Source organism: Triturus cristatus, chromosome 3_1 (assembly GCF_964204655.1).
Source record: "Triturus cristatus chromosome 3_1, aTriCri1.1, whole genome shotgun sequence".
Taxonomy (NCBI): Eukaryota; Metazoa; Chordata; class Amphibia; order Caudata; family Salamandridae; genus Triturus; species Triturus cristatus.
In genome coordinates, this window is record NC_140583.1 from 143,352,264 (window position 1) to 143,424,352 (window position 72,089).

Below are 72,089 nucleotides of genomic sequence, written 5' to 3' on the forward strand. Positions count from 1 at the left end.
ACAGAACTATGCGCAGGAACCCAGGCCCTCAGTGAATTGTGGTGTACCAAAAACTCACCTCAGAACCCAGAACCCCTTATCCGACCAGCATCAGTGTCCCATTCGTTATCCGAGGTTTAGCTCGGCGGTCCCAATGTATAGACAACCCAGAACAAGCGACGTAGTGTATATCTCAGGAATGGTGGGAATCAGAAATACCTTTTCGTAATTATTCTCATATCAGTCCACAACAGAATAAACAGAGACACGGTAAAAGTTTAAAGAGTTTATTTTATAAACCTCGTGTCCTAAGATGCAGCGGTTTGGCTAACATAAGCAGACAAGCGATTAAAATCAAAACCATCAGCATAGTTACAATACCATAGAAAATGAAAGGAGTAATCATACTAAAATGACAGTGGATCTAAGCCACCTTCCTTTCTCTAGCAAACTAATAGTATTATTATTAGACTAGTAAAAGGTCTCTAGGCTTGAATGGGGAACCCGATACCGTAAAGATCAGCTCAGTGAGATCACATCACAGGATCAGCTAGGCTCTGCTCCTGGGAAAGCTCTTCTTCCGAATGTAATGAAAACATGTAACACTGCAATATTAAAAGCACCCGACTTTCAGGTATTTGCAGCTGTGTGCGTGTTATGGCTAAATAGTGGGCCGATCACCCTGAACCCAACAACATGCACCGTCTAGCGACCCAGACTGTTTCTTTACATGATGTACAGACCAAGGTCGCTGCTCACTGTTTGGGATGTTAACAACAGACAGTTCTCATGTGAAGCAAAGTCGAGTAAGCATTTCTCAATTTAATAACATGTGACTACAGTGTCGTGTGCAAAAGCAGCAAAAGCGGCAAGATGGCTTTCTAACATCTAACGCGGTTGTGATAACTTAGCATTGTACATATATAGATAACGATCTTCACTACACTCCCATTATAGATATGGCTTAGTAAGAAAAATAGCAGGCGTTACAAACCAGAGAAATACCCGGTTAGCGCTGATTTTAATATCGCTATGCGTGTTAGCGATACACTTGTAAATAAAGAGAAGCTGGTTTAGCGATAATATCCCATGTTGTTTCAAGGGACACGCCTCCCTTGCATCTCATTAGCGATGCAAGGCGATACGATGTTGAAGCAAGCGCTAATCCCATTAAACACGCATTAGCGTGCTCTTGTAAATAAAGAAAAATATTTATCGTCGCATTTTGTCTGAAAATGGATGCAAACGCTGCGATAAAAATATTGCTAGCCTTTGATAATATGCCCCTTGGCGTCATTACATTCAGCAGTTTTTGCACTAGCCTTGTCTAAAGAAGTCTACGAGAAAAGGCATGGGGATTTTGGGTTTTGCCCCCCCCCACGTTTTCTCGCCCCTGCTTGACGGATGACCCCGAGACTTTACACGAAGGAGCTGAGGTGCATGAACTTTTTTTATTTTTTTATTTTGTGAAGAATAATCAAATGGTAAAGACCTTTTCTACTACTCAACTAGCTAGTGGCGACTGCCACTAGGTAAATATTGTTATATTATATTGCATTGTGTGTACCGATCAATGTTGTAAAGCGCTCTCTATTGCTCCTCCTCTTCAAAGTTGGTATGTGATGATGGAAATTTAAGACAAATAGGAAAGCCTACTGCAGTTCATAAGTGCAATATATTATTGGACACAGGTGCTTTAGGGGTGGTTGTGCCATATGCTATAACTTTAAATTCCTTATTGCTCTCAATTGTTATATTTCTCTGGCCAGAGATCCACGATTGAAGTCTCTTTTCACACTTATTGTACTCATATGCGTTGGAGTGTAGACCTCCTTCGAAGAAGCGATGACCCCCTTAAAGAAACCGCGCCCTACAGAAGCCGCGACAAACCATGCCTGTCTACCAGTTAATCCCATTCAGGGACTTACTCAGCAAGTGAGGAATATGAACTGATGACGTCCCACACATCCCCCCTTTCCATTCAGCCTTGCCTTTCATGGCTCGTTAATTGCAAGCCGCCATTGTCTCCGGAAGGCCCTCCCCCAGGAGCCGCCTATTGATTTCCTGTCCGCGGCCCACTCTGGCAGAGAGGTGGCTCCCAAGGTGGGGTTCAGGCAGACCCGGGCCGCGGCGGCTCTTTCTGCCCAACGGGCCACCTTTGTCCCCCTGATGGGCTAAAGCCTATTCGGGCCCCTCGTGTTTTTCACCCCGGTGATTCCTGACACCAGGCCAGATGTGACCGCTTCAGTCCTGGAGCTTGCTGAAGGGAGGATAAAAAGATTAGTTTAGGGATCGAAAATCACACCCTCCTTTTGGAGCGAGCCTTGTCCCGGGGTTTAGATCTATAACTCTCACTTTTAATGCTTTTTGTTGGCATCCAGTGATCTGTGCCCTTCCTCCCTCGGAGGAGCACGGCAGGAGAGAACTGTCGCTTGGCACCATCAGCTTTGATGAACATGCTGCCTACACAAGAAACCCATACGTTTTTAGGCCTCTTTCTCACACCTGCTCTGAGTAATGGTCGCCCTGAAAGGCCATTACCAGCCAACACACAGACATGCCCTATGTCTGTGTGTTGGCTGGTAATGGCCTTTATTAATTACATTTTTTGATACTATCCTTTTTTTCGTCATATTTGAGTCTGATGCAAGTGGTGTGCCCAACCACAGCACAAAAGTGTGGCGAGCTATTACAGAGCCACTGTCATAAATATTTACATGAACCAACGTTTGTGCGGGTGCTCACACTTAGCACACGGTTTACGTTATGCGGGCCTTTAAATGGTAAATTGACCCTGACCTTTGCGTCAAGTTGCATCGCAAAACTGTTGTAAATGTGAGTCTGAACTTGTGAAGTTGATGGTTGTATCTGCAGAATTAGGAGTTCAACTTGTGAATATCCCGACAGTGATGGAAGGGCCGCATTGGGCTTGTCAAGAATCTCTGATGATTGAAGCACAGCCCTGCATAGCGCCCAGATGGCATGCTCTGGGCACACTGACCTGCCACCTTCACTGGTACCGCGGCGTGCCACCCCTACACAATTTATACAGAGCAGCGCATGCCCCCATGGCCTCCTTGGTGGGCCCAGTGGGCTCTGCAGTTCATTTGATATCAGTAGAAATCCAGGGACCTTTCTCTCTATATAAAATGTTGTCGGGGCTTTGATGTCTGGAAGGTCCTTGCCGGCGCCAATAGAAAGCTTAAAACGTCAATGAATATTTAAACTGGTCCATGCGTGGGAATGTGATCCGTGCATGTGGTGTGCACAGTGTGTGCCCGTGTATATTTGTGTGTTTATCAGCGCCAGGTGTATTTGTAAATGTATGATTTGAATGTGTGTGGAGTGTGTGTCTGATTGTCTGTGGTAAGCACGTGGGTAGTTTGCGTGAACGTGTAGTTTGTCTAAGCGTGTGTAGCCATGCGGGAAGAAGGCTGCGAGAATGGGTAAAAAGTTTGTTTTCAGTACAATATTGTATTTTCCAATATACAAACGTATGGGCCCGGTCCTCAGCAGACCGACCAGTTACAAGAGACGCTCACACCTGGCCGTTTGTTTAGCCAAGCACAGAAATGCCTATGGATTAAAAAAAAAGTGAAAAGGCGGGCTCGGGGCCTCTGACGTGCAAGAATGTTGTGGTCGTCAAGACGAGTTAGGTTAAAGTGGGGGTTTCATTACAATTTTCCTTCGACCTCTCCAGCCAATAACAAAAAAAACTCTTTCACTAATTTGCAACTAGATGAAATTAAAAAAAATCGACGATGTTAAGAACATACGATTCACAATGCCCATAAATATTTATGTAAATATAAAGATGGTGAGAAAGTCGGAAGGCTTTGTTTAGGATACAATATTTTGCCTTCTCCTGAAGAGAAGCTTTAAATTGCTCGCCACTATTGGTGTGTGGTTTTCTGAGGCCTGACGCTCAGGCACACAAAAAACGCGGGCACCTTGTCGAAAGGACCCCATTGAGCCCGGATGAGGGGGTAAGCGTCGGGTCCAGGGCAGCGGCGTGGGTACCAGTTTACTGGGAAGGAGCCCTCGGCGGTGAGCGGGCCGCTCAAAAGAAGGACGCCAAAGTATTATGGCCGGGGGGATTGAGACGAGGTGACGGGCTAATCGGATTGAAAGCGAGCCATGGTGTTCATGTCAGTTCGCGTCTCGTCAGCTGAACCCCAGCCCTTGGCCCGAGGTTCACCGACGCGGATCCGGGCCTCATTCGATTCACATACGATTCTCACTCGAGCGTCCCCGCTTTATTCCACGTGCGTCATTGTAGGGAAACCTTTTGGGCGCGTTAGTGATGTTTTCGGGGATTTGCTGGGTAATAAAAGAAGCTGTGCTGTTTAGGACAAGAAAAGCTTTAAATTCATGTGAAAGAAAGTTGTGTGAGGACTCGGGGAAGCAAAAGAGCATCCGTGGAGCTCCTAGGGCAGGTTTCTGGAGCCGTGGCCGGCGCAGCGCGGCTGGGATTGTTCACGGGAGTTTAGCTATTCATGAAGGGGTGTCCGCTGCTTCATTATCTCTGTCTGTGCGTGCACGGGTGACCTGCCTTCAGCACAGGGCTTGTGGGTAGAGGGAGCTTGTCATGAAGCAGAGTACACTATTTTAGATCCCTTTAAATATTTCTCCTGTCTCTTTTCAAGCCTGCACATGATGTGGACTGTGCCCCTCTGGCTCACAAGTGGACTCCAGAGAGAATCTCTAAATTATTCACAACAACCAATGAATGCAAAGCTCGTGTCCTGTCTCACGCCTCAGCCTACCCTTATATGTAAGGGAGGAGCCAGGAAAATATCCCCTACTTGGATCTACGCCTCCAATGACACAGAGGGAGCGAAGCAAGTCAGCCGCCCCCTTTCTAGAATCGTTCTATTGACCCGTACATCCACCCACCTACACGTTCATCCACCCTTAATTCTTGCATTGGATGCTTTCTCACCTTTCCGCCTATGCAATCTTCCATCGTTTCACCATTCCATCCATTTGCTGACCATCCATCCAGCCATCCATCCTTTTACTCATTCATCCATTTTTCCACTATCCCATCCATTTAGTGGCAATTGTTCCCATCCATCCATCCATTTCATATATTGTTTCATTCTTACTTCCAGCCATTCTTCCATACATCAATGTATACAGCCCTTCTTATCCTCTTCCTACCTTTGTTCTTTTTTTACCTTTCCTGCCTTCCCTCACCCTTCCTTCTATCCATTTTTCATTCCTTCCTTTTATATTTTCTTACATTCATAAGGTCACTCTTTTTTTTTACCTTTTATCCTTTCCAGTTTTCCTTCCTTTTCTCACCTTATTTTCTCTCTTATCTTTCTGTCTCCTCTCCTTCCATTTGCAGCTGCTTCCTTTCACCATCATTCCTTTCTCAGTCTCCTTAAATGAACTTGGCTCCCTTAGCATTGACCCTCTTGTCTCAGTCCTGACCTGGTATTAACGCTTTAATAGTAGCTTATTTAATGCAGAATCCAAAAATGAAACTAATAAATATGTTAGAGGGATATGGATCCCAGTGACAACCCCCACTTTAGCTGCTGAAGCGGGAGGTTATACACCTAGTAGCAGCAGGCTATGACATGATACGAACAGTACTTGGTCACTACTCCAAAATCATTTCTTTTTACATAGGCTGCACTACACTCTTCCAGCCAAGCACGCTCCACAATGTAACGTGATACCCGTCTTCTTCCAAGTGATGCAGTTGAGTGCTGAGGTCACAATGCCTGCTGCAAGGTCCTGTGTAGGCAGGTCATGGGCCATCATTACAGCCACAGTTTAATTAGGGAAGACAAGAACTGTCTTTTCCTTCTTCTGATGTCTTTTTCTAAAAATAAAAACACCAGAAAGGAGATATCTTGCAGCTGCAGTGGTGACCTCCACTGTGAACCCTGTGGTCTGCAGCATTACCCAAAGGAGGGATGTGCATTGTGCTTGTGCCCTTTACATTGTAATCTGCATCACTACCAGAACCACAAGTACGGAGGCTAACCTTATCTGAAGGGGCTAAACTTGCTACTCGTTTCTGGATCACAATCTCCTCCTTGTGCGCCGAGCAATTACCCTGTGCTGGAAATCCTTGACACCCCCTCTCTGTGGTCCTGACACCGGGATCTGCAACACAGGGCACAGGCTGGGAGCACCACCTTGTTCAGAAAGGAGCAACTGAGTCTCCGCCCTGTCACAATCGCTGACCTCTGGGACACCTTGGTACTTGCCCATAAGACCTTGGTTTCTAATGATGATCTATTCTACAGATTTGTAGGGCTCCCCCCAATATATCATCTTACATGAGATATGCTCCCCCCTCACTTTTCTTTTTCAGGTGTCTAAACCGACTCCGTCCCCCCACTCACCCACCTAGTGCCGGCCTTGCAAAGGGACTTCTAGTGCTATTATGAAGCCCTACCACACGATAGGTATATTTACTACCCACTTTACACCTTGGTGCTTTACCTTTTTGTCATACTGAGAGAGACCGCCCTTCCCCCCCCACCACCACAAAGTTGTTTTTGCTTAATCTCATGTTACTGTTTTTCTCTGTACCACCATGCTGCTCCATCCGCATTATTTAATCTCTTATCCTGTACTTGCAATGAAAGCTGAGCCAATGTGGCTGATGTGCTACGGCATAGAGCACAGATCGACACGCACAAGACTCTTTTGTTTCTTTTGTGAACACTACATTGAATAAAAATGGTTTTGAAAAGAAATAAATAAAACTTCTGTTGCTGCACCGCGGTGCATGAAAAAATTGTAAATGCGTCCCAAAGGGTCCACACCATTCAATGACGTGGAAAATCTTCCTTTACACTGGACCAACAAGGTCCATTGTACAAGCTCTGTGTTCTTGAAGACAATCTAAGACCTCCGTGTTGGGTCAGCATGTCTTTCTTTCTTAGAGGTATCTTAAATACTCTCTTGCACTTGGTTAATGTGCAGCGGACTTTATAGTTGTTCATCCAATGATGCTATCCATCGTCATTGGGGATGCAATGTGTGATAACCGCAGTGATATCAAAAAGGTAATTTGAAATAACATCATTGATATAATCGATAATGTTATTTGAGATGTCATGTGTAATTCCGGGCAGTGTTTAGCGGGCCATTCGTTATGGTTTGTTTTTAGGCATAACTACCCAATGTCGTGAGTATTGTGTTGCTTAAACCGCCGTTTTAAAGAGTCTTAATTTAAAAGACTTTTTTTGTATGGGTGTCGTTTGCAGACCAAGACCAGGAAGTACCCGAACCCTAAATAGGAAGTTCCACCATCGCAAATGTGTTTTAAAAGGATTTGTAGCTGGGCTTTTCAGCTTTAGGATTTGGGGACCTTCCATTTTAGTCTACGGATTCTTTGCATTTTTTTTCTACCTGAGTTAATTAGGCATACATTCAATAATCACCAGGGTGAGACCAGCTAGCTCCTAAACACAGGGTTTGAGGTACAAGTAATGTGTTCTCACATGTTGGGTCTGTGAACTCAAATCGAGTATTCATAGAATTACACTGGTGAGGGTCTGTGTATTCTTCCGCCTTAATACACTCTGTGCTTGCTCTAACATTCAACGACTGCAATTAAGGGGTTCATTTAAAGGTTGATGGTGTGGGAGCACCTCTGTAAATTGATGAAAGTCCTACCCTGCAATCATGCAGACACCCCACTCAATTTAAAGTCAGTGGAAGCACCGGGCTTACACTAGTGGAGCGTCCTCTGTCTGCCAGTGTAAACCCCTAACCATCAGCTAAAGGGCTGTCAGAGCGCGTTGATGGTCATCCCTCCTTATTGAAGAGTGGGCGACCATACCTCTTTTACCCCGCTCCTTGTCCACCATGCGATGCTTGGTAGACACAGACATGGAAAATGCAGAATGGCCCACACAAGCCGGGAGAACCCCCCTGTACCTTGGGGCCATTTGCTTTGAGATTATAGAAAACAAACTTCAATTTGTGGAGTTAGTTTTCTCTAAATAAAAAAGTTTGCCGAGTGGATCCTTGAAAGATAGTACTTGCAGAGAACAACTGCTATGCTGTGGAGACAGTCACAACCTCAGCGGATCCCTTGGCAGTGCACAGATACCTGCTAGGCAGGTGGGCATCTCAAACAGGCATGGGTCCCCCCTCACCTGGAGTGAAGATGTGGTCCAACCGCTAGGGTCTAAATGTCTCTAAATCACATTTAACCTGCTTCCCTATGGCAATGATCCAGATCTCTTGGTCTTGATTTGTTTATCTCCTGGAGTTGATTTTCAGAGAAAAAAGGTAATGGTTTCTTCCGAACAGAATACTCAAATATCTCACTGGTTTCTGATGAGAATCTATGATTTGGAAATAGCTGGAGAGGAAGTTGCTGACACCGAAGTCACACTCAGAATCAATTGTTTGATTTTTTTCCCTGTTGTAGAGGGTGAGAAATAAACGCATCCTGGCATCTCACGTGGCTTCATTCTGATGAAAGCCTCAGAGAAGGCAAAATTTGCCTGAGGCTTTCATCCATAACCAGACGTCTGAAAACCATGGATACAAAGGATTTCAGAGCAGAAATGCCAAAAAGACGCCATGACAAAGAGTTGCCTGCTACATCAAGCTGAAAAGGAGCAAAGACATAGTGAGGAAGAGTTGCCTTCTCCACCCAAGACAACTACTCTCCTGGAATCACCTGTAGATAACGGTTCACTGACACAACATTGATGTAAAAAATATCGAGGTTAAAAATATTGACTAAAAAATATAGACAACAAAAATATCGACTCCTATACTTAAACAGGTAAGTACAAAAATATCAACTCAAAAATATCAATGTAAAAAATATAGATGTATAAAATATTGACTTTTATATAAATATAAAATAAAATAATATATATTAAATACATTAAATATTAAATGTGATATTAACAAAATAAAATACATTTAATATACATTTTATTAACATATAACAAATAAGCGTAATAAAAAATAAACACACAAACATAATAATTTATACATATATATTTACTTTAAAACAATTATTAAACTATTATTTTTAATTTATGTTAAAATATTAAAATAATAAAAAATAAAAATACATATTAATGACTTAAAATATAAAAAAACAATATCTATAATAAATTAAAACATCAAACTATTAGAATGATATTTAAAGTTACATTTCACAATACAATCAGTGCAAAAGTAGGGTAAGTGTTGGATAGCGGAGGAATTAAACTTACTGTTCCCAATCCAGTGAGTGCAACATTAGGGAAAGTATTGGATAGCAGAGAAACAAAAATTACTATTCACACTAAAACAGTTAAAAAAAAATACAATTGAAAAAAAATAAAATAAAAATAAATAAACAATATTTAAAAAAAAAAATATTAAACATATAAAAAGACCACATATTATAATATTAATTACATATAACAAAAACCTACAAGTATTATCGGTGTGCCCTGAACGCCAGCTTGCTGCCTCTACGCTGCCTTATTGCCTACCCAGCAACTGTCCACGGAGGAGGGCGGGACTGCGAGGACCAGCCTGCCAAGCGCCTGCAGCACCATCGGCGCAGCTGGGTCCTCTTCCCAGCCACTCCCCCTGGTTTACTCAGCGACTCGCGGCCCCCGCTTCGCGGGAGCCGCTCGAGGATAAAAGCTCCAGTTTCCAAGAGAACTCTGTGTGCCCTGAACGCCAGCTTGCTGCCTCTACGCTGCCTTATCGCCTACCCAGCAACTGTCCACGGAGGAGGGCGGGACTGCGAGGACCAGCCTGCCAAGCGCCTGCAGCACCATCGGCGCAGCTGGGTCCTCTTCCCAGCCACTCCCCCTGGTTTACTCAGCGACTCGCGGCCCCCGCTTCGCGGGAGCCGCTCGAGGATAAAAGCTCCAGTTTCCAAGAGAACTCTGTGTGCCCTGAACGCCAGCTTGCTGCCTCTACGCTGCCTTATCGCCTACCCAGCAACTGTCCACGGAGGAGGGCGGGACTGCGAGGACCAGCCTGCCAAGCGCCTGCAGCACCATCGGCGCAGCTGGGTCCTTTTCCCAGCCACTCCCCCTGGTTTACTCAGCGACTCGCGGCCCCCGCTTCGCGGGAGCCGCTCGAGGATAAAAGCTCCAGTTTCCAAGAGAACTCTGTGTGCCCTGAACGCCAGCTTGCTGCCTCTACGCTGCCTTATCGCCTACCCAGCAACTGTCCACGGAGGAGGGCGGGACTGCGAAGACCAGCCTGCCAAGCGCCTGCAGCACCATCGGCGCAGCTGGGTCCTCTTCCCAGCCACTCCCCCGCGCCCTCCGCAAACATATTAACTGGCCTTAGTAATCGCGCCAGCGGAACGCGCGCGGAACGAAGGGCGGAGCGAAGACCGGGCAAAGAGCGGGCCGTTTGAGGCCGTTCGAGGACAGGCGAGCTAGAGCCAGGCCCTTGCACTTACGCCATTCATATTGCACAGCTGCTCAAGCTGCAGTCGAGGATGTTGGCCATAGAAACAAGAAGCAGATCTACTCGTGCTGCAGGACCGGCAAAAGGTACTCTAGACACTTACTTTGCCAAAGCCGGTTCTTTGTTAATTGATGAAATATCTATCCTCGAACGGCGAATATCTCAAGAGATTGACTGGGTCAGACGATCTTCGCTAGGTCCACTCGCACTTGCCACCTCCCCCAAACACACTGATGCACCTAACCCTGGGGGGCTAACTGGCACTTCCGACCTGGCTGACTCACCTAGCCCTGTCTTAACGAACACTGATAGCGATATGACTGCCATTACGGACCTAAGCATATTGCCTCTCCCTTCTGCTAGGCCTCCCTCTTTACCGTTGACTTCCATCTTGCCTACCGATGACGCAACTGGCGAGAGACCTACTCCCAACTCTGAGCCTGCACGGAGGCTGAGGGAAGGAGCGTTCCCTAAAAGAAAGACGAAGGCTGGCCCCATTTGAGGCCGCAAGGTGACCGCCCCAAACCGGAACTTAAAAAGTGACCCCAACCTTCACATGTCCAAAACTAAGTCACTGAATCACTCCGGAAAAAATAGGCCACCAACTCCCTCCAACACGCCCGAGCAACCTTCCAACCAAAATTCCGCATCTATAATTGAGCCCTTTACTCTCTTGGATATCCGAATTCTCCTAAAGGAAATTCTAAGCCCCTTGGAGGACCGTATCTCCAAGATAGAAACACTACTTTTGGAAATTAGAAAGGGGTTCTCTACTAGGGCAGAGGGGAAACAGTCATCACCCACCAAGGCTAGCGAGCAAAGCACTGATAAATCCCTGCTCCCACTCAGGAAAATTCCAACACCACCTCAGTCGATTTTAACTCGTGATCCCCCTGCATTACCAACAGAGTATCCTCTAACCTGTAAGCCAATACATGCAAGCGTGAATGCCCAAGACGCTTTCATTGCGCCTCACGTTGAGACACATCTGAAGGCCCCACAGGACACAACGTATAATCTTCCACCACAAGCTAATCCATACGCAGTGATCCTAGCTGGCATTCCTCCACTGAACCCCGCCGATAGAGAGCCAGTAGGTGCATTAAAAAACAAAATTATTCACTGGCTGTCTAAAAATAGACCCCTCCCTGAGGGAACACACGGTGAGGTTCTTATGGTGAGAAGAGTCCCCTGGGTGGGCACCACCAATAAGAGCATCCAGGGCGACTGCGCCGTGATTAATTTTAGGGACCCTGCCACTGTGAAGTACATCTGCAGTTGGCCTAGAAATACGCATGGGTCATCCATCCACACACTGCCCCTGTCCTTTTTCTATCCTCTTCCAGGACATGAATTGGATGGAGAGGGATGGAAACTGGTACCTAGAAGAGATTACAGGCGGAGACCTAATGTAAATTTAGAACACCTCACCACTAGAATCACTGCTGATAATTATTTTCCCCTACAAAATAGCTATAGTTGTTTGGACATGCTGGACTGACTGAGTGAGAAAGGGACGGGTGTTGTGCCGGAAATAAAAAGGCCTCTAATAAATGACCCACACTTAGATACTCTCACACAGAGCGATGGTCTAAAGCAGTTACAAACCGATGAGGAATCTAGCATGCTGGTTACTATCACACCCACAATCGAACTTTCAGTACAAGAGGTAGTGCCAACTGACCCAAAGGCCTTCACTATGGACTTCCTCCCCCCATCCCCTAAGTCTTCTAAACATCAAACTTCTCTTTTAAACATTCTTTCCTGGAATATTGCGGGCTTGTCCAACAAATTAAACTGTCAGGCCTGGAATAGCTTTATAGTAAACAGGGATATATGTTTATTTCAAGAAACGTGGATGAGGGAGGATAGCGCCCGCACTGGCTTTGCTGCCTTCTCCAAAAACGCCAAATGGAATGGCAAAGGTCGCCCTTCTGGTGGGCTCACAACCTGGATAGCCTCTCATCTAGGCTGCAGGGCATCCCCTGTGAAAGTAAACTCGGAGGACATTTTGGCAGTTCTATTGGAGTGGCCAGGGCTGTCCAGTCTCCTGGTAATTAATGTTTACTCAAGGCCAGTTAGTAATTCGCAAGAATCTACTACCATTGCTGAGCTCGATTCTGCCCTAACCACAATCTCTGTGGGCACCCCCTATATAGTAGGAGGAGATCTGAATTGTCACTTCGAACCTCTTTTGGGCCTAACGGATGGCCTGTCCCAGGAGGAAGATCACATCTGGTCCATACCACCGTCCCACCTTCCAACACCAAAAGCGTGGTCCCCCCTGGCGGTACAAATCACTTCTCTTACTCTCAAACATGGGCTGAGGGCCTGCAATGGAAGGCTACCATCAGACATCACCTCAAACTGCACATATCATAGAGAGGGTAAAACATCGAGACTGGACTACATTCTGGTCCCATTAGCCCTTTGGTCGCAAATAAGTGACTTTCGGGTACTCCAAAGAGCTGATAGTGATCATAATGCTTTGCAGCTCGAGTTACATTATTCTGGCCTAGAACCAAGGGAGAATAACTGGGATTCATCTGACCCGGGATTACTCCTTTCTACTAACAGACGCAGAATAAAATGGGAGAATCTAGTAGCCAAAGAAGGGATGATACCAAACTTATATGCCCTACTCGTTCCGATCCTGGAGAAGGTTCAAACTCTCAATCTGCATCCTAGTACTCAGGGATCATTTAACAACTTTTGGCAGTTACATGTAGATCTTATCACTTCTACATCAGAAATTCTTACTGGCAAACCCAAAAGGACCCTTCCTACTTCAGTCCCTTCCTGGTATAACTCAGCCTGCAGGAAGGCTAAGAGTGACCTTTTGGCCACAATTAAGTTAGGTCAGGATCGGACAGAAATCAGGGAGAAAAGAACAGTCTACAAATCATTAACTAAGAACGCAAAACTGGAATGGGAACAAGATAAATGGGAGAAATTATCGAAATTTCTTGCAGTAGGAGACTCTAGGAATTTTTGGCGATGTGTAAACACTGGCTCAGAAGAATTGGTCTCTGCGATTGAACCCAACATTTCTGCTGAGACCTGGCGAGACCACTTCCAGTCTTTATACACGACCCCCGTGGGGACAGGGGCCTATACCGCCCCGGCGGAAGTCACCACTACTTCGGGCTTTTTCTTTTCCATAAAAGAAGTTAGAGCAGCTATCATGGCCCTTGCTACAGGAAAGGCGCCAGGTTTGGATGGATTGCCCGGCGACCTTTTCAAGCAAGAACCTGAAGTTTGGGCACCTTACTTCACGTTTTTATTCAATTCCATCCTGAAGGGTATGGAACTACCAGATACTTGGCTGGGCGCAGAGATTGTCCCAATTTTCAAAAAGGGCTCTCCTCTGCTCCCAGCCAACTATAGACCGATTAGTCTCATTGATGTTTCCCAGAAACTCTTTGGCAGACTCATCCTTAACCACTTGCAGGACTGGATTGAGGACTCTAACATCATGAGCACATACCAGGCTGGTTTTAGAAAGAAAGTTTCGACCATTGACCAGATTTTTCGTTTAATTCTCATTCACTGGAAGACCGTATTACTAGAGGGCGGCACTCTATACACGGTCTTTGTCGATTTACGCGCCGCATTCGACTTAGTGCCTAGGGAAAAGCTGTGGACTGTTCTTGACGATCTGGGCATTCCAACTGACATCCTAGCCATCTTGAGAAGACTACACCGGGGGAACTATGCAAGGGTGAGGTGTGGGAGAGGGGGCACCCTAACGGACCGCTTCCCCGTTGACAGGGGGGTCAGACAGGGTTGTGTGCTCGCACCGACTCTTTTCTGCCTCTTTGTCAACGGGGTGATTAGCCACTTGAATGCGTTGAAAGACACTGACGCTCCGAGGCTTGGAGACACGAGGGTACCCGCTATTCTCTTTGCGGATGATACGCTATTGCTCTCCAAGTCTCCCATGGGCATCCAGCGGATTCTTGATGGGTTCATACTCTTCTGTGCATCTCGGGGGTTGGAGATCAATGCGTCAAAAACTAAGTATATGATCTTCAACCCCCTATCAAACACTCGCCCCAATCCCACGCTCGGGCCCTCTAGGCTAGAGAGGGTCTTCACATTCGAGTACCTGGGGATAACATTAAATCAATCTTTGTCCTGGGACACGCATCGCACTAGGGCGAACCTGAAATTATCCCAAATGATAGGAGGACTGGCAAGGATGTCCCGAGGTTTGACTTACCAACCATTTTCCCCTCGCCTACAAATATACAAATCACAGGCAAAAGGGGCAGTGACCTATGGTGCTGAAATATGGGGACACACTGTCACTCAGACCATCCAGGTGACTGAGAATAACTTCCTCAGACAGCTAACAGCTCTTCCCCCCAGCACCCCCCTCCTACCTTTGAGACTTGACCTAGGCCTCAGACCAATTTCAGAAGAACTGTGCCTCAAACCCTTACTGTATTGGCGAAGGCTATGGTCTACACCGGAATTATCCGACTACAGATCTGAGCTTCAGGAAATCCTGAAGCTCTGTAATCCTGTACGACTTCCATGGCTTAGGCATATTAAACAAACCTGTGAGGCTCTAGGAAGAAAGAACTTATGGTCCCACCCGGAAATCACATGTCCCAGAGTCTCAAGGAAATCTCTAGCCAAAGACTATTATGAACACCATTTATGTCTCCAAATTAAAAATACACAGGAGAGCTCCCTTACGGGCAAATTCTTGGAGTCCAAAGACCTATACTGCCAAGAGCTGGTGTACGATAATATAGGCCCCCCGTTTACCAGGAAGCTCTTCATGCAATGGAGATACAGCACCCTTCCTCTCAAAGCACACACTGCTTGCTGGTCAAACTCTGAGACTTCATCACAATGCCCAGCTTGTGCGCATCCGAGGGAGTGCGACTTGCACATAATATTTTTTTGCCCGGCATATAGAAGAGCAAGACAGTACTGGCTGGTCCCACTCCTTAAAAACCTGGGCTTCAGGACCTACCTTCCGGCATACAGGATTTTAAAAAGAGATCTCTCTGCACCAACTGTGTTTGCAGTTTCAAAAATTTTAACGGCAATGTGGCACAGTCGTATTAAATGTATTAAGCTTTTATCAATCAAATGATTGTTTTATACTCTGGTCAACCACCTGGAAACTATCACTGTATCGTTCGTTTTTTAAAATGTTGTTTAATGTATTCTTTTATGGTCATGGCGACCGAAATAAAGATTAAGAATGAAACAAGTATTATATAGAATAAAATAATACATTTAAAAAAAATAATTCTTTTAAACTAGAAAATATTTACAAACAGAAAAATGTATTAAAATTCAAATGTATTAATTTTATTTCCTACTGTATAACATCACACCAATAACAAAACACTTCAAAAAATTTAATTTCGTTTATTTACATAATTAACATAATTAATAATCAATTCAAAAGTATTATTAATAAAAAACGAATACACATTAATTGACTCTACACACTTTAACACTATAATATCCACAATACACACCTACATTAAATTATAAAATATTAAAACACAATTAAAACTTTTTTTTAAAGTTAAAAATGATTACTATTAACAGCTAATAATTAAATAATTAAAATGCATTTAATACCCACCTTTTACCCCTTTAAAAGTAAAAACACACAAAAAATAAACAATTACCCAAAATAAATATCAAATAATTAACATTAATTGACAACTACATATTAATTAATTAAACACAAATTACTTCTCACCCTTTACTCTTATAAACACCACAACACACACCTAAAATTAATTACACAATTACCATAATTATTTAATTATTAAAATAAATTAGCAGCCAATATATAATTCATCAATTAAAAATAAATTACTTTCCACCCTTTCCACCTATAAACACCACAACACACACATAAAAGTAATTACACTATTACCAAAATTAATTACCAGTTAATTAATTAAAATTAATTAACAACCAATTATTAATTTATACATTAAAATAAATTACTTCCCACTCTGTGCACCTCTAAACACCACAACACACACCTAAAATTAATTACACAATTACCATATTTAACTACCAACTAATAAAAAGTATTTAACAACCAATTATTAATTAATTAATAATACATAACTTTACACATTTAACACTATAACATCTCAATTAAACAAATATAAATAATTAAAAAATAATCAATACATTTAACATAATTAACTTACTTCCCACCCTAGTCCCCTATAAACCCACAACCTGCTACAGAACTAAAAATGCAAAATTCAAATAAAAAAAAAAAAAACTACTAAAAATGTAACACATATATTAAGAATACAAACAATTCTTATACAAAAAAACATACATCACATACATCTAAAATATATACTAAAATACATAACATTAATAAAAAAACAATATTTTTAACAACTATGGGGCATATTTACAAGGGCTTTATCTCTGCTTTTTTGGCTCAATAAGCCAAAAAAGCGGAGATAAAAATATCGCCCTATTTACAAGAGGGTGCTAACATGCATAATCGCATGTTAGCACCCTTTTTCCCAAACGTCTTCCTTTGCATCTCTAATGAGATGCAAAGTGGGCGTCACTGGGCGTTCCCCGGATGGACTACCTTGGAAATATCGCTGATATTCACATCGCGATATTTACAAGGCAGCCCACATGATTTTAGGACACGTTAGATTTTGGCGAAAATGGCCGTTTTTGCCAAAAACTAACGTCTGCTAAAATCCAGACTTACCTATGCTTTACATAAGGGGTGGATTCAGCTGATACGACCACAGGGTCGTATCAGTAAGGTTATCGCTGTTTTGCAGGGAACATCGCTGGAAAACCAGCGATGTTCCCTGCAAAACAGAGATAACCTCGCTATCTCTGGAATTTTTATCACCCTGGAGAAACGCGTTGTTAATAACGCGCTACCAGGGCGATACATTCCAGAGATAGCCTGAAATAAAAAAGTTATCGCTAAGCACGGCCAGCGATAATTATCGCTGGCCGTGCGTGGAACGTCTACCCTGCATACATTATACCTGACGCAGGTATAATGTAGCACAGGGCTTTACAACGTGACGCATCTCCCTAGATGCGCCACGTTGTAAATGGGCCGCAACTTTTACGCTGCCGATGTGTCACAAAAGTGACGCAACAACAGCGCAAAAGTGACGCACGGGGCTTGTAAATCTGACCCTTAATTTTTAGAAACCAACAGTTGTTCTTCTTAAATTACCATTTTGTTTTAGTAAAATAAAAATATATAGAAAAGTAGCTCTTTTTAGAGCCACATTGACTACTCTAAAAATAGAAACCTTTCTTTTCATTGTTTGTAACTATATATAGATCTGTGCACTCAAGTCTTGTATGTATATTTTATTTTTGCCTACTACAGAAAACACAATCATGGGTTAACATATAATATGCCCCAAAATTTTTGCAAACGATATTAAACTCTTTGATATTTTTAAAATCGATATTACTTATCTTAAGTCAATATTCTTGTCCACGATATTCATGCTGTCGATATTTCTGACCCACGATATTAATGACTCAATATTTGTGCAACTCGATATTTTTTACTCGATATTCTGTCTCTGCACCGTGGACGACACTGCACCACCTCAAGGATGAGCAGCGTAAACATGAAATATCAATAATACTTCCTCTTCGTGGCAATGTACTGCATTTGCTGCGGTAAGCATTGTGCCTTGGGTGAACAAAGCAATACACACTCACTTTCAGCAATGCATGCCTTTACTTTTTCACATTAATTTTTTTGAATTTTTATATAACTCAAACTGACATAAAAGCACTTTATAAGAACATCAAATTACGTAAGGACCAAATTTATGATTTTTTAGCCACGAGGCACTTTAGTGATTTGGGCAGAATTACAGGATGTTGCCCTGATGCTGGTACTCAAACCTGGTTCCCCATTTGGTTCCACAGTTGACTGCTCTGGCTGTTGCACTAGTTCTCTTCTGTGTTGTTTACCCGTACGACGGGGCAGATTTGCAAGAAAGTAACGCATCTGTAGAGATGCGTCACTTTCCCTGCGCCACCATGCAAAACCCTTGCGTCATCATGGATGCGCCGTATTTACAATACGGCCCACCATGGCGCAAAGATTGACAGATGCGTCAGAAATTCTGACGCATCTGTTGATGGAAAAGTCACGCATTGCTGGAGTTGTGTCGCAAGCATGGCGCAACTCCAGCAATGCGTGTTGCGACCTATTCACAATACACTGCGTCACTCCTTACGCCTGCTTCAAGCAGGCATGAGTTTTGACGTAGTGGCGTCCTAAAAGTCACGCAGTGAAATCTCGTAGATTTCACTGCTTCACTTTTACGAGGCTTTCCTGCGTGGGAACGTCTACCCTGCATACATTATACCTGACGCAGGTATAATGTAGCACAGGGCTTTACAACGTGACGCATCTCGCTAGATGCGCCACGTTGTAAATGGGCCGCAACTTTTACGCTGCCGATGTGTCACAAAAGTGACGCAACAACAGCGCAAAAGTGACGCACGGGGCTTGTAAATCTGACCCCTAATTTTTAGAAACCAACAGTTGTTCTTCTTAAATTACCATTTTGTTTTAGTAAAATAAAAATATATAGAAAAGTAGCTCTTTTTAGAGCCACATTGACTACTCTAAAAATAGAAACCTTTCTTTTCATTGTTTGTAACTATATATAGATCTGTGCACTCAAGTCTTGTATGTATATTTTATTTTTGCCTTATGACTTCTACTACAGAAAACACAATCATGGCTTAACATATAGCTATCCCAAAGAGTAGTGTACGCCTTCTAAAAGTAATTATACACTCATAGAAATAGAGAATCAAGAGATATGAGAAAGAAAGAGGACTTTGTTGTATTCGTTTTCCTAAAACGCAGAAACAAATTCTTGCCCGAGCTTTTAATGCCTGTGGAACCAAACGCATTTCGAATAACATGCAAAGATAATTTTCAAGAGAGCTTCCATAATTCTTCAGTATGTAAAAGACTTAATCGGGCCCTAATTGTGTTTTCATCCGTTGAACAGTTGTTGGACTCTTTTTGCAAGTTTCTCCTAAAGTAAGGCTTTATTCTTGATGGCTACTTAAGCTTTACATCTGCCCCCATTGAAAGCAAGTCCCGCTGCCCTGCCAACTTCCATCCTGGCCAGTAAAACCTCTTGACAAATGTGTCTTTCGGGGATATTTGTTATAAGACTTGTTATAGGTTCAGCTGCTGCTGCTTATATTCAGTGGTGACAGGAGGATTTCATGGAGTAAGGCTGCCCTTGGCTGTATTCAGTGTTCCCCCTGTGCTGTTGATGTTATCCATATGATTGATGGCTGCTGGCCTTGAATGTGAGCCAATTATCCGTGTCTTATTTCTTGTATGTGCAGGTGCCCTGTCCAGTCTTTGCTCTGCTACCATAAGCGCCTCCAAAAGGTGGTCTTCGAAGCCCCAAGGCTTATAGGCATGGATTATACCACTTGATACCCATAATGTTTCCTTTATTACAGTTAAAACATTAATAAAATTGAGGATTGTATTGATGGGTTAGAAATGCCCAGCTGCTTCTCGACTCTTCAGAGGATTTGGCTAGGCTTCAAAGCCAGTGAGAGAGAGAGTCTGCTTGTACGTTCATGTGTCTGTTTGTGTGTTCCTGTGTGTGTCTGAGTGACTGAGTAAATGGGTGTTGGATGTGTGTGTGCATACCCGAGTCTGTGTGATTGTGGTACTACTTGTGTGAATGTGGCGGGAGGGTGTTGTTTGTGGGCCTGTGTGTATGGGAGTGTAAGTTGGTAAATGTATGTGTATGTGTGTGTGTGTGTGTGTGTGTGTGAGTGTTTAATTGCTTCAGTGGAACCAAACAAAACCCACACTCTCAGAACTATTTAGATAGTGTAACTAAAACAGCTTGCCACCACACGAAAGAGAGAGAAGTAGTGTGTGTGTCTATGCAGCTGGTGCAGTCAAAAACCCAGGTCATGCTTACATAGGTTCTGTGTATTAGGATTGCATATAAAACAATCATTGACAAAACCATATTTTTTTTGCCTAAGTAATAGGACATGGTGTTGCACTAGTAACCTATGTTTCGGAAATTTTACAGTCAAGACCATTGTCGCTGGTATGTCAAAGCTGAAAGTCCCCTAATAATCAAATGTTGGTGAAATTCAAACTTCCCATTAAAATGTATTGGACTGGGTCGATCAACATACTGGGCCTGATTTACCAAACATTTCTCCACTTGCTTGTAGAAATTCAAGAGTGAGTCATACCTAAATCTAGTATAAATCACATTCTAGTTGTAAAAACTCTTTGTGAATTATGCCCCCTAGTACTCAGGTGCTGTTTTCTGTGTCCTTCGATATTCAATAGTTACTGGGCATAATTCATAATTCGGACTGTCATTTTTAGGTCTTGCCTGCATCAGAGCATGGGCTGTTGCTTGTGAAAGATATTGTGTTCAACAAAGGGCCCATTGCTTATCATTCATGGGCTTTATTGTCATTTTCATTTGCTGGCTTCTAACTTGGCAGTGTGAGCTGGCTTCACTTCATCTTCTTTCAGCTGGAGCACAGACCAAGTACTGATTGCTTCAGCTGGATTAGTGTCCTTCTGTTTCTGGCCCTGTAATTGAGGTACTTTATTTTTGCTATTTCTTCTTATCAGTGTTGTTTCTTCCCCTCCCACCCCCATCCACGTAGCTACTTCCCCGCCCACCTACATCCGCTTTGCTTATTCCCCTCCCACCATCCTCCAAGTTACTTATTCCCTTCCCAATCCACCACCCCATTCATGTTGCTTCTTCAATCTATGTTGCTTATTCGCCTCCCGCCCACCCATCTGTCTTGCTTATTACCTTTCCCTACACTCCCTATCCGTGTTACTTATTCCCATCCCACCTCTTTCCAAGTTGCTTATTCCCATATCACCCCCTCCCGGCCTTGTTGCTTAATCCCCTCCGACCACTGGCAATATTGCTATCCTCCTTCCACCTCCTCATTGTCCCTCTTGCTTATTTCCCCTCCAACCCCCATAAGGAAAAAAAGAGATATGACATGGCCAGGTCTGTCCGCTTCATAGTGCTTTTTTTTAACCGTCCAGCTATAACTTCCAAACATTTAATTTATTTACATCTAAGAAAGCAGGTCAATTAAAGTTACAAAAAAACTGATGGCCACTGCACAATCTACAGCCGAACTCTGATGCCCAGTAGAAATGTAGTACTTAGATGGTAAACTGCTATAATTCAAATACAATTGAGCTCAATGGGGTATGTTAGGGCATTTTTGGCTGTGTTTGAATATGCTCAAGTCTCAAATCTTTTACTGTGGACTAGTTTTACAATGTGCAGTCAGCAGCGCAAAGGTATCAGACACAATGCTACAGTGTACCAAGCTAGCTAGACTACACATTATTTACCTTAGTTTCTCTTGGACCCTTGGTTCAAGTGTTGACTACTTTGTAAGTTTGAGACTAGATGGTTGTGAATCTACAAAAACAGTCACAAAAAGTAAAGTCACCACAAGTCCACCAAATAAAATTAGCAGGGTCCCTTCCAAGTCCAAGATGTGCACTACAGGGGTCAGCTGCTAGTTCCAAAAATCACTGAGTCTTTTTATCCAGCTAATGATGCTATGGAAGGGGGTAAATTGGAATTCGAGGTGGTAGAAAGAAATAGGGGATCAAACTGCTCAGAAAGTTAAAGTTGAAGTGGGAGACTAATGGTGCCGATGTATTAGCGCCCCAGTGTATGCACACTTCGGTTGCAAAATTTCAAAAGCCTGCATCGTGCAATGGGCATGTCGGATGGCAATGAAACCCTAAGTATAGGGACACCTATTAGATCAACTGCACCATCGGCTGGGACTTGTTTTTACAGTCAGGGTGTAACCACTACTTTAAACAACAATACATCTGGAACTGTAATGGTTTAAATTACCTTGTAATCAGAGAGATCAGGTGAAGCCAAGTGGGGCACTGGCCTAAGACATAGAGTTATGAGGAAACCTATTCAAGCATACGTGTAGCTGGAAGCCACAAAGTCACGGCTGGTACAAGGCAGATCAGGGAGGATTCAGGCTCATCACACTGCTTCTGGTTCTTCCTGGTCAGTAGACCTGTGCCCCCACAATGAACAGAACAACTTTCCGTTCTTACCGGTCACAACATCTGGCCTTTCTACTAGTTCTCATTCTTAATCTAAGCCTTCAGGAAGAACATCAATGTGTAGAGTCATGTTCCTTGTTAAAATATCCTTGTGACGGTGCAACAGAGTCAGGTTTCAAAGTCCTTGCAAAGTACAACTGAGCCGGGCAGCGATTGCTCTGGTTTGGGAGAAATAGCAGGAAGCCAACCAAAGTACAAGAGAGAGAGCAGAGCTCGGGCACTGGTGCAGGTCAGGTCTTCAGGCTGGCGGAAAGTGGGTGTATTGATACTCTGAGTCAGTTGGTTACATGACAAAATATCAAACACAAAAACTTCATGGTACAAAAATATTATAGTAAAAAATGTCCACTACAAAAATATCGACTTTGCATACATGTAATGTAAAGTGCAAAAATACCAACTACAAAAATACTGTGTCCAAAATATCAACATTATAATTGTAAGTATTTGTATGTAATTGTAATTAGCATTATGGCAAAATAAAATAAAAGTTACATTAAATGAAGTTTACATTGTTGTTTAAAATTACTAGATTAAACATAACAAGCTAAAACATACAATTATCAAGTTCCCAAAATATTTTTTACAATATATAACTTTAAAGAGAACTATCACTGAATAAGAAATGTATTTTAATATCACACTATACATTACAATAACTGCATTTTACAAACATAAATACATCTTAAACAAACATTAAGTTATACTGAAATATAAAGCACAGCATAAACATATAACTAATATACATTTCTAAAAGAAATTAAAAACAAATTCTCAATGTACCAACCATTATAAATAATATTTGACAGAGTGCAATAAAAATCAGTATTTTTAAAATGTTATAAAACACAATAGAAAAATAATTAACATACAAAAATAATGTTTACACATACATAATTTTAAATATACACAAAATATCTTAAACAACTTTCAGTAAGATCTAGTAACCTAACTCCAGTTCAGAGTCATTGAAAAATTAACAAATAAAAATTGATATATACTATTCTAACTACAGCGATACAAACATTGAGGAAAATGCATATTTTTTCTAGGGTGGGGTGGGGACGTGTTAAATTTACTAACAAACATTGGGAAAATTGCATACATTGGGGAGGAGGTCATATCTACTATTTTAACACCAGCCAGTTAGGATATGTTATGTGTAAAGCACACTATCACCTGCGCAGTGGTCCTGGCGCTATAGGCTAACAAATACTGAAGAATCTGCATACATAATGGGGGAAGAGCATCTGATTTACTATTCCAACTCAATTCTAACAGTCATACATTCAGGTGGGAGTGGAATTTACTATTGTAACTTCTGTCCAACAGACATGGTGAACGTGCGTATGTTGGGGTGGGGGCTAATGTACTATACTAACTCCAAACTAATTAACATTGGAGTAAATGTTTAGGGGGATGGTGTATTTACTACTCTACTCCATTCCGACAAATTTGAGGAAAAGTACATACATTAGGAGACATGTGTGGTTCAGATTTACTTTTCTAACTTTAGTCTAATAAACATACATGGGCGGTAGATTTACTATTCAAACTCCATTTTAACAAACTTTAAGGACAGCACACATTTAGGTTGCAGTGGGGGAGAGGATCAAAATTACTATTCGAACTACAGTCTAAAAAATAACGGGGAAAATATATGCATTGGGCAAGGTCAAATTTACTGTTCTAACTCAATTCTAATAAATATTGGGGAAAGTGCATACAATGTGGGGCTGTTTGCTATGCATTTTTTGGAGCAGATTTATTCTAATTATAGTCTAATAATTATTGGGCAAAATGCATAGACTATACAATGGTCAGATTTCCTATTCTAACTCCAGTCCATCCAAGAAGTATCGAGCAAAATGCATACATTGAAGGAGGGGCTCAGATTTACTATTCTATCTCCGGTGTTGCCTTTGTGTGATTTGAAGTAAAGTACTTTTAAGAGTAATAACTATCTGCTTCCTAGCCCTCTTTTCCCAATGATGATGTATAGTAAGTCATCTAAGGAATTGGGGTATTAGTTGAGGATGGTGAGTGCCCACCTCAAATAATAGCCACATCACTGAATTCACTAAATTGACCTGAGCTCAACCCCTAGGTAGATTTGGCACAGAGCAAACAGACTTATTTTAGAGGCAATGTGTAAAGTTTTCATGCAGTATTAAAAGATAAAACATAACTCAAGAAAAATCCAAACCAGTTTAGAAAAAATAAAGTATGTTTCACTTGCCACCTCGTTTTGGATGGCGGTGTGTGGAAGTAAAAACTTGACATTTGGCCATCCACTCTAAATAGGGTGATTGACAAATGGCCAAACCTCTGACAGCCCTTACTCTGTTGGCCCATTGGAGGAGTGTGTCAGTGTTAGAGATGGAGATGCCCCCACACTTACATTCAACCCGCCATTCCAGTTTGGGAGAGGGGGTACTCTGCTACTGTTTTGATGGAATATCCTCTCTGCCAAACTCTAAATTAGGGCCTATGACAGCAGCTGAGAAGCTGAGATGTAGTAGTCTCTATTACTGACATACTTAAGTTCTGCCCAACTTTCAATGCGCCGCGTGGAGAGTGTAGTCCGTAACTGTTAAAACAGAGTACCCTCTCCGCCAAACTCTAAATCAGGCGCATAGTCCCTGGAATGGAAGTCAGAAATCCTCAGCAGGCTGTGGCCAGAGATGACTGCACAACATCAGACATCTGCTGGATGTGGTCTCAGTGAAGCCATTGACTTTTGGTGGGAAAGCTCAGAGTGGGAGAAATTAGAATTTTGCTCCCCAAAGAGGTACCTCGCCATCCATATACTTTTGGCGTCTTTGGCGTCAGTGAAGAATTCTACCTTCTTACTTGGTCAATGTTTTGGAGCTCGGATTCTTCCAGCAAGCCTCCATGAGGATGGATACCTTCTCCATGAGGTCCTGTTGAATCTGATTTCATCGGATTGGCTTGGGATTTGAGCCCAGTCCTCCAGAGGTCTTTGAAGCCAAAATATTTCTAAGTCCCAGGTTTCAGGAAATGTTATGAGCAGAACACTATGACATCAGCCAAGGATTCAAGACCTTGGAGACAGCAATTGGAGGTCTAGACTCACTCCAGCGTTGGCCGGCAGCAGCGTCCAGGGCAGGCCCAGTTGTGAATGGTCGTCTTGGCAGATGCAGAAACTAACTGCCTCTTGTGGCTTGTTGTATCTAATTCTTTCTTCTGGGAACAAAAGGTCTAACCTTCTAGGCTCTTATCAGGTCACAGACAGTAGGTCCAACCCTCTTCTTTTCTTCCACAGGTACAGGAGGTATTCTGAGGAGGGAACCGTGGATGCCACTTTTATGCCTGGCACAGCCTGTGGGTGGGGGTGACTCCTGACCCCTTCCTAACCAATAGAGTAAAAGCTCTTAAGGGCATCATTAGCACTTTTGCAGCACATCCTATGTGTCCTACTGCAAAGAATTCCACAGTGAACCTCTCTACCTAAATCAAAGAAGGTTGACACCCTTCGCCTCTTGTGCAGAGCCTGTGTGCGCACCCCAGAGTTGCAGCCAGGGAAATTAACAAATCCTCCTGCAGTCCCTCTAAACCAGTTCTGGGGGTACGTCTCCCCCCTGGGGTTGGTCTTGTCTGACTGCGGGAACAAGTAAAGTTCTGCCCAGGTGTCAGCTAACATTTGCCTATGACAGGCTACGCCTATTTGAAGTTAGTCATGTCATGTTCTAGGGCATAGCCAAGGAGTTCATCCTCCCAGAGGAACAGAACAACTCCCCACACCCAAGGCCTTTGTTTAAGCTCTGGGAGTAAGTTTGTACCTCATCATTGGGGCTCTCCAGCTCTTTGGTGACAGTTGGAGCTCATGCAAATGGGCCTCCAAAGGTTTTAGGCTGGGAAAAGGTAACTTTCTGAAAATAAAGTCCGACTCCACCTGTGAATTGGGCTTGTAATAAATATTTTAAAAACAACCCAAAATGAAATTTGTAGGTGATTACTAGCAAGAGAAAACATTATTAAATGTAATATTGTACCCCAATGCTTTCCTATGGAACAGCAAACCTTGCTACAATCAAAATAGCTTTTCAGCCTTTTTACTCTAGGGTAATGTTTAACATTAAACTTTGACATGCACTACTTTTAAGTACCATGCACCCTGGTTTATGGGCAGTAAGGGCTACATGGAAGGGGGGGGGGGATTTAGGAATATTTAAAAGGAAAGTTTAGTGCTGTCAAAAAGAGTTATTGTTACAAGGTACATTTGCAGTTCTAAAGCTGCACAGTCAGGATACAATGGCATAGCTGCACTCATGTTTGCACTGTCACTGCAGTAGGTGGCACAATAGGTGCTGCATCCCACTGGTGCCATTTAACTTACAAGTCCTGGGAACACTCTTGCACCATATACTAGGGACTAGTAGGTAGGTTAGTTAAATATGCCAATCAGGGATATTCCAATTTCATTATGTTGAAAGGGGGAGCAGAGGCAGTTTACCACTGCCAGCAAAAACAGTCAAGAAAAAAATCTGGGGGTACACATGCAAAAGTTGGTAATTTCCAATATCTAAGTATGGTGGGCTGTTTTTGTGAATGTCCTTGAGGGTTAGACAGCAAATGTTGAAAATTATCCTGGCATTTTTGGGCAGTTGTTTAAATCTTGTAGCATGTGATAAAATGTATTTGCAGGGTAGGCTTTAAAAGAGCTGGTGCTGATAATGGCATGCCTGCAAGCACATCTTAATGGCTTTTAACCCCTTCGATGCTCATGACGGGAGGGTTCCGTCATGAGCATCGGTTGGGCTGGGCTTATGACGGAACCGCTCCGTCATAAGCACAGCCCCTGGGGGAAGCGGTGGCGCTCCCCCCCTGGGGGCTTGATTTTGTCACCAGTTGGGGAAACTCTTCCGCTGCCACCCCTGAGCCCCCCCACGCTTCCCCATGACGTCAGCGCGCACAGCGCGCGCCGACGTCATCAGGAAGCGCTGGGACGCCTGGAAGCCATTTGCTTCCAGGCGTTTCATCAGTAGCAGGTAAGTTTTAAACTCCGGTGGGGCCGCGGGGGTGATTTTTGTAAGTATTGAGGCATCGGGGGAGAGGAAAGAGTATTTCCTCGCCCCTGATGTCTCAATGCTGGGCATTCCTGCTTCACGATCGCGCACAGCGTCGCGATCGTGGAGCAGGGATGCCCCACTAGACACCAGGGATGTCTTTTGTATCGTTAGGAAGTGACCCCTTGGGCAAGGGTCGCTTCCTGGGGGCTAAAAGTAGTATTAAGACTGTTCTGCCCCCCCTGGGGGCAGATCGGTCGATTATGTAGCCGTTTCTGCCCCCAGATGGGGCAGAAAAGCCCACTAGACACCAGGGATGTCTTTTTAGCAGTAAGGAAGCGACCCCTTGGCAAGGGTCCCTTCCTGGGGGCCACATTTTATATTAAGACTTTTCTGCCCCCCCTGGGGGCAGATCGGTCGATTATGTAGCCGTTTCTGCTCCCAGGGGGGGGGCAGAAAAGCCCACTAGACACCAGGGATGTTATTTTTTGAGTATAGGAAGCGACCCCTTGGGCAAGGGTTGCTTCCTGGGGGCCCAATTATTTACCAAGACAGTTCTGCCCCCCCCTGGGGGCAGATTGGTTTTTTGTGTAGCCGTTTCTGGTCCCAGGGGGGGCAGAAAAGCCCACTAGACACCAGGGATGTTATTTTTTTGCATAAAGGAAGCGACCCCTTGGGCAAGGGTCGCTTCCTGGGGGCCCAATTATTTATCAAGACTTTTCTGCCCCCCCTGGGGGCAGATCGGTCTTTTGTGTAGCCGTTTCTGGTCCCGGGGGGGGGGGGGCAGAAAAGCCCACTAGATACCAGGGAATTAGTTTAAATAAAAATGGAAGTGACCCCTTGGGCAAGGGTCGCTTCCAGCGGGCAATTTTTTATAATATGTATTTGGCCCCCCCCGCCCCGGGACAGATTAGCTTGTTTTTTTTTCCTGCTGTTTTCTGCCCCACCTGGCACACAACCCGATTGACCATTTGGGTAGTAACATAGCATGTTATAATGTTTATTGTTATATTTTTTGTGAATTGCAATTGTAATGTTTTATTTTTTTACTTTTTTGTTCTAGGTGAAGGCTTTTGCTCTTTCCAGCTTGCGGTTTCGTTACTGGTGGTTCTGCTGTTTGTGTAGTTTGGTAAGAGACTTTTTTTGTACAATGTAAATGTGTTTGATTTCTCTGCATGAATTTTTTTTGCAAATGGTGTAATAATAGCAGTATGTTTGGTTTTTGAGTGTCAAAAACTGTTTGCATTTGTGCTCGATGTGTATTTTGTTGTCTTGTGAGTAATTTTGTTTTTTTTCTTCTTTCTAGTTGGATATCGTTGGTTTTTGCTGTGTCACTGCAGAGTAGGTTCTGGTGAGTGTAGCTGTCTCTTGTAATTGAATTCTATAGTTTTTGAGTACATTGGTCTTTGTGATAAAGGTACACATTTCTTTACTTACACGGTTTGCACATTGTTGGTTGTTGTTGACTTGTTTGTGCAGTCTTCTATCTTAGTAAGTATAATGGCTAGCCGCAGGATTACTGCTCAGCAGGTTGTTGGTTTGCTGTTTGAGCCTTCCTCTGACCATGGTTCAGAGACTGACTCTGCATCTGAGGGAGAGGAGGCAGGGGACGATTCTGGCAGTGAGTTTTCTCTCCATATGGAGTCATCGGATGATGAAGATACTCTTAGTGCGGATGAAGTGCCTGTGTTAGAGGAGGAGACTGATGTGCCGATAGTGCGGCAAGAGGCATCTGGGCTGCAGCCTGGGGCTGCAAGGCTTCCCGTTGGTGTAGTGCGGCAAGAGGCTTCTGGGCTGCAGCCTGCGGCTGCAAGGCTTCCCGTTGGTGTAGTGCGGGAAGAGGCATCTGGGCTGCAGGCTGGTACTGCAAGGCTTCCCTTTGAAAGTGATGACATCTGGGTTGCCCCTGGCATGGTGCAGCCGGCATTGCCAGACTTCACTGGTGTTCCAGGGTGTAGAGTGAATACTGAAAACTTTTTGCCGATAATTCTTTTTCAGTTGTTTATGGACGATGTGTTTTTGGCAGAGATTGTTGAGCAGACTAATTTGCATGCCGAACAGTTTTTGAGGGACAACAGTGCCAGTCTTAAGCCACACTCTAGAGCTACCCGGTGGACTTCCACAAATCTTGAAGAGATGAAGAAGTTCTTGGGTTTAACTTTTTTGATGGGCTTGCTAAGGAAGCCATCAATGTCTTCATATTGGTCTACTAGTCCCTTGATGGCAACTGCTATTTTTCCGGCAGTCATGAGTCGTGACAGGTATTTGCTTCTGCTTCGGATGATGCATTTTGTTGATAATGGTTTAGCGTTGCCACGAGATCACCCTGAGTGTGACCGTCTTTTTAAGATTAGGCCTGTCCTTGATCACTTTGTTGATCGATTTTCTGAGATCTATGCTCCTGGGAAAGAAATTGCAGTGGATGAGTCTTTGGTGTTGTTCAAGGGCCGCTTGGTTTTTAGGCAATACATTCCTAGTAAGAGGGCACGCTATGGAATTAAGCTGTATATGCTGTGTGACAGTAGGACTGGATATGTCTCTAATTTCAGGGTGTACACCGGTAAGGAATCCAGGATTAACCCCCCTGGTTGTCCGTCCACTTTTGGAGTGACTGAGAAAATTGTTTGGGACCTTGATAGAGGATTTTTTAACAAAGGCCACCATTTATATGTAGATAACTTCTACACTGGTGTGCGGTTGTTCAGGGAATTGGCCAAAGTGGACACTTGCTTGTGGCACAATCCGCTCTAACCGTAAAGGTTTCCCAAAAGAACTTGTTTGTCAAAAGCTTGTGCGGGGACAGTGCAGTGCGTTGCGTTGCGAGGAGCTTCTTGCTGTGAAGTTTTCAGACAGGAGAGATGTCTACATGCTGACTACCATCCATGATGAAAGCATTGCACCTGTAACTGTTTGGGGTCAGGTCGCTGAAGTGCGCAAGCCTGTGTGCATTTTAGACTATAATAGGCACATGGGTGGTGTTGACAGAGTAGATCAGAGGTTGGAACCTTACGCTGCTCTTCGTAAGGCTTACATTTGGTACAAGAAGTTGGCTATCCATCTTTTCCACTTGGCAACCTTTAATGCTTTTGTTGTGTTCCAGGATTCTTGCCCTGAGGCAAAGATGACTTTTGCTAAGTTTCAGGAGTCTGTAATAGGCAGCCTTGTTGTAGTGGAACAGGCAAGTGTTCCTAGAGTTGGAGTGGTGGAGGATGTTGCTAGATTTAGAGATCGCCACTTTCCTGATCACATTCCTCCCACACCCTCAAAAGATTTTCCCAGTAGGAGATGTAGAATCTGTTGGCGAAGAGGTACGCGGAAGGAGATTCGTATGTACTGCCCTGACTGTCCTTCTAAACCTGGGCTGTGTGTCCCTGCTTGTTTTAGAGCGTACCACATGCAAAAAAATTTTGGGGAGCATTCATAAGTGGTAAAGTGAACTGCCTGGTCTGTATTCTTTGAAAAATTTGATTCTGTTTCAAGGTTGGCGTTAGTGCAATGTATTTAGTTGCTGATTTTGTGTTTGTAGATTTGTATCTATTTGCGATTTGTTTGTGTTTTTATTTTTGTCTAAAAAAATCCTAAATGTTATGGCGGTGTGTGTAGGCTGGCGCTTGGCTGTTGGTGTTTGTGGACTGGCACTTGGTTGGTGGTGTGCGTGGAATGGTGCTTGGCTGGCGGTGTGCGTGGACTGGTACTTGGCTGGCAGTGTGCGTGGACTGGCGGTGTGCGTGGACTGGTGCTTGGCTGGTGGTGTGCGTGGACTGGAGCTTGGCTGGCGGTGTGCGTGGAATGATGCTTGGCTGGCGGTGTGCGTGGACTGGTACTTGGCTGGCGTGTGCGTGGACTGGCGTGTGCGTGGACTGGTGCTTGGCTGGTGGTGTGCGTGGACTGGAGCTTGGCTGGCGGTGTGCGTGGATTGGCGATTGGCTGCCGGTGTGTCTGGACTGGCGATTGGCTGGTGGTGTGCCTGGACTTGCGCTTGGCTAGCGGTGTGCGTGGACTGGTGTTTGGCTAGCGGTGTGCGTGGACTGGCGCTCTGCTAGCGGTGTGTGTGTGGACTGGCGCTCGGCTGGCTGTGTGTGAGTAGTGACTTGCTGCTGGTCACTACACACACTGCTAGCTGAGTGCCACTCCACGCAATCCATCAGCTTGTGTAGTTGCTGTGTCAGGAATGTGGGCGTGTGAAAGTGATGGGCCCTTGAATGGCGCTGTGTGCTGGTGTGAGTTTTGTTATGTGATGGGCCCGCGGCTGGCGGTGTGAATGGTTTTGTATGTCTCACACATATGAAATGTGTATGAATGGCCTGTAGAGAGGTTGGTGCCTTGTCGTGGCTTTACAGCTCACGAGCTGTGAGTCAATGGTTCAGTTTCTCGCCCTTTCAATCATTAACAGTGCATTTCATTTTTGTGAAATCACTTGCTAATACAATTGTATATACTGAACCATCACTCACCCTCGTGCCAAATCCAACCAGTATGTGTGTGTGCTTGAGGATTAGATGGCTGTGCAGTAATATTAGTCTTTCTGAAGCAGGGTGTACCTTGTCCCTTTTTGTGAATTTTGTAATGTGTTGCTTTTGTGCCTGGTGGTGTGAATGGTCTTGTTTGTATCACATATGAAGGTGTGTGAATGGCCTGTAAAGTGGTTGGTTCCTTGACGTGGCTTTACAGCTCACGAGCTGCGAGTCATTGGTTTGGTTTTTTGTGAATTTAATTATTGACAGTGCATTTCATTTTTGTGAAATCTCTTGTTAATAAAATTTAATACACTGAACCATGACTTGCCCTCGTGCCAAATCCAACCAGTATGTGTGTGTGTTTGAGGAATAGATGGTTGTGCAGGAATCTTTGTCTTTAGTTTCTCTGCCAAGGTGTACTTTCCATGTAAGAATAACCACCAACTGTAGATATTGCCGAAAACCCATGGGAGTTCATGGTGATGTCTCTCTTGTGAATTCAAAAAGTTTTTTTATCCCCAATGTCCTGTAAACCTCAAAATGTCTGTCACATTTTCATTGCAATATTGTTCCAAAATTCTCACGCTGTAGAAACAAACCAATATTTATGTCTAAACAATCTGGTTTTGCAAGGGGGGTCACTTGGGTTTTTGGCCCGGTGCTCGGCGGCCATCTAGGCAAACCTACCAAACCCATACATTTCTGAAAACTAGACACCCGTCGGCTTCCAGGGAGGTATGGCTTGCATGGATGCCCCAACGTTTCCTTACCCAGAATCCCCTGCAAACCGCAATTTTAGCTGAAAAAATCACTTTTTTCACACATTATGGTGTGGGAAAGTTGTGGCATCACCGGGCTCACACAAATTTACCACCACCCAGCTTTCCCCCAGGTCTCCCGGTAAAAATGGTGCCTCACTTGTGTGGGAGGCCCAAGTACCCGCGGTAGGCAAGGGCCCAAAACGTAGTGAGGCGACATCAAAATGGCCTATCGCAAAACCACCTGGTTTTGCAAGGGGGGGTCACTTTGGTTTTTGGCCCGGTGCTCGGCGGCCATCTAGGGAAACCTACCAAACCCATATATTTCTGAAAACTAGACACCCGGCAGCTTCCAGGGAGGTATGGATTGCGTGGATCACCAAACGTTTCCTTACCCAGAATCCCCTGCAAACCTCAATTTTAGCTGAAACAATCACTTTTTACCAAGTACCCGCGGTAGGCAAGGGCCCAAAACGTTGTGAGGCGAAATCAACATTGCCTATCAAAAAAATGTTTGGGCCCTTGCCTGTCGCGGGTACTTGGGCCTCCCACACAAGTGAGGCACCATTTTTACCGGGAGACCTGGGGGAACGCTGGGTGGTGGTAAATTTGTGTGAGCCCGGTCATGCCACAACTTTCCCACACCAAAATGTGTGAAAAAAGTGATTTGTTCAGCTAAAATTGAGGTTTGCAGGGGATTCTGGGTAAGGAAACGTTGGGGGATCCACACAAGCCATACCTCCCTGGAAGCCGCCGGGTATCTAGTTTTCAGAAATGTATGGGTTTGGTAGGTTTCCCTAGATGGCCGCCGAGCACCGGGCCAAAAACCCAAGTGACCCCCCTTGCAAAACCAGGTGGTTTTGCGATACGCCATTCTGATATCGCCTCACTACGTTTTGGGCTCTTGTGTGCTGCGGGTACTTGGGCCTCCCACACAAGTGAGGCACCATTTTTACCGGGAGACCTGGGGGAACGCTGGGTGGTGGTAAATTTGTGTGAGCCCAGTGATGCCACAACTTTCCCACACCATAATGTGTGAAAAAAGTGATTTTTTCAGCTAAAATTGAGGGTTGCAGGGAATTCTGGGTAAGGAAACGTTGGGGGATCCACGCAAGTCATACCTCCCTGGAAGCCCCCGGGTGTCTAGTTTTCAGAAATGTATGGGTTTGGTAGGTTTCCCTATGTGCCGGCAGAGCTAGGGTTAAAAAACTACAGCTATGCACTTTGCCAAAAAAGGGTAATTTTTCACTGGAAAATTGAGGTGTGACCACGTTGCGTTTTGTGCCGTTTCCTGTTGCAGGCACTAGGCCGACCCGCACAAGTGAGGTACCATTTTTCTCGTAGGACTTTGGGGAACGCGGGGTGGGTGGAAATTTGTGGATCCACGCAGATTCCAGAACTTTCCATCACAGAAATGTGGTGAAAATGTGTTTTTTTGTCAATTTGTTAGGTTTGCAAGGGATTCTGGGTAACATACCCTGGTGGGAGGCACTCAAGTCACCCCATCCTGGATTCCCCTGGGTGCGTAGTTTTCAAACATATATAGGTTTGCTAGGTTTCCCTAGGTGCCGGCAGAGCTAGGGTTAAAAAACTACAGCTAGTCACTTTGCCAAAAAAGGGTCATTTTTCACTGGAAAATTGAGGTGTGACCATGTTGCGTTTTGCGCCGTTTCCTGTCGCGGGCACTAGGCCGACCTGCACAAGTGAGGTACCATTTTTCTCGTATGACTTTGGGGAATGCGGGGTGGGTGGAAATTTGTGGATCCACACAGATTCCAGAACTTTCCATCACAGAAATGTGGGAAAATGTGTGTTTTTTGTCAATTTTTTAGGTTTGCAAGGGATTCTGGGTAACAGACCCTGGTGGGAGGCACTCAAGTCACCTCATCCTGGATTCCCCTGGGTGTCTAGTTTTAAAAAATATATAGGTTTGCCAGGTTTCCCTAGGTGCCGGCAGAGCTAGGGTTAAAAAACTACAGCTAGTCACTTTGCCAAAAAAGGGTAATTTTTCACTGCAAAATTGAGGTGTGACCACGTTGTGTTTTGCGCCGTTTCCTGTCGCGGGCTCTAGGCCGACCCGCACAAGTGAGGTACCATTTTTCTTGTAGGACTTTGGGGAACGCGAGGTGGGTCGAAATTTGTGGATCCACGCAGATTCCAGAACTTTCCATCACAGAAATGTGGGGAAAATGTGTTTTTTTTGTCAATTTTTAGGTTTGCAAGGGATTCTGGGTAACAGACCCGGGTGGGAGGCACTCAAGTCACCCCATCCTGGATTCCCCTGGGTGTGTAGTTTTCAAAAATATATAGGTTTGCTAGGTTTCCCTAGGTTCCGGCAGAGCTAGGGTTCAAAAACTACAGCTAGTCACTTTGCCAAAAAAGGGTCATTTTTCACTGCAAAATTGAGGTGTGACCACGTTGCGTTTTGTGCCGTTTCCTGTTGCGGGCACTAGGCCGACCCGCACAAGTGAGGTACCATTTTTCTCGTAGGACTTTGGGGAACACGGGGTGGGTGGAAATTTGTGGATCCTTGCAGATTCCAGAACTTTCCATCACAGAAATGTGGGGAAAATGTGTTTTTTTTGCAAATATTTTAGGTTTGCAAGGGATTCTGGGTAACAGACCCTGGTGGGAGGCACTCAGGTCACCCCATCCTAAATTCCCCTGGGTGTCTAGTTTTCAAAAATATATAGGTTTGCTAGGTTTCCCTAGGTGCCGTAAGAGCTAGGGTTAAAAAACTACAGCTAGTCACTTTGCCAAAAAAGGGTCATTTTTCACTGCAAAATTGAGGTGTGATCATGTTGCGTTTTGCGCCGTTTACTGTCGCGGGCACTAGGCCGACCCTCACAAGTGAGGTACCATTTTTCTCGTAGGATTTTGGGGAACACGGGGTGCGTGGAAATTTGTGGATCCACGAAGATTACAGAACTTCCCATCACAGAAATGTGGGGAAAATGTGTTTTTTTGTCAATTTTTTAGGTTTGCAAGGGATTCTGGGTAACAGACCCTGGTGGGAGGCACTCAAGTCACCCTATCCTGGATTCCCCTGGGTGTCTAATTTTTGAAAAATATATAGGTTTGCTAGGTTTCCCTAGGTGCCGGCAGAGCTAGGGTTCAAAAACTACAGCTAGTCACTTTGCCAAAAAAGGGTCATTTTTCACTGCAAAATTGAGGTGTGACCACGTTGCGTTTTGTGCCGTTTCCTGTCGTGGGCACTAGGCCGACCCGCACAAGTGAGGTACCATTTTTCCGTAGGACTTTGGGGAACACGGGGTGGGTGGAAATTTGTGGATCCACGCAGATTCCAGAACTTTCCATCACAGAAATTTGGGGAAAATGTGTTTTTTTGTCAATTGTTTAGGTTTGCTAGGGATTCTGGGTAACAGACCCTGGTGGGAGGCACTGAAGTCACCCCATCCTGGATTCCCCTGGGTGTCTACTTTTCAAAAATATATAGGTTTGCTAGGTTACCCTAGGTGCCGGCAGAGCTAGGGTTAAAAACTACAGCTAGTCACTTTGCCAAAAAAGGGTCATTTTTCACTGCAAAATTGAGGTGTGACCACGTTGCGTTTTGCGCCGTTTCCTGCCGCGGGCACTATGCTGACCCGCACAAGTGAGGTACCATTTATTTCGTAGGACTTTGGGGAACGCGGGGTGGGTGGAAATTTGTGGAGCCACGCAGATTCCAGAACTTTCCACCACAGAAATGTGGGGAAAATGTGTTTTTTTTGTCAATTTTTTAGGTTTGCTAGGGATTCTGGGTAACAGATCCTGGTGGGAGGCAGTCAAGTCACCCCATCCTGGATTCCCCTGGGTGTCTAGTTTCCAAAAATGTATAGGTTTGCTAGGTTTCACAAGGTGCCGGCAGAGCTAGGGTTCAAAAACTACAGCTACACACTTTGCCAAAAAAGGGTCATTTTTCACTACGAAATTGAGGTGTGACCACATTGCATTTTGTGCAATTTCCTGTCGCGGGCAGTAGGCCAACCTGCACAAGTGAGGTACCATTTTTCTTGTAAGACTTTGGGCAACACGGGGTGGGTGGAAATTTATTGATCCACGCAGATTCCAGAACTTTCCACCACAGAAATGTGGGGAAAAAGTGTTTTTTTGCCAATGTTTCGGTTTGCAAGGGATTCTGGGTAACAGATCATGGTGGGAGGCAGTCAAGTCACCCCATCCTGGATTCCCCTGGGTGTCTAGTTTACAAAAATATATAGGTTTGCTAGGTTTCCATAGGTGCCGGCAGAGCTAGTGTTCAAAAACTACAGCTAGTCACTTTGCCAAAAAAGGGTAATTTTTCACTGCAAAATTGAGGTGTGACCACGTTGTGTTTTGCGCCATTTCCTGTCGCGGGCTCTAGGCCGACCCACACAAGTGAGGTACCATTTTTCTTGTAGGACTTTGGGGAACGCGGGGTGGGTGGAAATTTGTGGATCCACGCAGATTCCAGAACTTTCCATCACAGAAATGTGGGGAAAATGTGTTTTTTTTGTCAATTGTTTAGGTTTGCAAGGGATTCTGGGTAACAGACCCGGGTGGGAGGCACTCAAGTCACCCCATCCTGGATTCCCCTGGGTGCCTAGTTTTCAAAAATATATAGGTTTGCTAGGTTTCCCTAGGTGCCGGCAGAGCTAGGGTTCAAAAACTACAGCTAGTCACTTTGCCAAAAAAGGGTCATTTTTCACTGCAAAATTGAGGTGTGACCACATTGCATTTTGTGCAATTTACTGTTGCGGGCAGTAGGCCAACCTGCACAAGTGAGGTATCATTTTTCTCGTAAGACTTTGGGCAACACGGGATGGGTGGAAATTTATTGATCCACGCAGATTCCAGAACTTTCCACCACAGAAATGTGGGGAAAAAGTGTTTTTTTTGTCAATTTTTAAGTTTGCAAGGGATTTTGGGTAACAAATCATGGTGGGAGGCAGTCTAGTCACCCCATCCTGGATTCCCCTGAGTGTCTACGTTTCAAAAAGATATAGGTTTTCTAGGTTTCCCTAGGTGCCGGCAGAGCTAGGGTTAAAAAACTACAGCTAGACTCTTCGCAAAATATGTGTAAATTTTCATTGTGAAAATGTGGTGTGTTCACGTTAGGTTTTGAGCCACTTCCTGTCGTGGGCACTATGCCTACCCACACAAGTGAGGTACCATTTTTATCGGGAGACTTAGAGTAGTTCAGGTTTGTAAAGCAACTGTTATTACCTATTGATTTTTGATGCATTTCTCCCTTCCAAATGAAAGACATTGTTTAAAAAAAAGTCATTTTGAAAAATGACCAATAATTCTCATGCTAGTATGAGTATTCCCAATTTCGAAAATGTGCAAATATGTACTGTTTCTAAACTCTGTAATTTGTTCCCATTTCAGAAATACATAGGTGTCTTTCATACCGATTTTTCCATGTATACATTTTCCCACAATAATTGCTATATTCCCGGAACATAATAAAAAACCATTACAAAATGCTGCTCAGTTTTTTACTCTGGGTTTGTTGGGCTCTTGGTGAACCTACAAGTCCTATAAATCCTATATATACAACCAGGAAGTTCCAGCGGATGTAACGGTACATTTCAAAGAGATGTCATAATTAGAAGAAGTTACAGGTGAAAACGTTGACACAAATGGCTGCTTTTTTCAACTAATTTTTCCTATATTTAACTGTTAGTTTCTATAAAGAAACCTTGATGGAGCTACACAAATGACCCCTTGCTGAATTCAGAATTGTGTCTACTTTTCACAAATGTATAGCTTTCCAGGATCCATTATTGCTTTTTTACCCATTTCTACCATTAACTGGAAGGAGGTTGAAAGCACAAAAAATAGCAAAAATAGGGTATGTCCCAGAAAAATGCCAAAATGTGTAAAAAAATGTTGGATTTCTGACAAAAATCTGTCATTCCCTAAAAGCTGGAGAAATGGTGATTTCAGCCCCACAAAGCCTTTTTTGATACCATTTGCAGAGAAGAACCCAGATGCTTTCATTTGCAGCCAGTTTTTCCCATTTTTCACAAAATAAACAACATTTTGCTGTATTTTGACTAATTTCTGGGAACCCTCTAGGAGAATCCACAAACCCTGGGTACCTTTAGAATCCCCATGATGTTGGAAGAAAAGGACGCAAATTTTGCGTGGATACCTAATGTGGTCAAAAAGTTACAGGGGCCTAAGCGCGCACTACCCAAAATAGCCCAAAAAAGGCTTAGCACAGGAGGGGAAAAGGCCTAGCAGCGAAGGGGTTTAAGTATATACATAATTAGCAAAAATTGTTCCGTTTTTGCCACCTCATTGTGCACTAAGAGACACTAACGTAGGGGTTTAGTGTACATAGCAGTGTGGGAAGTGGACACTGATGGGGTGTAAAAGCATGCGGGAAGGCAGACTGTATGAGAAGCTGGTACTAGTAAAAAGTGAACAGCTAGGCACTAATGTTCAGTGTGAGCTGCTTGTATTCGGGACTGTGAGAAACAGCTTCTGTAGAATTTAGCAGTGTTTAGCAGTGTGAGGAAGTATTACTGCTGGACAGTTTGAGTAGCTGGAATTGATGAGCAGTGAGGAACGTGCACTAGTAAACAGCATAAGTTTCTGTCATTGGCAGACAGTGCCTGAAGCTAGACTGGTGGGCTGTGCAAGGTGCATGAACTGGTGGGCCATGGGATGAGCAAGCAATCATGGTCTGTGTGAATAAAGGCATTGATGATCAGTGCAAGTAGCTCCTATCTATGAGCAGTATGATGAGTTGCCAATTGCTGCCAGTGTGAAGAGCTCCTGCTTGTGGGCAGCATGATGAGCTAGCATTGGTGGACAGTGTGGAGATCATTCACTGGGAATCAATGCCAGGAGCTTGCATTTGTGGGAAGTGTGATCATCTCACTGTAGTAGGTTTTGTGAGTCAGTACGACTAGTATACAGCACAAGGAGCTGTATTTGTTTGGCAATGTGAAAAGCAGGCACTGGCAGGCACAGTGAGAAGAAAGCACTGATGGGAAGTTTAACCCCTTCCGTGCTCATGACGAGCTCAGCTCGTCATGAGTCACAGTGGAGCTGTGCTCATGACGAGCTCAGCTCTTCATAACGGCCGCGGCCCGCCCACGCGCGATTAATTCCCCGCCTGTGCGGGAGAATGAATCAGTGGGCGGGGTCGTGACGAGCTCAGATCTTCATGAGCACAGCTCCACTGTGAGTCATGACGAGCTGAGCTCGTCACAAGCACAGCGGCTCCGCGGGCCCCCGCACCACGGGGGAATTACCCCCACAGGGAAGGGGTTAAGAAGCAGGCACCCATGGACAGTGTGAGAAATGGATACTGGTAAGCAGTCTGAGGAGAGCTCCAAGATGTGAAGTGTGAGAAACTAGCAAAAGTGAAGAGCTAGTAATGATATAGTTGGAGGAACTACCACAAGATAATAAGGGAGGATCGGCCACTGAGGGGCAGTGTGGGAAACTGGCAGTAGTATGGGGGTCCCCAACATTTCTACACCCCACATGAACCTCAATAGAACACCCACAATTTGATGAATCAGAGACGAGGTAAAACCTCGATTTCATGAGGCAATGTATCCCCATGGTAAGGCGCCTCCCATCACATCCAAAATATTAAAAATACAATAAATTAAGTAAAAGGGCCCACTCAATAACTGCATTCTAGATCAGCAGAATATTTTTAAGGATTTATTACAAAAATGGAAAAGGCCATAGAAATTCATGTTTATTAAAATGCTGGGAAACACATTACAAGATAAACTATAGGACATCAAAAGTTCTAGGAAAGTCTCTTCACCTGCAGAAGAAGAGAGAGAAGTACACACAAAGCAATCCTTGACCCCCATGATATCTACAGTTACTCAACATTTCAGTATGGATATTATCATAAAAAAACTAACTACACTTTCCCTGTGTGCCAGTGTATGAGATCCAATATCATAATGTACTGTAGTTAATTCAACTTCTGTAGAGACATATCCCACCGGAGAAAAGAGGCACAGCAATAAACTAGCTAAGACTGCTAGAATTATTATTTAGGAAATTAAGCCAATATTTTTGCAACATTTGTTAAATGCCATTTCTATTAAGAACAAAAAAAAAAAAAGAACGTGAAGGTACGTGAAACTCCAAAAATCGGCAAATAAAAAAAAAACAATAATAGAACTTTTCATTTTCCTTTTGTGTTTTTTCAAAGTAGTAATCAAAATCAAAATAGACTTAAAATATTTTTTTTTATCAGCTCTTTTGGTTCAGTTAATAGAGTTCATTTTCTCAAACTCTTTTCTTTGTCTGGCTTCTTTTGCAAAGTTCAAACTAATTTCACCACTGGAAGTCTTTTTCTCTCAGACTTCAAGGTGGCTCTTTTTCTTCTAGTTCATTTTCCAAAATGAATGGGCAACAGTTTATTGCACTGCAGATCTCCATATCTTATTTTTCTTCTGACACAGATACTAGATGTACCCATTCAGGTGAAACATACTTCTGCTTTGGAATTCTCTTTTTTGCTGGTCTTTTAGCAACTGGTGGCTTGTTTTCACTATTTTCTGTGTAGATTTTGATGACTTCAGACTCTTCTTTGGTTGCCTTTAATCTTTCATTTTACCACTGCTCGTTTATGCAGGTTCTCTTTACTACGCTTGAGGTCTAGACTCTTGCATCTGCACTTGTGAGTACTGTAGAATGTTCTCCACTCACTGATGAGTTGTGCTTTGATCACCACTAGCAGCTCAACTCACTATGAAGTGCTTTCTCCATCTGGAGGTTCTCAAGGCTCACATTTTCAACTGGAGCCTATCACTACTCGGATCAGAGAGTATTTATTCTTGCTACCACTCATGACTTTCTAACAGCTCTTCACTCTGGCCACTGCTACTGGTGCCTGCTGCAGAATTTTCACCTTCATCTGCAACTTCACCAATTTCACCAGTTTCAATTTCTTCACCGGCCTCTGGATCTTTGTTGCAAACTTAATCTTGTATCAGTAGTTGTTGTCACCACTTCTTTTGCTACCGCTTGACTCTTCTCGTGTGAGCAACATGGATCCATTGCAGGATTCCAGCACACTTCACAGTAATGCCAGTCACAAGTATGACTTGAAATGAGCCTCTCCAGCGTTCTTCTAAACAAATTTTGCAGACATGTTTTTTAATGAGAACTCAATCTCCTGTGTTCAGGGGGTGGCACTGAATATCTTTTGTGGATGCTGTTGCCAAATTCACCTCATGAGAAGAAGATGTCACCATATCAGACAGACTTCTTCAGTGATCCAGAACAATGTCATCAGTCACTGAAACAGGTGTAACTGGAGGGATTTAGGCCAATTTTATTGCTGTGTCCATTAACACTTCATAGGGCGAGAGTTCAGTCTTTTTATCTGGGGTACTTTGAATATTTATCAGGACAAGAGGAAGAGCACCAGGCCATTTCAAACCAGTGGACGCACACACTTTGTCCAGTTTGTTTTTGATGGTCCCATTCATCCTCTTGACTATGCAAGATGATTGTGGATGATAGCTGCAAAGGAACCTTTGATCAATATGGAAAGCTGCATGAATGAATTTCATAATTTCATTTTGAAAATGAAAGCCACCATCCATCTCAACAGAGGTTGGTAGGCCAAAACAGAGTATTAATTCCCTCAACAATATCTGATCTCCTACTTATTTAGAGAATAAGCAAATAATCAAAATGATGTACTTAACACAATTGTAAACTGCTAACTGAGTGAAATCTCCTTGTAGTCTCACAAATCGACCCTTTGATTTACCAATATGATTCATAAGGACAGTAGTCTATTTCCCGGATTATTCCTCTGACAAATTTAACATCTCTTGCACAAATCATCTGCAACACTTTTGAATTTGGAATTTAACCAATACGTATTGAATGTTAGGGTCATGGAGTCTCCTCCTGCATGTGACTGATTATGTAAATACCTAGCCATGTAATTTAACATTGAATCAGGAAAACAAAATGTATGCTCAGGAGTGATCCATATAACTTGATCATTCTTTTTGTAACCTTTTCTTCTCATCCTCTGGAGCTTCCTCTTGAGGGTCTCTCAATTCACTCAAGGAAATCTTTATTGGATTCAACAATAAGCAATTACAATTTTCAGCATTTTTAACAGAATTCTGTCTTAATGCATTTTTGCTATATCTTGAATCATAATTTGGTGATTTGCTCTCCAAACATCATTCTTAAGTGCACAATGACTGGCCACCTGGGGCCCTATTATGTATAGGGCGCAGACTCCCTGTTTGCGCCCCCGGCCCACCTTAAAAAGGTGTGCCAGTGCAAACAGAGAAAGTGCGCACTATTACATAGAATGCGCTGCCCCCAGGGCAGCTGCGAACTCATGCTGCCCTGGGGCAACGCATTCAAGTGAAACGCAGGTTCAGCTTAGAAGCAGCCGCTCCATGTTTCACAGTGCAGGCGGCTACCCGCCGGTACTTTTAAGGGGGATTAGATTTCTCCTTGTAGGCGGGTGCAATGAGTGACTGCACCTACCTGCAAGGGGATGTATGGGGGTCCAATGGACCCCTTTTAACCCTCCAGAGGGCTGCTATCAAGGGGTACACTAACAGTGTGCCACCCTTTAGGTGGATCACTGTCAGTACGACTCATGAGAGCAAAACCATAGTGACTGTCTGTATATAGTGCAACATTCAAATCTTCAGCAAGGCACCAAGCTCTTGTCAGTGCAACCAACTCTGCCACTTGTCCTGAAGGTATATTCAGCAGGTATGATGCTTCAACAACTTCAGAAATGGAACATACTGCACAGGCAGCCTTTAATGCTCCACATGGTCTCTTAAATAAAAACAATCTAAAAGCAAAATTAGACGAGCCATTTCTAGTGGAACCTCTTTAATGTCTGGTCTTTTCATGGTACATAACTCTGTGATATTGATGCACATCATGTCATATAGTTATTACCATCATCCTCATCATCACTCCCGACTTTGTCCTTATTACTGTCTGCAACAGGAAGCAACATTACAGGATTTAGGAAATTACACTTTTAATGAAGATTTTCTTAGCTGCCAGTATGCCTTGTTCATATCTGATCAGTCAACTGTTTGTCATGCGCTGGTTCCGTGTATGAGGCAGCAAAATCCCAGCAGAATATGAATCAAATAGAATAAAGGTATATCCCATCACAATCTCTTCACTTAGCTCGATTGCAACCGCTTTCAAACAAGCAGGAAGGCTTAAAGCTACTGGAATAAACAAAGCTGACAGGTAGGCCATAGGCCTCCTGACTACACCATGCTTTTGAGTAAGGACTGAAAGAGCACACCCACCTCTCTAGTGACAGTAAAGGAAAAACTCCATATTCTAATCAGGCAAAACCTGGAAGGCCTCTAAACATTCATCATTAAATGGTACAGAGTCTTCAATGTCACTGTGGGATAGCCTTACTAAAGGTTTTTCAATCAATGAAAAATTTGGACTCCACTAAGGACAATAGCCAAAAATTCCCATAAATATCCTCACCTTCCACTGGGTGATAGGAGGATTTATATTCAGAATTGCAGAAATGCGTTCCTTTTGAGACCTACCTTGCCACTTTCTCGATTTGGTAACCAAGATGAATCATTTATTTTTTACAGTACTACATCTTTGTGGGGAGAACCAAGTGACCTTTGTGAGCTAAATGATTCAGTAGTTCAATCGAATCAAGTTTAAAGTCTTCTTTTGTCTTAGATGCCACCAGGAATGGGTCACAGAGCAACTGTAAACTTTCCAAGTCCTTTCTCAGGATCTGACTAAAAATCAAGGGACTTTCAGTATATCCCTCTACAATATTAGACCAAATGAGAACTTTATTTTGAAATTGAAATGTGAAAAGAAATTAACTATCCTCATGCAGTGTAATGCAGAAGAACACTTGGCATAAGTCGATTACTCTATACCATTCTGCTTCTGTCGGAATCTGGAACAAACAAACTAGAGTATTTGGTACCACAGGACAACATGGAATCACAATTTTCACTTGGATTGTTAATTGCCCATCCTTGGTGAATTCCAAGGACTACCAAACACTTATCGCAGAATTCCTTGTTCAATAATTTTTTCAAGGACAGGCTTTATTCCTTCTTCCGCCTCTATTTAATGTTTGTATTGTCTAGTTCTATGGAGAACAGCATTTGGCTTCATATTAATCTTGAAAGGCTTTGCACTTTTTATCAATCCTATCTCTTTTCTTGTGAAATCCCATTCCTCTTCTTTGATAGTAGGTTTTTATTCCAGAGCCCAATGACATGTGGTTAGAATTGTGCTCTTGAATCATGTGATTTGATTGTAAACACTGAATCTTAGTCTAGGGTTTGAATTACAGCACCATCCAGTGTGCAATAAATCATACAGCTCATCTTGCAAGTCTCTGCTTAACAAAATTGTCAGGAAACGAATTACATAAACTGTGGATTATTCTATAGTTATCCTATCTTAACTGGGGAATCTGCTGCAACCCTGTTAACAATTTGTTTATTGCTATGTAGCCTAAAGCATGGCCGAGTATGACGTGCTTTTACGGAGCTCCCAGCCGGTGCTGAAATCCTTTGTAAATCCTGCCAGCGTATGAGCTCAAAACAGATATATGCTGCCCACACTCTATCTCAAAGAGGCACATGTCGAATGTACCCCCCTGGGGATGACACAACCACTGACTCTGCAGACATCGGGTGACGTCCGGACACGAGCCACGGGCAGCCGAGGAAAATGGCAGACGTGCAGCCCTGCTGATCGTGGATCTGAGAGGCTCTGGAGGAGCGGGGTACTGTCCTGTGATCTCCGTATCCCCGGAGCAGAGGTGAGTGGCTTGGCTTCCATCCCCCCTTCTTTCCTCATATGGATGGTGAGGTCAGGCTGCGGGAGGCTCAGGGATTGTTATCCGGCGAGGCGCTATAGTTTTACCCTCCTGCGCAGAGCCCCCGGGGTGAGCGGGCCCTTCTGTCACCCAGCAGGAGCACTGCTGGACTTGCCATTCCTGCTCCCCCCCTCCATCTCCTGTTGTCCGGATTGCTGCTGTACCTGGGCTGGAGCGATGAGGCGACTCAGTGCGGCCTGTCTGGGCCTCAGGAACTGTGAGTGGCCATGACTGCTATCCCAGGAGGGGCATGCCGGCCGAGTGATTTCCTTCGGTGCCGCATCGAGTAGAGCCCCCGGCCCCCCATGTGGACCACCCGTAGCAGAGTGCCGCGGGGACCCTGAGAGCCCCAGGCCCATTGAGACTGCGGCCCCCCTGGGGCCACGCTGGTATTGGCTGCCATATTGGAACGTGCAGAGGCGTTGCCCTGGACACACTCACTGCTTGCCTCTCCGTCCTTTCCCTTTCCTACTTGATGGTGCAGCCGCTGGTCCTCCCCACAGGATAAGCTCATCTGGTGCCCAGGGTCTCCCCCCACCTACCGCCTGGCCGTTACATGCCTGCGTGAGGGGGGTGCAGTCCCAGAGCCTCTTGGGTCCGTGGCCTGCCCGGTGTTGCTTCCCCCTTCTCTGGATCGGGGGGTCGGGCAGAAGCTGCTGCTCACCGGCAAGTGGAGCGCCACCAGGCGCGAGGACAGAGCTTCTGCACAGTTATCCTCCTCTGGGCTCGTTTGACTCCCTGGGCCATTCTAGGTCCTCTGGTGAGTGCGCTGATTGGGCTGGTCGGCGGGGGCCGGGGTGTGCCCGGGGGTGTGGTCATGATGGCGCGGCCTGTGTGAGAGCTCGGGCACGGATCGAACTGTTGGGGGCACCTTGAGACCTAGGCTGACCAAAGATAAGGACCCAAAATGTACCAGGCAAGGGAAAATGAACAAATACACTAAATTAGTTACCCCTCAGGACTCTATGCAACGCTTAACGGATGCAGCTACTATACTCCAAACCACACAGTCATCTAGGGAAGCACTTGAAAATAAGATCGGAGAGGTATGCTCTGAGGTCTCACTACTGAGGCTGGACCTCTGAGTGCCCATTCGGCTCATCATGCCGTGAACAGACTATGACCCGGTAGAACTCCAGGCCCAAACGGACTCCCCACCGAATATATATAAAAAAAACCACAATCTTTTGGGCCCACATTTCTTGGGCCTCTACCGAGAAGCATACATAGAGGGTGCTCTTCCACCAGATCTCCGAACTGCCACTGTGGTGGTCATCCACAAGAGGGGTAAAGAGAGGGAGAGGTGTGACTCATACCACCCAATATCCCTGAATATGGAGGTCAAAATCCTTGCAACTATCCTGGCCACAAGGCTCTTGAAAGACGACCCTCATCCACTGTGACCAATCTGGTTTTATGCGGGTGACCAGATGGAACCTCTGAATGCACATAACTGGATCATGGCTGTTAGGAACCGTACCATCCTGCACGCCTTTCTGGCTTTAGAGGCGGAAAAGGCTTTCGAAGCGGTACACTGGCCCTTCCTGGATGCTGTCCTTGTTAAATTTGGCTTCAGCCCAAAATGTAGGAAATGGGTACTCTCCTATACACAGAACCGAGAGCAGCGGTACGCGTCAACGGTAGACTCTTCCCTGATTCCCGATTTTCCGCAGAACCAGGCAGGGATCTCCCCTCTCTCTATTGCTGTTTGCTTTGGTAATAGAACCCCTAGCATGCATAATCAGACAACATCCTGGGGTACAAGGCTATCGGACTACATCTGCTGACCAAGGGGAGGAAAACATTTCTCTATATGCAGACTATATCCTCTTATTCATAACAAACATGGGCACAACGATCCCAACAATGTTCTTTATCCTAGAGGAATATGGCAGTTTTTTCTGGGTATAGGGTTAATTACCATAAATACATACTATACTGCCCAAAACAAGATATGGACTGGCCAACGTTACCTGGAGATCTGCATATTGCCTCGGAGGGCTTCCAACACCTTGGGATCTTTCTTACCCCCAACCCAACGATCTGTCGCACACACAACATATAGCGGGTACTATCTAACTTTAAACCGGACACGGACAGATGGAAAGACCTACCACTCACTATAATGGGGCCAGCAGCCATGTTTAAAATGATTTCTTTGCCCCAATTCCTCTACGTTCTATAAAACACTTATCATCCCCTCCCCAGATCGATATTTATGGAAATAGAATCTGATCTCCGGGGGCTACATTGACTGAAAGGACACCCAAGAATTGCCCTAAAGTCACTACAACGCAATCCCTACAATGGGGGACTGGCGCTTCTGGACATCAAGGCAAACTACTGGGGAGCCCATCTTATACCCATAAATGATTGGATCGATGCACCAGGGAACCATCCCACCTATAGATTAGAAAGGGAGACACTAGTGCCAAAGACATTCTTGCACTACTTATATAGAGGGAAGGGGACACATAAACGGCTTCCTGCAACAAGAGTCACCATAGAGGTCTGGGACAGAACCACTAGGGTGTTGGGCTGGGCCCACAAAATAACCAGGACTACCCCTTTGTGGATGGGAACACGATTCAAAGACCTGAATAGACTCCGGGGATTCGAGAAATGGGATCTGCTCGGGATCTCCACAGTAGGAGATATCACAGCTAGCGGTAAACTCAAACCCTTTCCCGCCCTTCAAACGGAATTCCATCTCCAAACTTCCCAATTTCTTAAGTATGCCCAACTATGACATGCATGGGGTGCAGATGGAATAGAGGACACCGTATTCCCTGAATACTCACCACTTGAAGGGAGAATACTCCAAGAAGAGTTAACAGACAAGGCAGTTTCTGCCACCTACAAAACAATAAGTAACAATATGCCCGATACTCTGGGCAAATTGAGGGGGACATGGGGGGGAGACCTTGGGGAAATGGAAGATAAAGACTGGGAGGCTGCTCTGATGCACCCTAGAGAGGTCGCGATCAAGGCCAGGCCCCGCCTCATCCAATTCAAAACCTCCATCGGGTCTACTACGATAGAGAGAAGCTGTATAAAATGAGTCGTGCTGAGTCTCCTCGATGCCTGCGCTGCCAAGCCGTCATAGGCAATTTTCTGCACATGGTGTGGGCTTGTCCACTTATTGAGGTATACCGGCAGGAGATAACTGACAAACTGAACGCAATCCTGGGAATCTCCCTTCTGCTAGACCCTAAATTCATCCTCCTGGGAATCCCATGTGAAATTGATGTTCCCCGACCCCAACTACTCCTCAGCGCACTGGGCTTGGTTGTGGCTGAGAGGGACATCGCGCGACTTTGGGGTGCGCATGAAATTCCCACATTACAGGAATGGAAGAGGGGTATGGATCTCTACATGGCAGCAGAAAGGGTGACTTACTAAAGCAGAGGGTGTCCAAAAAAATCTACAAAAATCTGGGGCAGCTAGATGAGATACTATGGCCTAACCCGGAATGATGGGGACTCACAAACTTCAGCAGTTGCGTCATTGTACTAAAAGTAACATATCGAATCTAGAAGACATGGGGGGAGGAGTGAGCTGGGGTTATAGTCCAATTCTAACCTGTACCAGGGGTATGGACGCTATTTTGATTTCGTTATGTAACATGTTGAGTATACGGTTACTAGAAATGAGAACACTGTGCAAACATGTACGGTCTGGGTGCAACTTGTTGTTAATGTTATGTAAATGTTTTAGGGCTTTATAGCAAATGAAAATAAAATTATATTTAAAAAAAATAAAATAAATGTGTTTATTGCTAATGCCTACAACTTAGACTTTTCATTCCAGGAGGGGTAGGTTTGGAACCTCCACAGAATGAACTGTAGAGAGGGTAGCTCCCATCACAAGAAATACATGGAGTGCCCATTCGGCTCATCATCTGCATACGGGTCACTTTGGTCTATTTCCAGGACTGCTCCAAGTAAGCAGTCCTCCTCCCCCCTCAGGAACAATAATTGGGAATTAGTCTCTGGTGAATATTGAGGGAAATCATAATTCAAGAATCAATGGATTATGCTGGAATCCGCAACATTGCAGCTGTGGGCATATTTACACAAAACTGTCCTTGTTTTTGCACATTCTGGATAGAAGCTGATTGGGCTGGGACTACTTGCTGCTTCAGGACCTTATTCACATTTGGCTGTATGTAGGGAAAAAAGTCATCCTGGATTCGATCTTGGTTCTTTCTACATTCCAGCTATCAGTGGCTGATTTTACAGCAGAAATGTCAAGCAGTGCTCTTCTTCAGCAAACTAATGTTTGCATTCACCCAAGAATGACTCACACCTCTTCTTCCATGACTTTGTTTCTGCCCCATCTCATTTCCCATTCTCACACCCTGCATCAAATGTATCCCATTTGTTAAATGTCACAAAACCCAAATAAGAACCCATCATTTGGTTCTTGCCTTTTCTCTGAAACTGATTTGACTTTGGAACCATCATCATCGGTTTGATCTTTTTTCTGCTTTGTAGAAAACCAATCACTACTGTACTTGACATACTTCAGGATATCATCAATATCCTTAGTCTGCCAACACTTGACACTCTGTTGAATATGAGAACTAAGCTCAGGACACAAACCCCATGCAATTTTGGAAAATTATTTGTAAAGGCATAAAGGTCAACTCTCGCTCAAGGCACATGCACATAGTTCCCTGCATGTACTTGTAGGAAGGTGGAATCTGACTGCATAGTTACCCCCACGTTTTCCTGGTGTTTTGCTGGTTTTTGACTAGTCTGACTGGGATCCTGCTAATCAGGACCCCAGTTTATCTGCTTACTCCCTAAATTGGTTGTGCATGTACTTTAGGTACACTCCAGATTGGATTCTGGGGTACCCTCCTTATAAGTCCCTAGTATATGGTACACCATTTACCCAGGGCATAGGTACCCCAGAGGCCTCTCAGGGGCTGAAGCATGTATTGTGCCACTCCGGAGAGACCATTCAAAATGACACCACAGGTCTGCTACTGCAGCCTGTGTAAGGAGGTGTATGCACCCCTTACTTAGATATAGGTTCCCTATATCTATTCTAAATCACTGCACATTTAAACCTATCAGTCACCCCTATGGCAGGCCTTAACAATCCTGAAGGCAGGGTGCAGGGTTTTATGTGATAGGGTGCCCCTGCATGAGCAGAGCCCCGCTGCAGCCTTCGGATCCTATTTTCCGGGATTGTCTGTGATGCAGCCAACCATATATATTTAAGTGCGTTATAACCTCGCTGTAAATGCTAACTTTAAAACGGCTGCTTAGAAACATGTTGTGTTTTGTGTCAGACACCTTGGAATCATACCTCCCTGCCAGTAACTGTCGGGGGAGGTATGATTCCACCCTCCTAGATGGACTTATGTGAAATACCCGATACCAGCTTTCTCAACCTGGGCATCATAAAATGGATGCTGCCAGCCAAAGACACGAGTCTGCCCTCCTGCTGCTGAGCCAAGCTCGAGCAGAGGAAGGCCTGACAATAGGTTTCCTGTCACAGGGAGGTGTGACCACTTCCCAGACAGGCTTTAGTGTATTGGGGCTGGGTGGGTGCACTCTTAGAGTGCCAGAAAGTCTGCACTAGGGGCACATTTGGTGTCCCCATGCATAGTACAGCTCAAACCAGGTGTAGCCCCCCTTCTGTCCTAACCCTCCCCTAGGTGGGTCCCCAGAGTTAGTTCAACACGTTCCTTGGGTATAAAGTAGGAAACCTGACTACAGGACTTTGGATTTTACCTGGACTAAACTCTGGAAGTAGAAACCAAGTACTTCGATGGTCTACACTTCGCTGGACGACAGAAGAATCTCCCTTGGAGTAAAGGAGTTACTCCCCTGCAGCAGCAGGCCCCTAAATGCATCTGACCGGTTTGCATCTCCCAAGCTCCTGAGGACTCCAAAGATTTCTGCAACACAGGAGGTGGGTTCCCAAGCGTCTCCGAGGTCGATCTGCTATCTCAGCAATCCAGAGACCAGTATCCCTCATGGGGACCGTGCAACCCGAACCCCTGTGCACCCTGTACTTTTGCAGCAGCATATGCTTTTTGACAATTCCTGAGGCTGTGCTTTGGACTACGTGTAGTCCCAATCCCAAGCAGTATTTCCACTGAAGATCTCTAGCCTCCATTCCACGAGTGCTCTGTGGGCTGGTGCTTTGTGATTCAGCTCAAGGTCACTTCGCGATCCCTGTTCCGTTAGCCTGTGGGTCCTAGCGAGGGTCCCTTTGAATTTCCTTGGACTTTCCTGGTTGCTCCAGACGTGTCCTGACACCCCATAGCTTGGAGAGTACCCAGGACATTGCTGGTCCGCACTGCATGGGTTGCCTTTGCCAAGGCTTGTTGGTGTTCAGTCCGGACACTGACCCCTCAGCACTAGACATCCTTCATGGGACAGCTCACCTCCAGACTTTGGTTGTCATTGACGTCTCCTGGTCCCTGTGGCTGCGGAGTCAAGCATCCTATCTTCACACCTGAAGCACCCGGCATCGGTGGGTATTCATCTATCGAGCCCCTGGTCACCCTGAAGTGACCCAAACCCGGTCCCCTATGCTTTCAGGTTCTTCTCACCTTCGTATCCAGGCTTGGATTCCACCGGACACTTTTCATCTTCCCAGCAGCAGTACTTCTTCACATCACGCCAATGAAAATTACAAGGGTTTCTGACACCACTTGACCCCTATGCACCCGGCTCCTCTGGGATAGGTAACACGGGAACCTCAGTACTCACAAGGGTGTTGGCCTTAGAACCTTCTATGTTCCAAACGGTTTGCTTGAAGTCCTCTCCGAAGTGTCCTTAAACTTTAATTTTCCAACCGCGACTTTCCCATAGAGTTGTACGAAGGACGCGTCTGTGTTCCCACACTGCACTCGTCCTCCGTAGGCTCCCTGTGTCACTCCTTTGGGTGGTTCCTTGGGGTCCCAGCGATTCTACGTGCTCTAGGCACTGTGTCTAGTGAAGTCATTGTTGTTATACCATTTTTTAGTATATGGTTCGGTCTCCCCCTGGAGCCAGCTGTGTATTGTGCTATTTACTGTCATTCTATTGATTAAGTATTGTGTGCTTCGTGCTCTAATCTCGTATAGAGGTTAGTAGAGAGTGTTTAGTAATAAATACATATATTTTATATAGCACTTGTGTGGTTCTCCTTTCATTTGATTACTCAGGAGAATCTGATCTGGTAAAACAACCTGCTTTAGATTCCTTCAAGAAATTCTGAAACTGCCTATAACTCGGAGCCCCTTGTTTTTTTCTGTCTTCTTAGGAGTAACTCACTTCCTCTTTTCTCCGTACTTTCTCAAATCCCTCCAGCCCTTTTTTTTCCCAACCAACTCCTTAATGTGTGCTCGCAAGATTATTAAACTCAACTGATATCAACCTGACACTCATCTGCCAATTCCTCAAGCCTATCATGTGCTTTGGTTGTGGACCTAGCTGCTTCCCAGATCAAAAACCTCATTTCATCCATATTCTATGACATTAATCTGTGACTCGGTGCAGACAGCACAGACTCACGTTAGAGTATGGATACAAGCCATTCTCTGTGAGGAAGCTTATCAGGGATCTCCTCATAAGTGTAATACATATTCAAATTCACAGCGGAACCAAACGCTGTGCCTTGGTTTAGTTTACATGGGCTCGCGTTCCAATGAACATAGACATACTTATTGCGGAGAGGAAGCCTACCAGTGACCTCCCTGTGACCGGATTGTTTTATTTGAAACTGCGATTTTATACTATGCGCCAGTAGGATACTCAAACTACTAATTCATATATATTTTTGAACGATCCACTTCTAATACTCTACTTATCGATATCATTTTAAGACGTCGCGGTGAGTAATTATACGTCAGGAACGTCTAGACTTCTTACCTGCAATCGCCTTGAAAAAGTCTATGTTAGACGAAACACGTGTTGGCAAAATCCTTGCTGGGAGTACCAAAAGAATAAACGAACAAGTTGAATACAAATTTGTGGACTCTTGCAACTACTTATATTTTGAGAAAAGATATCATTGGCCTATTTTAAACTGCTGCTTAATGTAAAAGTTGTGCTCCAAATATTTTTTGTGCTTCTTACATTAATCCATTACATCTTGGACTACTGTACTCACATATGAGGGTGCTGAACAAAGCTCTATTTTTGTATAAATGTCAATTGTTCCCTGCAAAACTTCTCCCCATTCAATATTTATGTTTAAATGTGTTTATTAGCATTTTCAAAAGATAGAAAACAATACCAAGGTACAAATCACACAATGCGATAGAGGGCACCATCCACGCACATTTCAAACACAGGAAAAAACACATTGTCAGCACAGAAAGTGCACTGATAAATCCATTGTACAACAGGAAACGGGTGGCATCCATGAATGTTCTGCCTTTATAACAAACCAAATACACAAACTCCCCCCCCCACCCCCTCCGGTAGTCTCCATTTCACCTTGAGCAGGTCCCACTCCTGCGTGTGATACAGCACTTGCAAACAATAAGAAATTATGCGGGATCCGTCCATAAGTTCGAGAGACGCAGCACTCTCAGGTATTTGGACTGGGTGATTTCATTAAACTCCGACGAGAGCAGTGTTTGGAATGGACTCCAAACCTTCTGGAACGACTCAGTGGTGTTGTTCAGGGTAGCCGAGATCCGTTCCATCCCCAGGATCTGCCAGAGTCTATGCAGCCAACCCGTATGTGTAGGGGAGGTGGTGGAGCTCCAGTGAGACAATATATTTTGCAATGCTATGCCCAGTGCCAACCCCATTTGACGTCCTCTCATGCTTTTAAGTGGGTATGTGACTGGGTTGGGTAGGCATAAGATAACATAAACAAGGAGTCTAGGGATCTGTGTGTCGAATAGCTCATCTATCTCGTCAAGGATTTTAGTCCAATTATGAGACAGCTGTGGGCAATCACACAAAATGTGAAGCAATGTTCCCTCGTTGTCGCATCCGTGCCAGCATGTAGGGCTCCGTTGTGGGTTACCCCTATGGAGACGCGCAGGTGTGAGATACTAATAAGTAGCTATTTTCATAGTGGTTTCTATACTGGCAACATTGCGAGCTGTATGTTTTGCCCTATAATAAATTCCTTCCCAGTCTTTCTGCGTAAGCTCCCCACCCAGTTCCCTCACCCAACTCTGTTGGCTCGGTGTGGCCCGTGTTTGTGGGCTATGTCTAATCATGTCATACATGTCAGATATGAGTCCTTTATCGGTGAGTTTGGTGATTAGCCATTTTTCATATTTGGTCAGCCGACGGGACCCTTGTTCCCTCACCCCCTTCTGAAGTACCAAGTATCTCAATCTCTCGGATTCGGGAATACCATACTCAAGCTTCATTTGAGAAAATTGAAGAATTCCAGAGCGATCAAACAGGTGGCCTATCGATCGACAAGAGGTGTCCCGCCATGCTGGAAAATCTTTATCCGACATCCCAGGTGCAAATTCGCTATTGCCAAACAAGGGTGTTAAGGGGGATGGGAAGGTAGTAAGATTCTTTGTTGTCACAACCCCTTCCCAAACCTTCATCACAGATTTGGTGATGGGCGAGCCCAACAATCCGCTGGGACGTTGAGCCTTCTTTAAGAAGGGGACCTTCCAGAGCAGAATCCCTGCCAACGCTTTATCCTGAAAGAGCCATCTTTTTTCTGATTCTGGCCGTGCCCATTCCACTAAATACCTCAATTGCGCCGCTCTATAATAGCTAAGGAGCTCCGGTATCCCCAAACCTCCAGCTTCGGGCTTCATATATCCCAGCGTCTTACTCATCCGTGGTCGTGCCCCCGCCTAGACGAACTGATTGATGTCCCGCTGTAGTGAGGTTATCGCCCCCTGGGGAGGCAACGCTGGTAGGGTTTGGAATAGGTAAAGCGCCTTAGGTAAAAAGGACATTTTAACCGCCGCAATTCTCCCTAGTAGCGACAGGTGATGTTTACTCCAGGTGCCCATATCTTATTTCGCTTGCCTGGCTAACCTGGCATAATTCAGATGGGTACTCTGGCACACTGTTGCCGCTAGGTCTAAGCCCAAGTATGGGATACAATCTACCACGTGAGTACCAGATAGCCAGCCCCCCGGAGCTAATATTGGCCGACGCTGGGCATAAGTTCAATATTTGCGATTTCCCGACGTTAACCCGGAAACCTGAGACATGTCTGAATTGGTCCAACTCTTCCAGGAAGGCGGGGAGTGACACCTTTGGTTCTTTCAGAGCTGCAATCACATCTTCTGCATAGAGGCTGATCAGATGAGTTTCCCCCCGAATGAGATCCCTCGAATGTTAGGATTGTCCCTGATCTTTTGTTCCAGGGGCTCAATATGGAGGGCGAACAGCAGGGGGGATAACGGGCACCTAGTGCGCCTTTGAATAGCAAATGGTCGTGAGGAAATGCCGTTAAGTCTAATGGACGCCGTTGGCCTGTTGTAGCAACAGCTTACCCAATCCCTGAATTTCTCTCTCAAACCGAACTTGGATAGCGTATGACTAATGAAGCCCCAATCCATCCTGTCAAACGCTTTTTCAGCGTCGACTCTCAGCAGAAGAGCGTCCATTTGTGTTTGGTGGGCTTTATTTATCAGGTGGAGTATCCTCTTCGTGTTATCCGTGCTTTGGTGGGACTGAATGAATCCCGCCTGGTCTGGCTCGATCAACTGTAGCATGCAGGGGCCTAGACGTGTGGCGAGTATTCCAGTGAAAATTTGAAGATCGACATTGAGCAAAGATATAGGGCAGTATGAGCCACATTGTTGCCTGTCTTTGCCCGGCTTAGGCAGAACCACAATAGCTGCTACTAACATTGTGGTGGGTATTGGATTCGCACTCCCAAAGGAGTTGAACACTCGTTAGAATCGGGGCGAGAAGGTGGCAACATTTCTTATAGAAAAGAGCAGGAAAGCCGTTGGGGCCAGGGGACTTGAGCACCTTGAGACGCGATATGGCTGTAATCACTTCCTCAACCCCAATGGGAGCGTCTAGTGCCGCCGCCTGGTCCGGAGTAATTGTGGACATAGATACGGACTGAAGATATTCAGTGATTGCACATTCTGGTGCGGTGTCAGTCGTGTACAATTTCTCGTAAAATTCCCTGAAGGTGTGGACTATCTCCTGATCCCCAGTAACCACTTTCTGGCCATCCCTCTGGACCGATGAGACCTGTGCCCGCTGTTGTTGGGCCCGGAGCCTATTGGCTAAGAGGCGGCCAGTACGGTCGCCCCCCATGTAGTAAGAGTGTTTTAGCCTGTCTACAGCATATTCCGCCCTGTCCAAGTCTATCCCGGAAAGCTGTTTTCAGCTGCTTCCATACCCTGGGCACACCTGTTCAGCTATGTACCCTTTCCAATTCCTGTACTCGGCCGCAAAGCTAGATCTCAGCTCCTTGTGCTCTCTATTGCCGGCAGCTGACAATGCAATTAGTCCCCCCGTGCGACCGCTTTCATTGCTTCCCAAAGTGTCGTTGTCGCTATGTCTGGGGTATCATTAAGAGCGAGATATTCCTGAATGCACTTAGTAAGTTGCTGTTCCACTGTTTTCTTGTGGAGCATATTCTCTTTAAGCCTCCAACAACCAGCTTGACGGGGGCTTGACGGCAGTGATATGCATGTAATCAGTGCGTCGTGGTCGGAAAGGGCACAGGCTCGATGCTCTCTGTTTTGACCACCCTATTAATCTCCCCGGTCCCCAGGAAGTAGTCTATACGTGCATAGGAACTGTGTGCATGAGAAAAGGAGACTTGCGTCAAGATGGGGTGTGCCGCCCTCCAGATATCCATGAAGCCCATTTCCGTCAGCCATTTGTTCCCCTCCCCTGACAATTCTCCCTTATGCCAATGTGAGGTCCTGGATCTATCCTTGCTCGAATCCATTAATATATTGAGATCCCCCACAATCAATGTCATGCGATTCTGTGTGGCCATGACTTCCGTCAGGGCTGCTTTAAGAAATCTTTCCTGTGCCGAGTTGGGGGCATATATGGAACCTATCACCACGAGTGGGAAACCAAATTATATAGTGTAGGCCAGTAATCTTCCTTGTAACTTAGCCACCTTGTCGCGCACTACCCCCTTGCAGTGATGGGATAGGAGCAGGGCCACCCCCGCCTTTTTCCCCCCGCGGAAGAGAAATATTGTTGGGGGAATACTCTCGACCTCATTCGATGGTGGTCCTTAGCCATGAGGTGAGTCTCCTATAGGAGACAAATATCGGCTTCCGTGTGTTCCAGATAGGACAGGATAGCCCTCCTTTTGACTGGGTTATTGAGACCCTTAACATTAAGTGTGATTATTTTCACATTGTCCGCAACCATGACTAGTAGGTATGGATTGCGCCCCACTCTCGAACAGACCTGAGTGTCCCCCTCATGAGTCATATTGATTGTGAACGGTGTGGAAGTGCATTGGAGAATGCTCCCTTGACCCCAGGGACCACCTGGAAGGAAACTATTGACATACCGGACCCCCCTACCCCCTCCTTACCCCCTCCCTAACCCCAACAAGTAAAACAGTGTGTACCCCAAAAAACAGTCCAGAAGACGCATTATGCGTACACGCTTCCGTGGTGAGATAGGGTGTGGGGTGCATCTTGTGGCCATCAATGATCCCCCTGCCCCCAGTTGCCCACCCGCCGGCCCCCGGCAAAACATTAAACCACTTATCTGACCCAATAAGCCAATTAGTCCTCAGGGTTGGAACCGGTGTCGGCGGTCAGCGAGGCCAGTACTGCCCGGCGTTCCTGAGCTATAGTCTCCGAGTCTGGCTTGGAGGCGGCCACCAGCCTCCCGCCTCCGCCAACGCGCCGCCATCTCTCTCTCTGACCTTTCTTGTCTCTGTCCGTTGGCTCGGTGGGGTTGGGGTCATCGATACCCAGGACCTTGCATGCCTCCTACAGTGACTTTATTTGCCTCAGCCAGCCGTCCCACTTAAAGATTATACAAAAAGGGTGCCCCCACGAGTAAGCGACACCCTGTTTTCAAAGATGCATGGTGACTGGTCTCAAGTCTCTGCGTTTTTGTAGCGTGATTGCGGCCAGGTCCTGGTATAAAGCGATGTTGTGCCCTCCATAGGTTAGCAGTTGCGCATCCCTGGCTTTCCTCAGAAAAAGTTCCTTTAGTTGAAAGTCTAGGAGGTAGGCCAGTATATTGGGGGGAGGTGCCGGAGCTTTCTTTGGCAGGGTGGGCCCTGTCAATTTTGATAGCAAAGTCCTGTGATTCCTGCAGAATGTGGCAAAAGAGGCCCTGGAGATATTGGGTGATGTCCGTGCCCTCTTCTTGAGAGGGAACGCCCTTCACTCGGATGTTGTTTCTGCGGGAGCGATTTTCTGAATCCTCCGCGTGGGCTTGGAGGTCTATATGTTGGGTTTGGAGTCGGATCATCCCCTGCTTCAAGTGCTCCACTTCTTCGTCCCACGATTCTTCGTGATCCTCAATTGTGGCCACCCTCTCTACAACCGCGTCCAGTTCCCGCTGCACCTCTTTAATCTCAGTAGAGAGGTCCTTCCTGAGGGCTTGTAGATCGTCCCGTAGACTGGAGAATAGTTGCGTCAAGAAGCCACGTGTAACAGGCTCCTCCATTTACTCCACTTCCTGCCCTCCCGACCCGACTGGGGAAGCGTGGCCATCTCCTCCGCTTGCCCCTGCCATCTTAGTGAGCATATCTTTCACATTTCGGTCTTTCTTCGGCCGTGTTGAGAGATGTCCGTGCTGCGTATGGGTGCCAGAGCAGCGGCGAATGGATGCGTTCAAGCGCAGTGTCAGGGATCCTGCCAACACGGGCGTCCGTATGCGCCCCTCGAGGGTGATGGTGCTGGAGCAATGGACCTTGCAGACATGGCCTGAGGCAGCTTCTGGATGGGTGCAGGCACGATGGGGTCACCACCGCGTACTTTGCAAATGTTCTCTAAGTCCGGTTCCAGAAGTGTGAAACCACAAGGCCGCTCCCTGACTGGCCTGAGCCCTGTCTGCCGCCTCTCTCGGCACTCTGCCCTTGAGCAATGCGTGTTGTGCCCCGTTACTTATCCGCTAGTCCCCCACTCTGGCACTTCCCTGAGGGACCGCCGGGGCTCGAGTGCCGCCACGTTCAATGTCCCAGCGAAGCGCACCCTGAATATGGGAGAGGGCGCGTTGTTTCACCTAAGTGCTGTGTGGGTCAGTGGGAGGTCCCCCAGCCTCCTCTCTGGGCTTGGGGTCCTCCGTCCTCGCCTGACTGCGGCGGGAGGCCCGGTGGAGCCACATTCGGATATACGGTGGGCAAAGGCCTGCAGCAGTCTATATGGGCTGTGGGTGACCATGAGTTCTCCCTTCCCCTCGATGAAACTGGCGCCAGAAGGCAGCGCGGGGCCTCCTCAGCCCGCTCCCTGTCATGTCTCCCAGGGGCTCCTCAGTAGGAACGCTGTTCCAGGAACGCAGTGATGCGTGTGAAATCAGCTACGCCGAGCGGGGGGAGGAAGCGACGCTATGCCCCTCACCTTCAACGCTGGAGGCCCTGGAATCACTGCCTTCTGAGGCCCAAAGCTTGTGGACGTGAACTCGGCCGTCCAGCCCTCTCCGGCTCCCCACAGGCTGCCGCTTGCCACCGCTCCTCCTCCGCTTCTGTCTTCACCATGAGCGGTCTGCAGGGAGGGCGGGAAGACCACCCCTCTTATCCGTGGAGCCAAAGATGGTCAGCCGAGATCTGCAGCTTCACCGAAGCAAGCTCCACCAATGACCCGGCTCCCCCCGCTGCTCCATTATGCAGCCGGGGCAGCTATTTTAGGTCGCGGGGACTGGGCTGCTGGGTTCGCCGTTTGGGACTGTTCCTGGGCTCAAGTCCCATCTCCAACCAGTCCCCGGGATCGCTGCTCGTCTCCGGCACACAGCCAGAGGTCTGATGCTCGGCTACAGCACCGGGAAGCAAGCGGGCGGCCGACAGGAGCGGGGAGACAAGCGAGTCACGTCCTACCCACTCGCCATCTTGGCCACGCCCCCCCACATTCAATCTTTAAAAGCTCAACATTGATATTCTTCTCTTTAGGAGACTCATTAGTAGCAGTAGTAGCCATGTCCCTGGGAACTGGAGAGACAACAGTTGTATCTCTGCTACTACTCAGCAAAACTATCAATGTATTAGCAGGAGTAACTGCAAGCGTGGTCAATACCTGTACTTGCACACTTGTACCATCTCCCAATGCACCCATATCAGGTACCATGGAACTCTGGTCCTCTCTCTTTATCCCATCCTTGTATGGAGGAGGTCTGGAATACAAAAGATCATTTAAAAAGTTATCCTCCTCATCTCAATCTCGTTCTCAGTTCTGCATCTCTTCGTCTCTTGCTTCACCTTTCTTTTTGCCTTTTGACTGTTTGACTATTGCAGGGAAAACTCTCACTCCCTTTTTGTATCCTCTTGCCAGCTTCACAGTACCTTTTAAATAGGTGTCTCACTAGGGTTCCTCAGGCCAGGAGTGGCGTCGGCTTTGACTATGGCTCTAAGCACTCCCGTTTCAAGGGCCTACGTGACGGGTTGAAGCACCACCGGTCTGTTCTGTACATGACCGCCCTGAAGAGGATTCCTCAGTGGGACTTCTGCACAGCTGCCAAGACAAAGCCGTCACCACTCTAGGTCTAAGGAACCCAAGTGAGGTACCCATTTAAAAGGCACTGTGACCTCGGGATACACACGCTCCTGGCAATTGTAATCACACAGTCCCTGCAATTACAAAAGCGGCCGCCGGCAGGGAAACTCACTAGTGTCTGTGCCCAGCACCCACAGAGGCTCTGCTCCCTCCCTGTGTGCTTCACACCGACACACTTTACCCTCAAAGGGATCTTGGTGCATTCCAGTAGCTCCATCCCTGAAGCGGAGGCAGCCTCGTGATCCCCAGATTATTACTGGTACTCCCTTTAAGGGAGCGGCCGCATCTTGTGGAGCCCTGAGATTCAACTGGCTGGTAAGGAACTCAGCTCCCAGTGGTCTGGAAGACCTCGCTGCGTTACTTGCAGCTGCATACACTTCGGTTTTATCCTTGCCCATAATCGAACCCAAGCGGTCCCAACGTTTCTTTACCTCACTTCCCACAATGATTTTCTAGCACACGGCACATAACATATTCCTCATAGTAGGCATTCAGATGCTGCGGCAGGTGTTCAGGAACCCTACACTTGCAATCTAATTACTTGCACACTGAATATTGGGTTTTTTCTACGGACTGAACTGCTTTATCCTTTTAAAAGTGATATCTTGGCTCATGTATGTTGGATGTTTGTCGATTTGGTCTTGTATAGGCTAGTTAAGATTGCCTATTTTTCTAAACTGGTGTGGTGTCCATTTGTAGAATTTTCATTGTGTTACTGTGTGTTTTATGTACAAATGCTTTACACATTTCCTCTGAGATAGGCCTGACTGCTCGTGCCAAGCTAACAAGGGGGTGAGCAGGGGTTATCTTGGGTGTTTCACTCCCTTACCCTGACTGACTACTAGAGACCCCCATTTCTAACAATACCTATTACCAAACAAATGTTATCACTTATTAAAAGTAATAAGGTGACCCCAAGTTATCCTATGGGAGAGGAAGGCCTTTCAGTACTGAAAAATGAATTCAAGAGTTTTTCACTACCAAGACATGTAAAACTTAATAGTACCTGTCCAACCTTTTGAATACAATGCACCATGCCCTACTGGCTGTTTAGAGCCTGCCCTAAGGATGGCATATGTGTATTAAAAAGGAAGGTTTAGGCCTGGCAAAAAGGTTTATTTTGCCAAGTAGAATTGGCAGTTTAAAACTGCACACAGAATGCAAGGCAGACCTTAGACATGTTTTAAAAGGCTACTTAAAGTGAGTGGCACAATGGGTGCTGCAGTCCCACTAGTAGCATTTAATTTGCAGGCCCTGAGTACAAGTAGTGCCATTTTACTAGTGAAATATAAGTAAATTCAGTGTGCCAATTGGGTGTAAGCCAATTTTACTGTGTTTAAAGGAGAGAGCATAAGCACTCTAAGGCTGGTTAGCAGTGGTAAAGTGCACAGAGTCCTAAAAACCAAAACAAAAAGGTTTGGAAAACAGTTGGGGTGAAGACTAAATGTTTGGGAGTGATCCTGCAGAGAGGGCCAAGTAGAACGCACAGCATAATATTTCATTACATAACACAAGTATTGAAACGTTAATAGCCCACCAAAACACTCTCAATCATTAAAATCATTATGTCCTATTCATACTTGCAATTTGTTTTATTCAGAGAGAAGAGCAGTGCTGTCCAGAGCTGTAAAATCCACCGGGACTGGGCAAAAAGGAACATTTCTAAAGCAGAAAGGAGGTCCTCTTTACTCGTAACCATCCTCTGCTACCACACATTTGTGGGTGTAGGGGATCATACAATTTTGACACCCCAAGATTTACCTCAATAAAATCCCACCATTTAATAAATCAGTGACAGTGTTAAAACATGGCAATGTGTCCCTGACATAATGCTCCTCCCAGCACACCCAACATCACAGAAATACAATCAATTAAGTACTTGATAACTGAGTTGTAGATCAGTGGAACAGTTTAAAGGATTTATTACAAAAACTCAAAAGTTTGCTCCAGAACAACTGCCATGAAGGCTCTCAGCAAATCGAGCATTACAGAAAAGTGCAAACTCAAATAAATTCTAAGTCCCAAGTGGGCAGCAAAATCAGGAGAGAAACGAAAAGCATCCCTTGTAGCACAGGAAAGTTCTCTGGCTCACCCCCAAAATCAAGGGTTTTTATACAATATTTTTGGAGAAGACATTACTAAAATTGCAGATTCATCTTGGTATGCTCAAAAGTTTTACATTCTCAGCAAAAGCCATCCGGAGACGGTGGACGAAACTAGATACATGAACAACAGCAAGTTATTATGAATGAATAGGGTACAGTAAGCAAGCAGAAGGTCCTTGAAGTAAAGAAATAATTTTGTGACTAGGCCGTAAGATTCTTAGAGAACAGAATGAACAATGACAATGGAAATAAACTAACATGATTCTGCTGAACTGTGTGCTGCATAAATAACAAACAGTGAAATGTGCAAGGGGAATAAAAGGGTGACATTCATTTTGAAAAAGATGGTTGCATAGTTAATATGGGTCAGGAAAATGCACTTTTACACATGAAAGGAAATTCAATTTTAAAGACAATAGTACTATTTCAGTGTATACATGTGTAATCGAGTGTAAAACTACATTCTGCACTTGGTTAATAATACACAAAAACTTAAATGCATAAAAATCTCTGACAGTGGTTGGCAATATAAGAATGTTTCTCTGGTGAGCCACGTGAAAAGCTGGCTCTGGATGGCTGTGTGGGTAGCTGGCACTCTCAAGGTCTTTCTATGGTGGGCACTATGAAGCTGGTGCTATTGGGAAACAACAAGAATTCACAGTGGAGTTCAGGCCCCAGAGCACATTCAGTTCTAATGTTTAATCAAATGACTACTTATTCAACACAAAAAGACTTGAATTGGATATGATTAAACCAATAAATTCCTCTCATCGTGACATCATGCTGTAAGAAAGATGCAGACAGCAGTAGTCTAATCTTTGGCATCACATTAGGGGAATCTGTGTTGTGTGTTTTATAGACATTGCCCTTTGTCCTTGGCATTAATAGTTCCACACTCCCTCCTGCATTCTGACACTTCTTTTGTCTCACCAGGGGGTGGGGGACAGTCTGACAAAATTGCCAGGGCTGCTTTGTGTTCTCAGTCCCGCCCTGACTCAGGACAGAGAACCGGCCCAAGTGCGGACATAAAAATAGTACTCGTACTTGCCCTTTGTGAATTCCCAAAGTACTAAACGTAGAGGTTTGATCTAAGTTTACCTTTGTGAATCGGGCCCCATGTTTCCACTAGCTTTATTTAACTTGTTTCTCATGAAAAAGGATAGGAGGCCAGGAGTGGACAGACTTACTAAATGGTCTGTGGAGACTTCGCCTGCAATAGCTTTTACTATGTTAACTGGTATTTATGATGTTATATGGTAGTTTACCTCTTGCTGTAAAAGGGGCCATCTATTGAATTATGTCACAGTAGGTCTAAATCCAAGCAGACATTATCAACCATAGGAACATTGTAGAATCCCTACTCTTGGTGATTGTCAGTAATACAGGACTAGGTGAAGAGCCTGCCTTTAATTTATTCTCCTTGTCTCAAGAATTTGTTTTTCTCTGCCCACTTCCTCATTCAGCATATTAAACAGATGGATGTCAGGAGATTAGGTAATGAGGGTTTGTGAGCTGAGGTAAGGTGTGAAAGACAATAGAGTCACCGGTGAAATTTGAATATCTTTATCTCCATCTTAATGCATGAGTGAGGTCCTCATACAACTCTCACAGAAATCCCAAATCGAAATTTTAAGCTTAGCTGAATTTTTGTGCTAGGTAAATCCTTTGAGAATTTGTGGGAGGAAAAACACATCATTGCAAATTCTTACACCTTTCCAAATTTGAAGTTGTGGTACTCGGAATGGTGTGCTAGTACTGTAGATGGTAAATGCCAAAACCTGTAGTATCAATAATTCCAGCTGTGTTATTACCACATTAGTTGACCATTGTTCGAGGGTAATTATACCACATAATTTATCACAGAAATGTGCTATCCAAAATAAAAAGACATACGTGTGAAATGCAGGAACTGAGTCAGAGTGGCACTATTTATTCAAACAATTTAGACAATAAAGTGTCAAAGACACATCACTAATCAAAAATAACACCATGTAGCCTAGCAAGTAACAAGTGTCAAAGACACATCGCAGATCGTGAGCAAAAACTTGCAAACTAGTAGGTTTAAAACCACGGCAATGCAAAGAAAGAGAGAGAGAGAGAGAGAGAGAGAGAGAGAGAGAGAGAGAGAGAGAATATCGAAGTACAATGAAGTATTATAAACTTAATTAGAAATGCTAAGTAAAACGGTTAGCCGGGAGCAATATTGTCATGACAAAAGGTACACTGTACGAGGTGGTCAATGAATTGGGGAGTAAGCAATCCTTTTATACATTTAAAAGGAGGAGCTGTTGACCACAAGATCTAATTTGGGCTGGCAGGTGCTTGACCGCAGAACGTAACAAAAGTTTGAACTTTTTATCAAAAACACTTTGCGTCACCTCTCGGAAGAATTAAGGTAGAAGCTCCTTATAAGGCTATTTGTTTATTGTAAGCCCTGTCGCTATTTTAGTTTCCAAAGCTGTGGAAAGTCCCAGTTGGCCCCCACTCCTTCATCAGAAGGACAGTGATCTGAGGTTATTGGCCTTCATAAGAGAGATACATCTGAGGTTACAGGAGGGTGTGAGGCATACTGCCTCTGTAGATGCTCAAGGCAGTGTGGATAATTTTAGCACAACCCTGTCTATGGGCTGGCAGGGACAATTGAGACTCTCATGCTTCAGATGTGGGCAGAATGGGCTTGGGGCACTCTATGATAAAACTAGACCCTGCTTCACCATGAGTCACTGAAAAGAGAAGAGGACCCCGGTGATTTGAGAGAGATACCCTCAAGCAGAGGATTAAGGCAAACTCAGTCGTGTTTCCAGACAGGAAAGCTGCAGAGGAGAGACACCATCTCATGGCACTTGTACCAAGTAACACAACAACATTACCAACTAACTTTAGCGATTCTGGTACAGAGACACGAGCAAATAGCTATTTATTTATATCCTAATAGCAAAGAAATATTATTGGTCAAATACTGAGAACTCAAATGAAATGAAATGCGAGCTAGGCAATATGGAGTGCGTGATGTTGCAGTTGGCGCTCTAGCCTCGGGCTAGAGCGCGATGGGGCAATACGCAAGTTGCGCTCACGTCGACGGACGTGAGCGCGTGTATATTTAATAAAGTCCACGCCCAGCAGTAATAGCGTGTGGGTCTCCAGTTATTGCACACCGCGAGCGCGCTAGGCCAGAGACAGGTGCAAGCAGGCGCTGCAGGCCCCCACCCTCTACCACGAGGGGAGAAACAGAACACTGGCGACGAAGGTGGGCCCCGGTTTCAATTTCAGGGATCTGAGCAGCCCTGATAACCCACGCCACCGGCCTCTGAGCAGCAGACACACCCCTCGAGCCTGGGAAGGTCTCGCCTGGCGGCGCAGCGCACTAAACCTGCCTGGAACGAGCCACTGGCAAGTCAAGTGAGTGGAGGACCACTGTAGTCACGGCGAGCACGTGGGTGGTATTTCGACGCTGTAATGAGCGACACTGAACAGGCCGGCCCAGCAAGGGTGCTGCCCCATCACCCCACGTCAGGGGTCTTGCCTCCGTTCAGCGAAGCCGCTGACCCCACGACAGCTACCCCGCGATGGCAGACCTGGCTGGGCAGGCTAGAGAACTATTTTATTGGGTCAAGGGAGACGGATGGAACGGTGAAACGGTCTCTCCTCCTCCACTACGCGGGGGAGGAAGTGTACCTGCTGTTCAAGCACCTGCCTAACACGGGGAACCCTGATGACTACCAGGCAGCAGTAGCGGCTCTGAATGCGCACTTCGACCCCCAGGTCAACCCAGACTATGAACACTTTAAACTACACCAAGCAAAGCAGCGCGAAGGGGAATCGGTGGATGCTTTCCACACGAGGCTGAGAGCCCTCAGAGACACTCACCTCGTAGGGGACAGGGCCAAAGAAGAGATCCGGGCGCAAATAATTCTAGGAATCAGGAGTAAGCCGCTTTGAGGGCTGATACTTCACCAACCCAACATCACGATGAACGAGATCCTGGTCCTGGCCAGAACACATGATTTGTCAGCGGCGCGAGTGGAAGAGATGGACCAAGCCCTAGTCAAGGGTGCAGACAAAGGCGTAGAAGTGAAGGTAGAAAAGACGGACGTGGTGCGAGTGAAAGAAAGGCCACAGAAGCCCCGGGACCGGCGGGCCCCGGCTCAAGCCCGGCAGTGTGGATACTGCAGGTATGACGACCACCCACTCAAAGCATGCCCGGCTAGAGGGAAAACGTACACCAACTGCGGCATCGACAACCACTTTGCGTCAGTCTGCCGGAGGAAAGCGCAGAGAAGCGGACTCAAGCGAGACAGGCCGCTGAGGAAGCTGGTGAGACAGCTCTCACACACGTCGCTGTCGTCACAGCCGAAGCCCAGGAGGGGACAGACCAAGGGCTATCAAGACTCAAGCACAGAGTCCGACGATGAAGACGAAACGTACCTTGTGTCGTTCACCAAAGCCCTAAAGAGTACCAGACGACCGCAGCCACGGTGCGACATATTCATAGCCGGATCGGAAGTGAATGCCGTGATCGACACAGGCGCGTCCGTAACAGTGATGGGTGTACAGCAGTATACCCGCCTCAGACCAAGGCCTGAGCTCCGACGATCCAAGGCCAAGATATACGCCTATGGAAGTGACACGCCGCTCCCGCTAAAAGGCAAGATGACGGTAGCGGTGCAGTCGGGACAATCAGAAATTGTCATTGACATTCACGTAATCGACCAAGAAGTGGACACATTGCTCAGCGGGCACGCCCCAGAGGATCTAGGGCTCATCACGTTCCTCCGGATGGTCCAGGACAGGCAAGTCGAAGACCTGTTGGAAACATTCCAAGGCCTATTCTCAGGACTAGGGAAGATCAAAAGGCCGCCGATACGCCTCCACATCGACCCCGCGGTACAACCGACAGCCCTCAGACACAGGCAAATTCCATTCCACCTACGCCCGCTGATAGAGGAGGAGCTCCAAAGGCTGGAGGAACAAGGAGTGATTGAGAAGGTCACAGGGCCCACACCGTGGGTATCCCCAATGGTGATAGCTGAGAAACCACGACAACCCGGGAAGATCCGGCTGTGCATCGACATGCGCCTCCCTAACAAAGCCATCAAACGGGAGAGGCACATCACTCCGACCATGGATGACATTGTGTCGGATCTAAACGGTGCCCGATGGTTCTCGAAACTAGATCTAAACGCGGGCTACCACCAGCTCACCCTAGCGAAAGAGAGCCGGTACATTACGACATTCAGCACGCACCTAGGGCTGAGACGGTACAAACGCCTAAACTTTGGGATCTTGTCAGCCGCCGAAATTTTCCAAAATACCATTAAAGACATCTTGATCGGCTTACCTGGCGTCCTAAATGTGAGCGATGATATCCTCATCTACTCCAAAACAGTGGAGGAGCACTACAGACATGTCCGTGCCACCCTAGCACGCCTACAGGAGCACGGTGTCACCTTACACCGGGAAAAGTGCCAACTGTTTCAACAGACGATCGAATTCTTCGGATACGTGTTTACTAAAGAAGGCATCCAAGTGGCTCCCCGGAAGTCCCACGCCATCAAGGTGGCAGCAGCCCCTGCGTCAGTGGCCGAAGTCCGCAGCTTCCTGGGGATGGCCACTTATTGTGGGAGATTCATCCCGAATCTGGCCACCCTGGCCGAACCTCTCAGGCACCTCACCATGACAGACGTAAGGTGGCAGTGGACCAACACCGAGGAGGCAGCGTTTGAGGCGATCAAAGGGGCACTACTGGACCAAACCACACTGGTCTACTTTGACCCGAGGAAAAAGACCGAGATCCTGGTGGATGCGAGTCCTGTGGGGCTAGGGGCGGTCCTAACGCAAGAAAAAGAACCAGGCCAGTGGGCAGCTCTAGCGTATGCTAGCAAGGCCCTCACAGATACAGAGAAACGATACTCCCAAATCGAGCGTGAAGCCCTGGCGATCCGATGGAGCTGCCGCCACTTCCATTTGTATGTATGCGGACACCCGTTCACAGTGGTGACAGACCATCAGCCGCTAGTACCGCTATTCCGAGGGACAGCACCACACCCGCCCCCACGAATAGAACGATGGGCCATTGGCCTTCAACAGTATCACCTAAGCGTAGTATATCGGCCAGGGGCTAAAAACCCAGCGGACTTCCTGTCCCGACACCCAGAGAGTGGTAGCAAGCCCACGCCAATGGACAGTGAAGAGGAGGCGGAAGGTCACCTCGACATGGTGGCTGCGCTGACGTGTCCCCGTGCTTTAACTCTAGAGGAGATTCAAGAGGCGGCCGCCCACGACCCGGTAATGGTCAAAGTCAAAAGCACCATCCTCGAAGGCTCGTGGCAGCACTTCCTACAGACAGCAAATTCATGGTCCAACGAGAACAGAGACGACCTCCAACACATGTGGAGAGTACGCCACGAGCTGAGCATAACCAGAGGAGGACTCATCCTAAGAGGCTCCAGAATTTTCGTCAGGACAAGAGCTACGCAGCTAGCCCACAAAGGACACCAGGGGACGGAGAGGATGAAGGCCAGGATGAGGGAGAAAGTCTGGTTCCCGAGCATGGACGAATATGTAGATGACACCGTTCGCAGCTGCCAATCATGCCAGCTAACCAGCGGAGCCCAACCACCAGCTCCCATCATAACCGAAGAGCAGGACGAAGCCCATGGGAGAAAATCAGCGTGGACTTCGGGTGCCTGCCAGACGGACGAGTCACGTTAGTAATCATCGACAGCTACTCGAAGTACCCGATAGTGGAGGCGTTGCCGTCCACCGCCTTCGTGCACGTGGGACCAGCCCTGGAAAAGGTGTTTGGGATGTTCGGATGCCCGGAGGAGCTGCGGAGTGACAATGGGCCCCCGTTTCAAGGACACGAGTTTGAGGAACTCGTAAAATCACATGGCATCCGCCATCGGCGAATCACCCCGCAGTGGACCCAGGCCAATGGGGAGGTAGAGCGGTTCATGCGTACCATCAACAAAATACTGCGCATCGCCGTGTCCGAACAGGTAGACCTGGAGCAAAAACTGCAGCGATTCTTGGGGGAATACCGCAGCACTCCCCATTGTTCCACCCACCAGGCGCCCTGGGCCCTAATGTTCAACGGAACTCACAGGGACGGACTACCAATCGCCCCAGCCTGGACAGCACCACCATTCAATGAGGAGAGGGCGTTTCGGAGGTGCCAAGAACGTAATGACCGAGTCAGCAAAGCGCGAAGAGCCGCGCCACGAGAGATCCACATATGAGATACGGTGGTTCTAAGAGAGCGACGGCCCGGAGGAAAGTTCAAGACACGGTACGAAAGAGGCTACTGGAGAGTAGTCGACCGGCAGGGGACCATGGTGACGGCACGCCGGGGAAGAGATCTGGTCACCCAGTACATATCATTGTTCAAGGTGGTGAGGAGGCCTGCTGACGACCAGGAGGCTACAGGAGTCGACGAAGACCATGACTCCGGGGCCCTCCCAGCGAGTGTACCCAGCTTCGTCCCACGGTGCAGCCCAGGGACTGATCTGGACAATACCGAACACCCAGGTGGCGAACCAGCACAAGAAGCTGCACCAGCAACCTGAGCCCCGGCCCCGCGGGGGGCCTCAAGGTATAGGCTGAGAGAGAACCCCAGGCCCAGCAGCCGGTTGAGAGACTTTGCGTGCCAAGTAAGTGACGCCGCGAATTAGAAGCTGAACTGCCGTCAAGGACTAAAGTTGGAGAGGGATGTTGCAGTTAGCGCTCTAGCCTCGGGCTAGAGCGCGAGGGGGCAATACGCAAGTTGCGCTCACGTCGACGGACGTGAGCGCGTGTATATTTAATAAAGAGGCGGGCGAACAGTCAGGCAGTTCGCACCCAGCAGTAATAGGGTGTGGGTCGCCAGTTATTGCGCACCGTGAGCGCGCTAGGCCAGAGACAGGTGCAAGCAGGCGCTGCAGGCCCCCACCCTCTACCACGAGGGGAGAAACAGAACACGTGCCACGACAAACACCTTATGATAAATGCTGCCTTGTCTATCCTGCGGTAAACTCCGAATACTTAATTTGGGGCAGATTTACTAAGGACTTGCGTTGTCCTTGTGTGACGTGAGTCATCGCAAGGCAGGTCCTCAACTGGGATTTACTAAAATTTGTGAGGTTTAGTAAATACAAAGTAAAGCAAGGCAGCTATGTTACCTTGCGTTACTTTGCATCGAGTATGCATTACATGGGTGGGACACGCACGGTCCAATGCATCCACCCATGTATTTTGACGCAAACTTAGATTTACAAAGACGTTTAAACCAGAGTTTGCACCAAAATGGTGCTCCTACCCAACAGAGGCATAACGAGGAGAAATATCTTTATTTCTCCTCATTATTTCCTCTTTCTACATGTGCTACATTCTGCAGCACGCATAGAAGGGGGAAATAGTCTTGAAGGATTGTTTTTGTGCAGGAAGGTGTTCCTTCTTGCACAAAACAACCCTGCCTGTAACATAGGCACTCTTGCACTATGGTGCATTGGTGCCATAGGTGGCACTAGTTAGCACACAGTCCTCCAGGGCATGGAGAGAGCAGAAATGGTTCATATGTTTGTAAACATGGAACATTTCACAGCAAGTTGTGTTGAGGCATTGCATTGCGTAAAAGAATTGTAAATCTAATCCGTAATGTTTTAAGTTTTGTATTACTCTTAATAGAAGTGGCAAGCAGGGTCCTCTGGTCTATTGTTCATTGGATGTTTTTGA